Here is a 66033-nt window from a genome sequence, read left to right as displayed (position 1 = left end):
GTGTAATTGTTCTTTTTGCCACTGGAAGGCACAGTTCCATTCCCAAGCTCATTTTCTAAATACACACACGGTAAACTTACATTTTGATTTAACAAAGTTAAAATGTCATTTTTGTGCATTAATATCTCATTTTTTTAATCAATCTATCTTTTAGCTGTTTCAAGAATGTTGTTAAGCTGTTTCTTATGCTCACTCAGAATGGCTTCATTTTCTTGCTTTGTTATCTTTGTTGTTTGTCTCGGTCTCATTTCAAATGAATTATTTTCGATTCCATTAGAACCATGTCCATCACTTCATCTCTTTGATTTCATAATTTGTTCTAATCCTTCAATGTTTTTTGCAAAAGTTGTTTCAGTTCCGTTTTCAAATGAGTTAGAATGGCCTTTGGAAAATTGTTCACTTGTCTTTATTCTAACTGTTAGAGCTGGTGTAGTATCACCAACAAGCATTTTAAAATCAGTGCCTCTACTCTTTGATGCAGAAAAATTATTTCACAATTTCAGCACCTCTGGTCGACAGGTTGTAACTTCCTGTTTTACAGGCACTTTGTTTTCTTATTCTCCATTACTGATTTTCATACATCGGTAATATTACTTAGATCAGTTCTTTACTCAGCTTGATCACCATTTAACAATGTGATTTTATTCACAGGAACAGACTTTGAATCGTGACACTCTATACCATCCAACTTCTTCATTTCCTCCAGTCTGCTTTTGAAATTCAAAAACCTCATTGTTCTTCTCGTAATGATTTTCGAACAGTTCGTTAGTTTTGCTTTTTAATCTTGCAGTCAATCAATTTTTCTGATTTACCAGAGCCTCCTTTTCTTGTTCAAGGCATTTTCTATAACATTTCAATCAATACTTCTATTGCTTGAAGTTCATCAAGTTTTAACTGAAGATTGACCTTTGCTAAGTTTGCTTTTTCAAGTTTATCCTTTAGACAGTTCAAATCCTCAATCAAATGCTCCACTTTCACTGATTCTCAATTTTTTAATCAGTACTTTTTTTCACTTGCAAATTCTTCTTTCATACATGAAAGTTGATTTTCAGCATTAATCAAGTTTTCCTTCAATTACTTGATATCCAATAAGCAACTCATTTTTCTCCACAGTAGTTTCCCATAGTTAATAAGTAGTTAAGACCATCATGATTATCAGTTGCAATACAGTTGTCATCACATTACTGTCTCCACAAGCCAAATTATTACCTAGGATGAAATCTACTTCTGCGATATGTAATTTAGGAGTACTTCCCACTGTAACAAAACCACTTGCAAAATTACTTAAGTTAATTTTACACAAAGAAACAGGTCCATCTCTTCTATTTATACCTCTCCAAAAATGTGCAGGTTAGGTGGATTGGCAATGCTACATTGACTTTAATGTCAGGGCGTAGCAGGGTAAATATGTGGGGTTACAGAAATAGAACCTGGCTGGGATTGTGGTTGGCACAGACTTGCTGGACAGAATGGCCTCTGTCTGCACTGTAGAGATTCCTATTAGCACATTTTTCTTCATAGAATTTCCTGAATACAAATCATAATATCAGCTGCCATCAGCTGATTGCTCCTATATTTCTTAAAATTTAATTGTTTATTTATGTTGTTAGATGAGTAGGAGAAAGCCTCTCTGGAACAAAACACTGATGGTGGCCTGGCTTTGATTCTGACCTTGGGTGACTGTCTATGTTCTCCCTGTGTCTGCATGGATTTCCTCCGGGTAGTCTAGTTTCTTCTTACATCCTTTCTGTAATGTGGTGAGCAGAACTAGGCACAAAGCAACAGCTGTGTAACCAGCATTTTATACAATTCCATCATTACATTATTGTTTTTGTATTCAATACCTTGCCCAATAAACGAAAATATTCTGTATTCCACTTGTCCTGTCACCTTCATAGAAATATGGACATGTGGTATACTTCACTAAACCGGAAGGAGTTTTGCCTGGAGTAATATTACTGCATTTTTATCGTTAAACATCTACAAAGGGAGTGTTGCTTGGAAGGTGCTGACGTCAGTGTCTGACAAAGACTTTTGGGGGAATGTTTTTAAGACTAATTTTTATTGCGTAACTGTAATATTGTGCGCTTAAGTCGTCTTATTGTTAAACTCTACTTTTAATTTTTAAAAGTTCCAAAAGTACTGGACTTCTTGCTGCTGAGGTCAATATTTTTCTTCTTGTTTTGAAAACATAAAATGGCCCATTAGCCAAGTTTTGCTGAGCAATTAACACCTGCTTTTGCCATCACACCAAGCATACCCAGATTGTGCCATCTTTTTTTCAGTACTTATATGATGGAACTGCTGATGCCATTATAATTCCCATCCAACTCGATCTTGAGCTTTTCCTGTATGTGCATGCACATTGCACTCTCATAAGAACATATTCTTTCTAGAGAGGTCGATCGATGGAATAGTACAGGGTGGGCAATCTGCAGTCCAGAGGCCATAGGCTGCTCATTAGAGTTTTGAGTGATATTTTGTTGACTTGTCAATGGCGCTGTTGCCATATCCCACTGATTTCTATCTACATCATTTTTTTCCTACTGGCATGACTGAAATGATACATACATAAAGTGAGGTGCATGCTGATTTACACAACATTGACTTTGAGAGCTATGCACACTCTGCTTCCATTTGAGGGTAAATATGTCTTTTATTTTTACCACTTAAAGTTGATAGAACATAGAAAAACTACAGCCCAAACAGGCCCTTTGGCCCTCAAGTTGCGCTGATCATATCCCTCCTACTAGGCCTACCTATAACCCTCAATCCTATTAAATCCTATGTACTCATCCGGAAGTCACTCAAAAGAACAGAAACAGTCTGGGAAACAGGCCCTTCGGCCCAACGAGACCCCGCTGCCATTTTAACATTACCAGTCCCCCCCCCTCCACCCATGACCCTTATCTATTGTTTTATGGCCATCCACACTGAGGGAAACTAATTTAGGGACAATTTATTACTTCCAATCAGCCTAATAACACATCTTTGTTCGTCTCCACCACCACTGATGGCAGCTGATTCCATGCACCCACCACCCTCAGTGAAAAACTTACCCCTGACATCTCCTCTGTACCTACTCCCCAGCACCTTAAACCTGTGTCCTCTCGTAGCGACTATTTCAGCCATGGGAAATAGCCTCTGAGAATCCACCCGATCTATACTTCTCAACATCTTATAAACCTCTATCAGGTCACCTCTCATCCTTCGTCTCTCCAGGGAGAAAAGACCGAGTTCCCTCAACCTATCCTCATAAGGTATGCCACCCAATCCAGGCAACATCCTTGTAAATCTCCTCTGCACTGCTTCAATAGCTTCCACATCTTTCTTGTAATGAGGCGACCAGAACTGCACACAGTACTCCAAGTGGGGTTTGACAAGGGTCTTATAAAGCTGCAAGCATTATCTCCTGACTCCTAAACTCAATCCCTCGATTGATGAAGGCCAGTACACCATACGCCTCCTTGACCACATAAAGGTCAATCTAATTTAGCATGACCAATCCACCTAACCTATACATCTTTGGGCTATGGAAGGATACCAGAACACCCAGAGGAAACTCATAGACACAGTGAGAACGTGCAAACTCCATACAGGCACTCAAGCTGTAATCGAACCTGGGTTCCTGGTGCTGTGAGGCAGCTGTGTAACCATTGCAACATGTCACCTTCTCTGTGAAGTGTAGTTGAATTTGTCTGGGTACTGCTGTTGTTGGTCATGAACTGACTCAATACCATTACTCTTTGCTTCCTTTGCTGAGATTGGTTTCTTGGTAATCTTCAGTATGATTATAATGTTTAGTTCCATTCAGGCTGGTAATCACAGTGACAGGATCTTTCTGATCCTTTTCAGTCAGGTCCATAGTGTTGACTCTGTAGAACTCCTTGTTTTCAATGGCTATTTTTATTTTCAGTGCTTGGTTATCTGGCTGTGATGGATAAATCAAAACACATAGCTCCATCCTTTGTTAAAAAAGTTTAAATCCAGGTAGAGTATCTGTGACCTGCTAATTCTTGCTGTGAAATTTGGTGTCAGCTTCCTGATGTAGCTTGCCTTTTACAAATGCAGTCAATGTGTTGAGAGCTTGTAGCTTCTCTACTCCAAGGGGAGATTCAGCCATGCAACGACTACTTTTTTCCTTTCTAACTCTTTCCCTTTGGGGTGGAATTCAGGTATTTTCTGTCTTCCACACTGTCTTTTGCATGGGACAAGCACTGAGAACATCATGATAATGCCCAACTCAAAACCAACTGTCTATTCACCACTAATCAAGCTACCCTATAGCTCAGTGCTTTGTCAATCACTGTGTCTAAAGGAACATCTTTATCATTTTGTTCAATGGGAACCACTGCTACTCACTGTTATATGACCAACTTACTAATTTCACATAGGACTAACAAACTAAACATTGGTTTTTATAAAGGTGCAACATAAGAACATAAGAAATAGGAGCAGGAGTAGGCCATCTGGCCCTTCGAGCCTGCCCCGCCATTCAATAAGATCATGGCTGATCTGTCGTGGCTCAGTTCCACTTTCCGGCTCTCTCCCCATAACCCTTAATCCCCTCGCTTATCAAAAACCCATCAACCCGCTTCTTGAAAATATTTAGCGAGGCAGCCTCCACCACTTCAATAGGTAGAGAATTCCAGAGATTCACCACCCTTTGAGTGAAGAAGTTCCTCCTCAACTCCGTTCTAAAACGCCCCCCCTTTATCTTGAGGCTGTACCCCCTAGTCCTACTGTCTTTTTTGAGCGGGAAGAGTCTCTCCACCTCTATCCTATCCATCCCATTCATCATCTTATATGTCTCAATGAGATCTCCCCTCATTCTTCTAAACTCTAACGAGTACAAGCCTAGTTCATTCAGCCTTTCCTCATAGCTCAACCCCCTCAACTCCGGTATCAGCCTAGTAAACCTCCTCTGCACTCCCTCCAAGGCCAAAATATCTTTGTGCAGGTGCGGCGCCCAAAACTGCACACAGTACTCCAGCTGCGGCCTCACCAATGCCCTATACAGCTGCAGCAAGACCTCCCTACTTTCATATTCAATCCCCTTCGCTATGAAGGCCAGCATCCCATTCGCCTTCCTGACCACCTGCTGCACCTGCAAGCTGGGTTTTTGCAACTCATGCACAAGGACCCCGAGGTCCCTCTGCACCGTCGCCTGCTGCAGTTTTTCGCCACGTAAGTAATAGTCCTTCCTACCATTCTTCCTTCCAAAGTGGACCACCTCGCACTTGCCAACATTAAATTCCATTTGCCATTTCCTGGCCCCTTAGGAATGCACAGCTGTAGTTCCTTCACATCACATGGTGCCAGCTAAACTGAAATCACTGCTGGTCACATGGTTTACATCCAGGCTAATTTACTAATTAACATATTCTCTCTTAAAGTGACAACACCCTCTCTCACTGACCACACTCCGCCCCAACCGCATTACCCTCCAGTTCTGACCATGCATACCTCCCTTCCTCCTCACTGACCAATGCTCCCTTCCCCCTTTGAACTGACATCCCCACCCTCCCATATTTAAGAGTTGCAGGTTGCTTTAAGAATTGAGCATAAGATTTGATGGTGATATCATTAGGGTGTTTACATAGACTGCTGTTTTACTTTCAGTTTTGTGCTCTGTACAGAGCAGAGAATATCTCTTTCAATAAAACCCATTGTGTATTATTTTGAAGATACGTGTGCAAATTGTATTTCTTTCTTTCTGTGAAAACTCATTTTTAGATTTTAGAAGCACCATGCCCAACAAATGTGACACAATTGAGGCCCCTTCTAGGATTAGTAATTATGGCAAATCTGTTCCTAATTTAGCTACATTATTGACACTGTGACACTACTGTGCCATTAAGAAAGGTATTTTAATCACATTTCATGCACAAATTTTTTCAAGAGGTCTAACCTTTTGGCACTGTGCTGCCTGTACAGATACTTCTTAAGGTTGCTGAAGAAGGATAATTGAAGCAATGTCCATTTTTTAATTTGGGCTAGTTTTGTTTTATGACGTTTTATGACCCTTTTGGGAATTGTTCATTTGTAACTGTTTTTGGATTTCTCCTGTGAGGGAAAAAAAAACTGTCCAGCAGTTTTACTTTCATTTTGGAAGAAGCTGTTGGGATTGCAGGCTGAACACAGTTTTTTGCTCTCTCCCTGGTATTAGAAATTCTGCGGTTAGTAGCTGGCTAGTTAGCAGCTCGAGACAAGTGGTACCTCTGTCTCTTGAAGTGTGCTGAACAGTTGAGGGCTGGAAGGCCTCAGCATTTTCTACTCACTATCCAAAGAAGTAATCCACAGCAGGGGATGGAAAGCTGCAAGATTCTGCATCACATGAGCATACTTGCTTTCTGTGCTAAGTCTAGAATGGGATATATATTCATAGGGATGTTTGTTTGAAACAGTATATTCAGCTGTTATGGTTATATAACATCATGGTTTTTTTGTAATGTAATTGGTAAAGGTTATTGCTAATTGTCTTATATATTAACTGTATTCTTAAATAAACTTTTTGATAAAAGTTGCCTAGTGGATCACCTGAATCATACTTGGAGTGAAACACCTTATGCTTACCCATGCTAAATTAAAAGTGCAAAACTTACAATCTAGGCTGACTTCATAAAAACCTTAGAGTGTCTGACCTAAATTATAATGTACTATGTGAGAAACAGCTATGGGACTGAACAACAGAATTTCAGAAAGCATACAAGGATGTCAAAGATGCTTTGCAAAAGTCTGATATATTTTAATCCTAAGTTACCATTACTGCTTGCTTGTGACTCTTTGTGGACTACGGGCAGTAGTTTCACATACCTTTGAGAGAAGAATGATCAATAGCTTTTGCTTCATTTCTTCTGACTCGTGCTGAGTCTAACTATGCTCAGCTAGAAAAGGCAGTGTTAAATATAATTTTTGGTGTACAAAAATTTCATCAAATGGAGAACTGTGAAATTTCATCATCACTTGGGAGTACTGTGCTCAGTTCTGGTCACCTCATTACAGGAAGGATGTGGAAGCCATAGAAAGGGTGCAGAGGAGATTTACAAGGATGTTGCCTGGATTGGGTGGCATGCCTTATGAGGATAGGTTGAGAGAGCTCGGTCTTTTCTCCTTAGAGCGACGAAGGATGAGAAGTGACCTGATAGAGGTTTATAAGATGTTGAGAGGTAGTGATCGAGTGGATTCTCAGAGGCCTTTTCCCCAGGGCTGAAATGGCTACAACAAGAGGACACAGGTTTAGGGTGCTGGGTAGTAGGTACAGAGGAGATGTCAGGGGTAAGTTTTTCAGAGGTTTATTTGAAAGTAAACGCCACAAACTTTTGGAACACTGTTCTAAATGTGATTCTAAACTATATTCTGTAAACTGTGTGCCCTTTATATGCCCTGTTTCTGATCAGAAATCTCCACTCAGCTGACAAAGGAACAGCGTTCCGAAAGCTTGTGGTGTTTACTTTCAAATAAACCTGTTGGACTTTAACCTGGTGTTGTGACACTTCTTACTGCGTTTACGCCAGTCCAAAGCTGGCATCTCCACATCACTGTTAGAACATTACATACTCTTCTCGCTGCTCCCCTTCCCCACTGACTGTGTTCCCAGCCCCTTCCCCTGCTGACTGCACTCCCCTCCCTCCTGTCTCTAATTGAAAGGAACTGATTAAAGATAAAGACAAAGAGATTTGATATCGAGAGTGAGCTGCTGCCTCATTCCTAGATTGCCATTTATTCATCATCAGCTTTACAAAGTTTTAGAAAGATGTATGCAAGTTTCTGTCAGGCTCAAGTTGGGGATACTCCAGTGAAATAATCTACAGTTAGTTATTAGCTCAAAGTTCATTCATTGAACATCTCATCTCCAGCTCCCAGGAATGGCCAGAGACAAGACAGGTGATCCCAGTCAGACTCTTGTTGCGTCCCTCTTCTGGTCACTTACTGATGCCCTGAGCAAAGTAATCAGGCTACATCAGAACTCACAACTCCAGAAGCTTAGGATTGATGCTCTCTGGTCATCAAGGACCTGGCATTGATTGATGTTACCCTTGAAACTGCTGTGAATTAAGGTCCATGGGGAAAGAGTTCAGGGAAAGCAGGGGAAAAAAGAACAATTCATAATACTGCAGATGCCCAAGTGCCTTCACCTTATCCCTATAGAGCTGGGGCGGATGTTGGGACAGGGTTTAATACGACAGGCAAGGAAGATGCACGTTATTCAACCTTCCAACTTTAAAATTCCATTTCCAATGAGTAAAATAAATAAAGTTGAAAAAACAACTGCATTAACTCATGTAACTCGACAATGATCATGTGAGCATCAGACATCAGTCAATCAACAGCAATCACAAGCACACTGTGGAGAATATTTTGTTTTTTGCCTTCTTAACTACAGTTACAAAAAATACAGTTTCTTAGTGCACAAGCCAGTTGCTCCCATGATGGTCAGAGTTCCTGTCACCATGGGTCACCTGGCCTTTTCAATTCTCAAACTCCTAAATAATAAGGCAGAAAAATGGTTTGGCAGAAATTTGGGTTCACACCAATTAGCCAGTTCAATCCTCAGCTCCAACAACTCTCTTGCTCTCCCCTCATCCCTAGTTGATAAGGTTCAACAGGGTTTAAAAAATTACAATTCTACAAGAAGAATTGGGGCTACATGTACAGAAATTAGTGAAGGTGGTATAAGCGGTTGAGAAGTTTATCTAAAACAGAACATTGGATCCTTGGCTTTATTAGCACAGTAGAAAAGAAATGAAGTTTTCCAGAACACTGATTAGGCCTGAACTGGTCAATTCTGGGCACCACACTTTAGGAAGAATGCCAAATCTTGGAGAGGATGCAGAGGAGATTTACTATAATGGAAGCAGTTACGAGGGGCTTCAGTTAAAGAGAGACTGGAGAAGCTAGGATTATTCTCCTTAGAGCAGAGATGATTAAAGAGAGGGATTTAGATAGAGCAAACAGGCAGGAAGTGTTATTAATGACAGAAGAATCAGTAACTGGAGTTCACAGATTTAAGACTGTTTCCAATCGCATTTTTTTTTACCCACACAATTGTGATCTGGAATCACTCCCTGAAATGGCAGTGTAATTTTCAAAAGGGAATTAGACAAGTACAAGGGAGAAACTCTTTGGGCTTTTTGGAAAGAGTAGGGAACTGAGACTGAACTGGATAACTTGAGCAAGGAGCTGCCAGAGGCAGGGAGAGCAGAACGGCCTCTTAGTGCTGTTGAATTCTCAGAGTGGAGAGGCACAAAGGTAGAAGCAACCCTGTTACATCACAATCACTGGCTGTGGAGACAAATCAAGGGGCAAACTTCCCCACCTCAACTTTACAAATAAATTCAAACATTGCTTCAAGGGGCACTCAAAATCAAATACTGATCTCTGGAAAAATCCAGGTGATAAATTCGTGCAGATTGGAATCATTTCTCAAGTCAGCTCCAGTCTCAGTACGATCCATAGTGATCCTGTTGACAGTGAGAAACCACAATGGTAAGAAACACAAAAGACATGAGGTTCATTATCAGAGCGTGGGTAGGAGGGTAGGTAATAGATCAGAGCGCAGGGGTTACATTTTAGCTCTCAATCCTCATTCAACAATCCACAGCTCTTCCTCCCTCCTGTCCCCAGGGTATCAGTTCCTGGCCAAAGTGCCATGAGCCAGTGAGTCTGCTCCTCACCTGAAGACTGGTCATAACTCCATTGGCAAGCACAGACAGCTTTCCTGCCATTGTTTTCACTCCTTGTTTGAAATGGGTCATATCAGGTCCAGAGGAGAGCACGTTACTCACTGTGACACCATCTGAAAAACAGATAACTCCTATTAGAGGATATTGCTTGACAAAGCCAGCACAAAAATAAACATTCTGTGAGAATGTCACCAGGAGTATGGGGTGTGTATGTGTCAGAGATAAATTATTCCCAGGAGTCAGCCATAGCTTCTCTCATAGTTGGGTGGATAATTACACCCAAGCCTCAACTCTCTCCATCTGCCTCTTCCATGGCTTAGGGTTAAGGGTTAGTAGTATTATTATTAATAAACTTGTTGAATCTTTACTCGTGTTTGTCGTTTGTCCATCTTGCAAATAAGAACACCAGTGTAAAACCTTAGAGTAAGCAAACTGGTCAAAAGTATCTGAGGATAACAGGTACAACATTGGCATCCCAGATGGGACTAGTCGAACCTTCAACCCGGTATTCTCTAACACTCTGTCTGAGCCTGAATTAAGAGGGCAGGTTAACCCACATGACTGCCAGTCTTAAGTGAGTGAAGGGCTAATACAGATTCGACCAGTAAATTGGGCTATAAGCCCAGTGTCTGTAACTCAAGGTGGACAAACTGTGTAGTTAGAACTAGAACAGTCTAGGGAATTTGGGTAAAATCTACGGAAGGGAATTTAGTGAAAACCAGACCCCTACCCCAATCCCTTACCTATACTCAAGTGATGAATCCTAAAAGGAAATAATTATGGCCAGTCATGCCGAATGGGAGGAATTTCTCCGTTCATATTTGAACTATAAGTGGCCCAAATGGGTTCAGTGAGGTGATGCTCTGAAATCGGATCTGGGATCCGAGGGACAGAATTGCTGGAGTTGTGCCCATAACAAAGTGGGTAAAATGGCTCCCAGCGTAGGAAGGCAATTGCAATCGCCAGTTGTCTAGAACAGCTCCTTGGTAGAGAAGCAGAGATTATCCAGGTTAAACGGGATAGAGAGGACCAGGTAACCCAACTAAAACAGGACTTAATGAGTGTTACTGTGCGCATACAACAATTGGAAGCGGAGGTAGACACACGAGAGGAAAGCAACCAAACCAATATGATATATATAAGCCAGTTCCAGGTTCAATGTGATAAAGCCTACCAAAAGGCACAGCATGCTGTCAGTGAGAGAGGCTGCGCTGCAACAGGTAGAGGAATTTAAACGTAAATGTGACCTGCAGGCTGCAGCAAAAGTTTTACACCAAGCAGGAAAAGCAAATACAACCTGAGCAACAGATCACTCCAAATGCCTCCATGAAATTGCAGATTTAAAATCACAACTAGCTATAAAAAGAGGTGTAATGGGTGCATACATCTCCGAAACAGGGAATAGTGACCCAAGGCTAAAATGGGGGGATTGAGAAGAAGATACCTGCCATTAAGCAACAGCTAGCGTCACTGTTGATTGGGGACCCCCACTTCTCTTCCCGGTAGTGGAACCAACGGCACCACCTAATCCAGCCCCCACCTCGGAAAACTCAGTCTCAGCTCCTAGTTCTATTCCCATCCCTATAAATCCAGTCACTAATCCAGTTCCTGTACCGATGAATCCGGTCACCACCCAATGACAGGACGGACAGAACCACAATGTGACTTACGTAACTCATCATGACACAGCTCGCTGACAGAGCTAAAGCGATTGGAGTATTCGAACCCTCCAGGGATCCACATGCTCGCTTTGACCAGATCACCCAATATCATGTTCTAAACAGCCTAGACGAGGCAGAAGAGGTTAAACTTATTTTGCTATGTTTAAGTCCTGCCATCCATTCTGCCTTACCCAAATCCCAGAACGTGGCTGGGGGAACCTTACCAGAAACGAAGGCAGCCGTTCTGGCCGCCATAGACTACAATAGGGATGACCCGGTACAAGGCTTAAACAACTGCCAACAAAAGCGAGGGGAACACCCGATGGCCTATGCTGGCCAACTATGGAACCAAGTTGTTGCGGTTTTCAGCCAATTAAATAGAGTTCAATTAAATGCATGCCACCGGTCCACATGGATCCGGACCCTGATAGCACACGCCACCGAGGGGAGTCGGAAAGCCTGTGAGAATTTTGATCCTGATGATAATACACATACAGAAGCCTGGGCATCCACAAAATGACTTCTGTGGGGAAACGGGAAATCAGACAAACAGACACCTCCAAGCCCACAAAATACAGAACGATGAACCTGATCCACACAGACCTGGCCCTGGTTTGGCGTAATGTAGGGGGAGGTGGAAACAGGGGATAGGGGAACTCAGCCCCATATACCCCTGCCAATCATCGATACAGAATACCGCAGCCCCGATATATTCCCAACCCCAGGTACAGGGAACAAGATGAAACAAATCCCAGATATGCATCCATCCCACAAGCACAGTGTTATAACTGCAGGCAACCCAACCACTTTGCCCAGGACTGTAGGGCAGCACCAAATTTCAAGGGACCAGCAAACCCCGCACACCCATACACCCCAGCTGATCGCCGCGCAGGGAACCGAAAGGCTGCACAGGACATAGGCCCAACCCCCGACACCGAGAACAATACAGAGCTGAGCCCAGAGGCCCATGCCCACAAGCACAGTGTTATATCTGCGGGCAACCCAACCATTTTGCCCAGAACTGTAAGGCACCACCCAACTACCCCAACCACAACCATCTCAGTGGTTTCCCAATGACAGACCCCGACCCATGCCCTCAAAGGACTGGCCCAACAAGCCACTATAACCCCTACCCACCACCCCCAGAACCAGCACATGCACCCTCGGTTCCCGCCCCAATTTACAGGGTTTCAGGAATAAAACCCTAACCCAGGGGACCCAGATGAAAAGGATGGGGAACCAGCAAACCTATGACGCCCTTGGTACCAGGACTCCCAGAACCGTTTGACCCGGTACTCACTACCAGAGGTGGTAACACAGCCAAAGCATAAGAACATAAGAAATAGGAGCAGGAGTAGGCCATCTAGCCCTTCGAGCCTGCCCCGCCATTCAATAAGATCATGGCTGATCTGTCGTGGCTCAGTTCCACATTCCCGCCCTCTCCCCATAACCCTTAATCCCCTCGCTTATCAAAAACCTATCAACCCGCATCTTAAAAATATTTAGCGAGGCAGCCTCCACCACTTCAACGGGCAGAGAATTCCAGAGATTCACCACCCTTTGAGTGAAGAAGTTCCTCCTCAACTCTGTTCTAAACTGCTCCCCCTTTATCTTGAGGCTGTGCCCCCTAGTCTTACTGTCCTTTCTGAGCGGGAAGAGTCTCTCCACCTCTATCCTATCCATCCCATTCATCATCTTATATGTCTCAATGAGATCTCCCCTCATTCTTCTAAACTCTAACGAGTACAAGCCTAGTTTATTCAGCCTCTCCTCACAGCTCAACCCCCTCAACTCCGGTATCAGCCTAGTAAACCTCCTCTGCACTCCCTCCAAAGCCAAAATATCCTTGTGTAAGTGCAGTGACCAAAACTGCACACAGTACTCCAGCTGCAGCCTCACCAATGCCCTATACAGCTGCAGCAAGACCTCCCTACTTTTATATTCAATCCCCCTCGCTATGAAGCCCGCCCACGTAGGTTCCCTTCACTAAGGAAGAATCAGGATATCACAGTCCAGATTGTAAATAGTTTTATCTGTCCACTCCACACATCACCCAATTGAAAAGGCCTTCTTATCTGCCCACATTCCATTGCGTCATAATCTTCCAAAACACCACAGTTTGGTTGTGGGATGAAGAGTCTATTGTTACACTGTGCCATAGTCCTCCAACAACAAGGACACATGCCACATACCCAATATTTTATTTTCACGCCCTGCAAACTCCTGATCCCACTCAACCCCATTAAACACTGATTGCTGACCAACCCTTCTTATGATACTATTGGGCCTTTATTATTCATTTACTTATTTCTTTGTTTCTTTTTTCAAAAAAAGAGGGGAGTCATACGACATTCTCGTAATGAAATCGAAAAGAGAATCAGATATTAATAAGAATTAACAGATGCTACCTTGATCTCCCCCAGAACCAACTACATACTTCTCTGCTAGGCTTCAACTCCACTTTCCCACCCATTCTTCGATTCCCTGAGACACGAAAAATCTGACTATCCCAGCAGAGGAGGATGAGAGGTGACTAAATAGAGGTTTATATGATGATGAGGGGGATTGATAGAGTGGACGTGCAGAGACTATTTCCTTGGGTGGATGTAGTTGTTACTAGGGGGCATAACTATAAGATTCATGGTGGGAGATATAGGAGGGGTGTCCGAGGTAGATTCTTCACCCAGAGAGTGGTTGGGGTATGGAATACACTGCCTGCTGTGATAGTGGAGTCGGACACTTTAGGAACTTTCAAGCAGTTATTGGATAGGCACATGGAGTGATTATGGACCTTGCTCGCACCGATTATGATTGAAAGCGTTTGCTTCCAGCAGCCACAGAGCCAAAACTCCTGCCGATTTTATGGACTTCAGCATGGTGTTCGATAAGGTCCCCCATGCAAGGCTTATTGAGAGAGTGAGGGGGCATGGGGTCCAAGGGGATGTTGCTTTGTGGATCCAGAACTGGCTTGCCCACAGAAGGCAAAGAGTGGTGATAGATGGGTCTTTTTCTGCATGGAGGTCGGTCACCAGTGAAGTGCCCCAGGGATCCGTTCTGGGACCCTTGTTGTTCGTGATTTTTATAAATAGATGTGGAAATGGAGGGATGGGTTGGTAAGTTTGCTGATGACACGAAGGTCGGAGGTGTTGTAGGTAGTTTGGAGGGATGTCAGAAGTTGCAGCGTGACATAGATAGGATGCAAGACTGGGCAAAGAAGTGGCAGATGGACTTCAACCCAGATAAATATGTACTGGTACATTTTGGCAGGTCCAATGGGATGAAGGCATATAATATTATGGGTAAGACTCTTAGCAGTGTGGAAGATCAGTAGGGTCTTGGGATCCTGGTTCATAGGACTCTCAAATCAGCTTCGCAGGTAGAGGATGTGGTTAAGAAGGTGTATGGTGTACTGGCCTTCATCAATCCAAGAATTGAGTTTAGGAGTCGGGAGATAATGCTGCAGCTGTATAAGACCCTGGTCAGACCCCACTTGGAGTACTGTGCTCAGTTCTGGTTGCCTCATTACAGGAAGGATGTGGAAGCCATTGAAAGGGTGCAGAGGAGATTTACAAGGATGTTACTTGGACTGGGTGGCATGCCTTATGAGGATAGGTTGAGGGAGCTTGGTCTTTTCTCCTTGGAGAGATGAAGGATGAGAGGGGGCCTGATAGAGGTGTATAAGATGATGAGAGATATTGATCAGGTGGACATTTGTTGGACATTTTGAATTGTTCCTTTGAATGTTTCTCATCATTTAACACAATACCTTCTAGTTTATTTACTCTATCAACTGTAGCCAGTTCTCTCCTCATGCCTGTCTAATTAGGTTTTTACAAGTTTTAAGAGTCTGGTTTGGGGCTGGAATGTATTGCTTTCAAACCTAAAATAAAATTCAACTGCATTATGATCACTCTTTCCATGTGGATCTTTTGCTAATTAAACTTGCCTCAAAATGTTTTCAGATCTAGTATTGTGTAATCTCTTGTTGGCCCCAGAGTTGAGAGTTGCAATGCATTTTTTGGAGGGGCAGTTAGCACTATAAACTACTCCCATCCCGCCAGATCCCTGTTATTCCTAATCTCCACCCATAACAATTCTATTTACTGATCTTGTGAGCCAAGATCATTTCTTGCTAATATCCTGTCATCCTTTACTACCCCACGTCTTTTGTCATTTTGGCTGCCTTTCCAAAATGTTAGATACTCTGGATTATTTAGTTCCCAACCGAGGTCACCTTGTAATAATTTTTTTTGTGATGACAATTAGATATAAACCATTTATCTTCATTGTGCCACTAGTTCATCCACTTTAATGTGAATGATTCATGCATTCAGATAAAGAGCCTTTCATTCTTTTTTGATGACTATTCCCTGCCTGTATCTTACTCACCGATGCACAATTACTAAATGGCACAGTGGTTCACACTGCTGTTGCACAGCACCAGGGACCTTGGTTCAATTTCGGCCTTGGGTGACCGTCTATATGGAGTTTGCATGTTCTCCCTGTACCTGCTTGGGTTTCTTCTGGGTACTCTGGTTTCCTCCCATAGTCCAAAGACATGCAGGTTAGATCCCTGGTGCTGTGTGCTAACCACTGTGCCACCCTAATCGTGCTGTGCCAAGAGATTAATTCCAGGATCTTTCAGTTGAGGTGGTCAGCTTGACTGGGCATCATTTAAAAACCAGAGACTCACTCATCCCCAACTTCATATTCAAGGCCAATATTCCTCCTTCCATCAAAACCAGCAGCCAGCACAGCCAGACTGGACCTGAACAGTGGGGCCTTATACCTGCTTTTGCAAACCCTAGCTCATCAAACCCAACTTTTCTTTCAGTTCTGGACACCACCTCACCCATCTTTCCACAGCCTCAATTTTCTTTCTCTAGCTGAGACCCACTCACTACAAGTCTCTTTCTGCCATTGATCTTATTCACCTATTAAATTTCCTTCCCTAAAGTGAAAATAATATATAAACTCTTGCTAAGAGTTTGCTCTTGCTAAGAATCTCCTGTTAAGAATAGGGAGAGAATAGAGGGATATGGACTGAATAAGGGCAGAAGGTTTTTTTTAGTTTAGTTAGGGCATCATTATCGGCACAGGTTTGGAGAGTCGAAGGGCCTGTTCCTGTCCTGTGTACTTTTCTTTGTTCTTAATCTCTAATGTCAATTGTGCAGAATTCCAAAATGCTTCATTCTCCTAACCAATCAATCTCCAGCCCTAGTCTATCATCTTCTGCAAGGAATAAGCTCACTCTCCGTCTGCTCGAAAGGCTTCCCGTCTTGTGCACTGTTCCATTATCTTGCACCTTATTGTCCCTAAGAACCTTAATGAAATTCTCTCCAGCTGTTTGAAAGGATTTAATTTTCTCAGTATTTAGCTAGCTGAGGGCCCAGCATACCCTGCTCTAGGCATGACATTCTCTACTTCTACCTGCTTCACATTTGTGACCATCTGAAGACACAACATCAGCTTCATATTATCATGAGTGCTACTGACCTCACAACACACTTGCATGCTACTACGTTGAACATGGCTTGTGGGACACACAGGTAAGCCTCAACTTCCTTTACTAAACACTCCAAAGATCAAAGGTATCAATTATGTACCAGCCACAATTTCCATCTCCTTGCCACTCACCATCCCTAGCTGACCACACCCAGGCCACTGCCTGAAGCTAAATCAGACAGTTTGGTGCTAGATAAGCTTCTGACCACATAACTGCTCCATCACCAAAACCATCTACTTCTGTCTCCAGCTCATCTGAAACATTGGTAACCTCGAGACTCCTCTATTGCAACACATTTCCTGTTGATTTCTCATATTGAATCTTTGAAGAATTTAATCATAAAAAAGCTACAGTAGAGAAAGAGACCACTCAGCTTATCAAGTCTGCACCCACTCTCCACCTTAGCTCTTCCCTCCACCTTATTCCCTACATCCCGCACATTTACCATAGTCAATGCACCTAAGCCACACATCTTTGGACTGTGGGAGGAAACTGGAGCACCAGGAGGAAATCCATGCAAGGGAGAACGCGCAAACTCCACACAGGCAGACACCCAAGGCCGGAATTGAACCCAGATCCCTGGTGCTATGAGTTTAAGTTTATTTATTAATGTCAAAAGTAAGCTTACATTAACATTGCAATGAAGCCACTGTGAAAAACCGTCATAGCCGCCACATTCTGCAGTCCTTTCAGGTATACGGAGGGAGAATTTAGCATAGCCAATACACCTAACCAGCACATCTTTTGTGCCAGGGGAGGGAACTGGGGCACCCAGAGGAAACCCACGCAGACATGGAGAGAATATGCAGATTCCACACAGATAGTGACCCAAGCTGGGAATCGAATCTGGGTCCCTGGAACTGTGAGGCAGCAGTGTTAACTACTGTGCCACCATGCCACACCCAGCTATTGTTTCCAGGTTCAGTTTCTGGACTTTCTTCCTCAGAACCCAGCTCTGGGGTCTAGCTTGGAGCCATTCCACTGGGGTCTCTGTTTTTCTTGAATCTCCAACAGGCACCTTGGTACAGGTTTTACCAGTAAGCCGTCTTACCACTGGTTCCATATAGACACTCACCTGCTGAGTTTATTCTGCCATCACCAAAGAGGTCTGAGGAGCTGATGGAGGAGTTTGCAGACAATCGATCCAGCCTGGCCCTAGCTTCATACTGAGACATGATTGGAGTAAGGGTGTGGGTGGGGAAGAAGACAGCAGAGGTCAGGCGGCAAAAAATTAAAGACAGCAACAACCAATCAGGATACAAAGGTTTCAGAAAGGTCTAATTGGGCTCATATATAGACCATCTGCTCCCACGTTATCCTAGAGAGCTGCATCAGCCATGCCTAGTACTAACCTCTGTCTGATCCTCTTTCCCAAAGAACATGTCTGAAGAAATGGCCTTGGCATTGCCAAATTTCTGCTGAGCCTCCTTCGGTTCAGGAGGAACAACACTGTCTAATTTCCATCGACTTGCTGGCCTGTAACCAAAAAGCAATCAGAGGAAATGAGATTGGGCAGTATTCAAAAGAAACATAAACATGCAGATGACAGGAGGGGGGTTAGTGAGGACACACACAAGTACACACGCGCACACATGCAGCTTGGCAAGGGTTACATAATTCTAACCGCTCAATTGCTGGCTGGCTGCTCGAGATGTTGATGTCAAATTCCTTGTGCTGCTCCCTCCCTAGTATCAAGCCATGTCCACTATCCATCTGCCAGTGTGGGCCGAAACTCTCACCCACTGCAAAAGGGTTATCCCGATACCTGTGGATAACACACAACAGAGTCAATGGTCAACTTAAATGGTTTATTGAGTCTACCTCTTACACAGGGTCCATGGCAGTCTCAGGTCCCAGAATTCCACCAAGACAAGTCAGTAAATCTGGGAATATGTGGTCTTAGCACTAGACAAAATGACTATTATCATAAGAACCAAAGTGATGGATATTGGTCATTCTTACCCAATCTGGGCAAATCCACCACATAATTGATTCTCTGATACTCTTCCCATAATACCATCCACTATCACCTCTGTTCCCTCTTTGAGGCTCTCACCTCAGTCCTACCCCCCCATTCCCTCTCTCTAATGACTCTCCCTCAGTCCCATCATCAGTTCCTCTCCCTGACACTCTCCCCTCAGTGCCATCCCCCTCATCTCTGTTCCCTCTTTCTGAGGCTCTCCCTTCAGTCCTACCCCCCATTCCCTCTCTCTGAATGACTCTCCCCCCCAGCCCATTCCTTCTCATTGGCTTCCTCTCTCTTGACACTCTTCCCTCAGTCCCATTTCCCATCGCCCTGTTTCTCTCTGACAGAATCTCCCTCAGTCCCAACTCCCATGTCCCCTCACTCTGACAGATTCTCTCCTCAATTTCATTCCGTGTTGCTTCCCCAGAGTATTACGATGTTTACTTTTTCCATATATTTTTCCAAGAATTGTTTAGAATTAGAAGTTCACCCCACTGGTTGGCCACACTTTACCGCAAGACTCCTTTACAATGTTAAACATCTTAACCAATCTCCTCCTAAGGAAAGTAGGATCACATTTCCCCCCTCTGTAAATCCTGCCATGAATCTTTCTCATATCCTCTGCATGGCCAGGATATCATTCCCAAAGCAAGGTGCTGAAATCTGAAGATAATATTCCAGTTGTAATCTTTAATCCTTAACTTTTATAAAATCCTTAATTTTTATAAAGCCTAGGATACGTGCTCTTCTCAAATATTTGTGCATCTAAACTCTTCCTTTTCTCTTTTTTATATTTTATTACTTAATACAGAATTTCACTCTTTATTTGGAACTCTTAAAGTGCATCAAGGTACATAAATCCCTGAGACCTGATGAAGTTTACCCCAGGACATTGTGGGAGGCTAGGGAAGAAATTGCGGGTCCCCTAGCCGAGATATTTGAACCATCGATTGTCATAGGTGAGATGCCTGAAGATTGGAGAGTGGTAAATATTGTGTCTTTGTTTAAAAACGGCTGCAGGGAAAAGCTAGGAAACTACAGGGCAGTGAGCCTCACATCTATGGTGGGTAAACTGTTGGAAGGTATTTTGAGAGTAAGGATCTACAAGCATTTAGAGAAGCAAGGATTGATTAGGGACAGTCAGCATGGCTTTGTGAGTGGAAAATCATGTCTCACAAATTTAATTGAGTTTTTTGAAGGGGTAACCAGAAAGGAGATGAGGGCAGTGCAGTTGATGGTGTCTACATGGACTTTAGCAAGGCCTTTGACACGGTATCGCATGTTAGGTTGTTGCATAAGGTTAAATCTGACAGGATCCAGGGTGAGGTGAATGGATACAAAATTAGCTTCTTGACAGAAGTCAGAGGGTAGTTTAAGAGGGTTGTTTTTCAAACTGGAGGCCTGTGACCAGCAGTGTGCCTCAGGGATCATTGCTGGGTCCACTGTTATTTGTCATTTATATTAATGATTTGGATGAGAATATAGGAAGCATGGTTAATAAGTTTGCAGATGACACTAAGATTGGTGGCATAGTGGACAGTTATCTCCGACTGCAACGGGATCTTGGTCAATTGGGCCAGTGGGCTGACAAATGGCAGATGAAGTTTATTTTAGACAAATGCGAAGTGATGCATTTTGATAGATGGAATCAGGGCAGGACTTACTCAGTTAATGGTAGGGCATTGGGGACAGTTACAGAACAAAGAGATCTTGGGGTACATGTTCGTAGCTCCTTGAGAGTGGAGTCATAGGTGGACAGGGTGGTGAAGAAGGCATTTGGCATGCTTGATTTCATCAGTCAGAACATTGAATACAGGAGTTGGGATGTCTTGAAGTTGTACAAGATATTGGTAAAGCCACACTTGGAATACTGTATGCAATTCTGGTCACCCTATTATAGAAAGGATATTAAACTACTAGGATGCTACTGGGACTTGATGGATTGGGTTATAAGGGGAGGCTGGATAGACTGGGACTTTCTTCTCTGGAGCATAGAAAGCTGAGGATGATCTTATAGAGGTCTATAAAATAATGAGGGGCACAGCTCAGCTAAATAGTCAATATCTTTTTCCAAAGGTAGGGGAGTCTAAAACTAGATAGCATAGGTTAAAGGTGAGAGGAGAGAGATACAAAAGTGTCCAGAGGGGCAATTTTTTCACACAGATAGTGAGTGTCTGGAATTAGCTGCCAGAGGTAGTGGTAGAGGCTTTTACAATTTTGTCTTTGAAAAAGCATTTAGATGGTTACATGGGTACAATAGGTATAGAGGGATATGGGCCAAATGTGGGCAATTGGGATTAGCCTAGGGGTTTTAAAAAGAGAGGGAGGTACGGACAAGTCGGGCCAAAGGGCCTGTTTCCATGCTGAAAACCTTTATGACTCTATTCTTCATCCAAAACATCATAACTTCACACTTCTCCATATTAAATTTCATCCACAATGTAATCACACAAATGGTATAGCACAGGAGGTCGCCATGTTGCCCAATATGCTGATGCTAACTCTTTGGTAGAGCTATCCATTTAACTGCAGTCCCCCCACCTCTATCTTCATGACACTGTAAATGCTTTCCCCTTTAAGAGCTTATCAAATTTCCTTTTGAAAATCACTATTGAATCTGAATCCTTTAGTCTTTCATAGAACATAACAGTGCAGTACACGCCCTTTGGCCCTTGATGTTGCACCAACCTGTGAAACCAATCCAAAGCCCATTAACCTACACTATTCCAATATCATCCATATGTTTATTCGATGACCATTTAAATGCCCTTAATGTTGGCAAATCCACTACTGTTGCAGGCAGGGCATTCCACACTCTTACTACCCTCTGAATAAAGAACCTACCTCTGACATCTGTCCTGTATCTATCACCCTGCAATTTAAAGCTATGTCCCTTCGTGCTAGCCATCTCCAAGGAAAAAGGTTCACACTGTCCACCCTATCTAATCCTCTTATCATCTTATATGCCTCATTAAGTCACCTCTTAACCTTCTTCTCTCCAACGAAAACAGCCCCAAGTCCCTCAGCCTTTCCTCATAAGACCTTTCAGATAACACATTCAGATCAGTAACAACTCACTTTATAAAAATGTTCCCTCGAGTTACCTCAAGTGCAATCACTTGAAATCTGTGTTCATCAGTTCCTGAGCCTTCGGCAATGGAACCAGTTTATTTTTTATTTACTTTATGAAGCTACTGCTAATTTAGAACAGTCTATCAAATCTCACCTTAATCTTCTCTGTTCCAAGGAGAACAGCCACAGCTTCTCCAATCCTCCACCTAGGAACTAGAAGCAGTAGGTATTTGGCCCTTTGAGCCTATTCCACATTCATTTTGAGCATGGCTAATCACCAAATTCAATACCTTGATCCCACCTTCCCACCATATCCCTTGATCCCTTTAGCCCCAAGCACTGGACGGCACAGAGCACAGTGGTTAGCACTGCTGCTTCACAGCTCCAGAGACCTGGATTCGATTCCCAGCTTGGGTCACTGACTGTGTGGAGTTTGCACATTCTCCTCATGTTGCGTGGGTTTCCTCTGGGTGCTCCGGTTTCCTCCCACAGTCCAAAGATATGCGGGTTAGGTTGATTGGCCATGCTAAAATTGTCCCTTAGTGTCCTGAGATGCATAGGTTAGAGGGATTAGTGTATAAATTTGTAGGGATATGGGGGTCAGGCCTGGGTGGGATTGTGGTTGGCACAGACTCGATGGGCCAGATGGCCTCTTTTTGCACTGTAGGATTTCTATGATTCTATATCTGGTTTCTTCTTGAAATCAGATAATATTTTGGCCTCAACTACTTTTGGTGGTAGTGAATTCCACACATTCACCACCTTCCGGGTGAAGAAATCTCTCCTTACCTCAGTCCTAAAAGGTTTACTCCTTATCCTCAAACTATGACCAAAATTTGCCAATGCTATTCAGGGGGGTTTAAACTGATTCCGAGGGGGGATGGGAATCTAAACTGCAGCTCCAACGTACAGGAGGATGAGAACAGGGAGGTCATGGATAAGGTATCTAGGTCACAGCAGAGTATTGGCAGGCGGGAGGGTGGTTTGAAGTGCGTATACTTTAATGCGAGGAGCATACGCAATAAGGTGGACGAACTTGCAGCCTGGATTGGTGCCTGGGACTTCAATGTTATGGCCATTACAGAGACATGGATAGAGCAGGGACAGGAATGGTTGTTGCAGGTTCCGGGGTTCAGATGTTTCAGTCAGAGCAGAGAAGGTGGTAGAAGGGGGGGAGGCGTGGCATTGTTGGTCAAGGACAGTATAACAGTGGCAGAAAGGACGTTTGATGTGGACCTGTCTATTGAGGTAGTATGGGCTGAGATTAGAAACAGGAAAGGAGAGATCACACTGTTGGGAGTTTTTTTATAGGCCTCCAAAAAGTTCCAGGGATGTAGAGGAAAGGATTGCAAAGATGATCCTGGATAGGGACTTTAACTTTGCAAATATAGATTGGAAGCACATTAGAGGAGTCAGTTTTTGTCCAATGTGTGCAGGAAGGTTTCATGATACAGTATGATAGGCCAACAAGAGGTGAGGCTACATTGGATTTGGTACTGGGTAATGAACCAGACCTTGACTTGAAGGTTAGACTTGAAGGTAGGTGAGCACTTTGGTGATAGTGACCACAATTCGGTCACGTTTACCTTAGTGATGGAAAGGGATAGGCATATACCGAAGGGCAGAAGTTATAGCTGGGGGAAAGGTAATTATGAGGCTATTAGGCAAGATTTAGGATACATAGGGTGGAGTAGGAAATTGCAGGGGCTGGGAACATCTGAAATGTGGAGCTTATTCAAGGAGCAGATACTGCGAGTCCTTGATAAATATGTACCTGTCAGTCAGGGAGGAAGTGGTAGAGTAAGGGAACTGTGGTGTACTAAGGAAGTTGTATCTCTGGTGAAGAGGAAGAAGGAGGCTTATGTAAAGATGAGACGTGAAGGCTCAGTTAGGGCACTGGAGAGTTATAAATTAGCCAGGAAGGAGTTTAAGAGAGAGTTAAGAAGAGCCAGAAGAGGACATGAGATGACTTTGGCGGATAGGATCAAGGAAAATCCTAAAGCTTTCTATAGCTATATTAAGAATAAAAGATTGGTTAGGGCAAGATTGAGGCCAGTCAGAGACAGCAGTGGGAAGTTGTGCGTGGAACCTGAAGAGATAGGAGAGGCACTGAATGAGTATTTTTCGACAGTATTCACGCAGGAGAAAGTCAGTGTAGTCGAGGAGAATACTGCGATACCAGGTAGTAGACTAGATGAGATTGAGGTACATAAGGAGGAGGTGTTAGCAATTCTTGAGAGTGTGAAAATAGATAAGTCCCCTGGGCCGGATGGGATTTACCCTAGGATTCTCTGGGAGGCTAGGGAGGAGATTGCAAAGCCTTTGGCTTTGATCTTCATGTCGTCATTGGCTTCAGGTATAGTGCCGGAAGCCTGGAGGATAGCAAATGTTGTCCCCTTGTTCAAGAAAGGGAGTAGAGACTATCCTGGGAATTTTAGACCAGTGAGCCTTACTTCTGTTGTGGGCAAAGTTTTGGAAAGAATTATAAGGGATAGGATTTATAATCATCTAGAGGGAAATAAATTGATTACAGATAGTCAACACAGTTTTGTGAAGGGTAGGTCGTGCCTCACAAACCTTATCGAGTTTTTTGAAAACGTGACCAAAGAGGTGGATAAGGGTAAGACAGTTGATGTGGTGTATATGGATTTTAGCAAAGCGTTTGATAAGGTTCCCCATGGTAGGCTACTGCAGAAAATGCAGATGCATGGGATTGAGAGTGATTTAGCAGTTTGGATCAGGAATTGGCTAGCTGATAGAAGACAAAGGGTGGTAGTTGATGGGAAATATTCAACCTGGAGTGCAGTTACAAGTGGTGTACCTCAAGGATCTGTTTTGGGGCCACTGCTGTTTGTCATTTTTATAAATGACCTAGATGAGGGTGTAGAAGGATGGATTAGTAAATTTGCTGACGACACCAAGGTCAGTGGAGTTGTAGACAGTGAGGATGGATGTTACAGTTCGCAGAGGAACAAAGATAGGCTGCAGAGCTGGGCCGAGAAGTGGCAGATGGAGTTTAATATGGAAAAGTGTGAGGTGATTCACTTTGGTAAGAAGAACAGGAGTACAGAATATAGGGCTAATGGAAGGACTCTTAGTAGTGTAGACGAGCAGAGGGACCTCGGGGTACATGTGCATAGCTCCCTGAAAGTTGGCACCCAGGTTGATAAGGTTGTTAAGAAGGCGTATGGTGTGTTGGCTTTTATTGGTAGAGGGACTGAATTTCGGAGCCGTGAGGTTATGTTACAACTGTACAAAACTCTGGTGCGGCCGCACTTGGAGTATTGTGTACAGTTCTGGTCACCGCATTATAAGACGTGGAGGCATTGCAAAGGGTGCAGAGGAGGTTTACCAGGATGTTGCCTGGTATGGTGGGAAGGTCTTATGAGGAAAGACTGAGGGACTTGAGGTTATTTTCATTGGAGAGAAGAAGGTTATGAGGTGACCTGATTGAGGCATACAAGATGATCAATGGATTGGATGATGGCTAACACAAGGGGACATAGCTTTAAATTAAGGGGTGGTAATTATAGGACGGATGTCAGAGGTAGGTTCTTTACTCAGAGGGTAGTAAGGTCGTGGAATGCCCTGCCTGCAGCAGTTGTGAACTCGCCAGCTTTAAGGGCGTTCAAATGGTCCGTGGATAGGTATATGGATAGCATTGGAATAGTTTAGGTTAGAGGGTCATTAGATTGGTTCCACTGGTCGGCGCAACATCAAGGGCCGAAGGGCCTGTACTGCGCTGTAATGTTCTATGTTCTATGATCTGGACTCCTCCACCAACAGTAACATTCTTTCCAAATCTACCCTCTCTGATCCAGTTAGAATTTCATAAGTTTCTACAAGATCCCCTCTCATTCTTCTAAACTCCAATGAATACAATCCTAACTGACTTAGTCTCTCCTCATATGACAGACCTGCCACCCCAAGAATCAGCCTGATAAACCTTCGCTGTACTCCCTCTATGACAGGGGGCACCCGGCCCCAGCCAAGGACATCATGCTCCAGGTGTGACCTCACCAATGCCCTGTAAAATGGAGTAAAACATCCCTATTCCTATATGCAAAGCCACTCTCTATGAAGGCCAACATACTAATTGCCTTCTTTACTGCCTGCTGTACCTGCGTGCTTACTTTCAGCGACTGATGCACGACGACATCAGGTCTCACTGAGTTTCCACCTCTCCCAAATTCACAGCCATTCAAATAGTAATCTATCTTCCTATTTGCACTACCGAAGTGGATAACCTCATATTTCTCCACATCATATTGCATTTGCCATGTATATACCTACTCACTCAGCCAGTCCAAATCAGGCATCTCTGCATCTTCCTTGTAGCTCACCTTCCTACCCAACTTTACTTGGAGATAGTGCAAAGAACAAAGAAAATTACAGCACAGGAGCACACCCTCCAACCCTCCAAGCCTGCACTGACCTTGCTGCCTGACTTAACTGAAACCTGCTATCCTCCTGGGGACCATATTCCTCAATTCTAATCCTATTCATGTATTTGTCAAGACGCCGCTTAGAAGTCACTACTGTATCCACTTCCACTACCTCTCCCAGCAACAAATTCCAGGCATCCACCACCCTGTGTAAAAAATCTGCCTCGTACATCTCCTTTAAATGTTGCCCCTTACACCTTAAACCTGTGCCCCTAGTAATTGACTGTTCCACCTGTGAAAAAGCTTCTGACTATCCACTCTGTCCATACCTCCCATAATCTTGTAGACTTCTATCAGGTCACCCCTCAACTTCTGTTGTTACATTGAAAACAAACAAGTTTCTGCAACCTCTGCTCGAAACTAATACCAGGCAACATCCTGCTGAATCTTTTCTGTACCATCTCCAAAGCCTCTACATCCTTCTGCTAGTGTGGTGACGAGAAGTGAACACAATATTCCAAGTTCTATAAACCTGCAATATGACTTGCCAATTTTTAAACTCAATGCCCCGACCGATGAAGGCAAGAATGCCTTCTTGACTACCTTCTCCACCTGCATTGCCACTTTCACTGACTTGCATAGTTGTACACCCAGATCCCTTTGCCTATCTTAATACTCTTTAAGGTTCTGCCATTCACTGTATATTTCATATCTGTATTAGGCCTTCCAAAATGCATTATCTCACATTTGTCCGGATTAAACTCCATCTGCCATTTCTCCACCCACGTCTCCAACTGATCTATATCCTGCTGTATCCTCTGATGGTCCTCATCGCTATCCGCAAATCCACCAACCTTCATGTCGTCCGCAAACTTACTAATCACACCAGTTACATTTTGCTCCAAAATCATTTAAATATATTACAAACAGCAAAGATCCCAGCGCTGATCCCTGAGGAACACCACTTGTCACAGCCCTCCATTCAGAAACGCATCCTTCCACTGCTACTCTCTGTCTTCATTGACCAATGTAGAGATGCCAGCGTTGGACTAGGGTAAACTGGTGTTGTAAGACTTCTTACTTCATTGACCGAGCCAGTTTTGTATTCACCTTGCCAACTCACTTCTGATCCCATACGACTTCACCTTCTGCACCAGTCTGCCGTGAGGGCCCTTGTCAAAGGCCTTACTAAAGTCCACGTAGACAACATTCACTGCCCTACCCTCATCAATCATCTTCGTCACTTCCTCGAAAAACTCAATCAAGTTCGTGAGACACGACCTCCCCTTCACAAAACCATGTTGCCTCTCACTAACATGTCCACTTATTTCCAAGTGGGAATAGATCCTATCTCCAAGAATCCTCTCCAGTAATTTCCTTACCACTGATGTAAGGCTCACCGGCCACTAATTACCTGGATTATTCTTAGTACCCTTCCTAAACAAAGGAACAACACTGGCTATTCTCCAATTCTCTGGGACCTTCCCTGTAGCCAGTGAGGATACAAAGATTTCTGTCAAGGCCCCAGCAATTTCCTCCCTTGCCTCTCTCAGTATTCTGAGGTATATCTCATCAGGCCCTGGAGACTTGTCTATCTTAATGTTTCTCAATAGTCCCAATACCTCCTTTTTTGATCTCAACATGACTCAAACTATCTACACACCCTTTCCCAGATGTCTCATCCAGCAAGCCCACCACAGAGGATACAAGGTAGTGGGGGCATTCGACAGCAGGGGATGGCAGGAGCGTTCGACGCAAGGGACAAGCGGGGATGTTGACAGTGAGGGCAAGTGGGGATGTTGACAGTGAGGGTAAGCAGGGATGTTTGAGAGGAGGGGGGGATTATTTGACGGCAGAGGCTAAGGTGAGAGCTTCGGCCTGGGCCGCATGCCAGGAGAGATTGTCGCGCAAACGTCTGACGTGAGAGGGTGGCGCAAACGTCTGACGTGAGAGGGTGGCGCAAACGTCTGACGTGAGAGGGTGGCGCAAACGTCTGACGTGAGAGGGTGGCGCAAACGTCTGACGTGAGAGGGTGGCGCAAACGTCTGACGTGAGAGGGTGGCGCAAACGTCTGACGTGAGAGGGTGGCGCAAACGTCTGACGTGAGAGGGTGGCGCAAACGTCTGACGTGAGAGGGTGGCGCAAACGTCTGACGTGAGAGGGTGGCGCAAACGTCTGACGTGAGAGGGTGGCGCAAACGTCTGACGTGAGAGGGTGGCGCAAACGTCTGACGTGAGAGGGTGGCGCAAACGTCTGACGTGAGAGGGTGGCGCAAACGTCTGACGTGAGAGGGTGGCGCAAACGTCTGACGTGAGAGGGTGGCGCAAACGTCTGACGTGAGAGGGTGGCGCATCTGACGGGAAAGGATAGTGAGAGTGTTTGACGGGTGAGGGTAGAGGCAGTGTCTGACGCAAGAGGGTAGAGGCACTGTCTGACGCAAGAGGGTAGAGGCAGTGTCTGACGCAAGAGGGTAGAGGCAGTGTCTGACGCAAGAGGGTAGAGGCAATATTTGACGCAAGAGGGTAGAGGCAGTGTTTGACTGTCAATGTCGTGGCATGTTTGATGAAAGAGGGTAGCGGCATTGATTGATAGGAGAAGGTTGCAGCTGTCTTTGAAGGGAGAGGGTAGACAGATTGTTTGACTGGGGGGGGAGTGGGGTGTGTTTGATGGGGTGTGTAGCGGGAGTGTTTTGATTTGAAAGGATAGCGGGTGTTTTGGATGGGAGAGGGCAGATGATATTTGATGGGAGAGTGGAGAGGGAGTGTTGGATGGGAGATGAGAGGGAGTGTTTGACAGGAGAGGGTAGCACGAGTGTTTGATGGGAGAGGGTAGGGGAAGTGTTTGACTGGAGAGGATAGAGGGAGTGTTTGACAGGAGAGGACAGCGGGTTGTTTGAGTGGAAGTTGTGATAGTAGGGGATTTTAATTTTCCACTTATAGATTGGGACTCACATACTGTTAAAAGTTTAGACAGGGTAGAGTTTGTTAAATGTGTTCAGGAGAATTTTCTACATGAGTATAAAGAGGTGCCAACTAGAGAGGATGCGATACTGGATCTCCTATTGGGAAATGACTTAGGGCAGGTGATGGATGTGAGTGTGAGGGAACACTTTGGATGCAGTGATCATAATGCCATTAGTTTCAACCTGATCACGGATAAGGGTAGGTCTGGTCCTCGGGTTGAAGTTCTGAACTGGAAAAAGGCCAAATTTGATGAAATGAGAAGGGATCTGGGAAGTGTGGATTGGCACAGGCTGTTCTCTGGTAAGGATGTAAATGGAAAGTGGGAGGCCTTCAAAGGAGAAATTTTGAGAGTGCAGAGTATGTATGTTCCTGTCAGGATTAAAGGCAAAGTAAATAGGGATAAGGAACCTTGGTTCTCGAGGGAGACTGTAACACTGATTAAGAGGAAGAGAGAGTTGTATGAAACATACGGGCAGCAAGCAACAGATCAGATGCTCGAGGAGTATAAAAAATGCAAGAAGCTACTTAAGAGGGAAATCAGGAGGGCTAAAAGGTTACTTTGGCAGACAGAGTGAAGGAAAATCCAAAGAGCTTCAATAGGTGTGTTAGGAGCAAAAGGATAGTGAGGGATAAAATTGGTCCTCATGAAGGCCAGAGTGGTAGACTGTGTATGGAACCAAAAGAGATGGGGGAGATCCTAAAGGGGTTTTTTGCATCCGTATTTACTGAGGAAATGGGCATGGAGTCTATGGAAATTGGGCAAACAGGTAGGGAGGTCATGGAACCTTTACAGATTAAAGAGGTGGTGGTGCTGGCTGTCTTGAAGCAAATCAGAGTGGATAAATCCCCAGGACCTTGAGGGAGGCTAGTGGTAAACTTGCAGGGGCCCTGGCAGACATATTTAAAATGTCAATATTCACGGGGGAGGTGCTGGATGATTGGAGGGTGGCTCATGTTGTTCCGTTGTTTAAAAAAGGTTCCAAAAGAAATCTGGGAAATTACAGGCTAGTAAGTTTGATGTCGGTGGTTGGCAAGTTATTGGAAGGTGTGATAAGAGATAGGATCTACAAATATTTGGATAGACAGGGACTTATTAGGGAGAGTCAACATGGCTTTGTGCATGGTAGGTTATGTTTGACCAATCTATTAGAGTTTTCCGAGGTTACCAGGAAAGTGGATGAAGGGAAGGCAGTGGATGTTGTCTACCTGGATTTCAGCAAGGCCTTTGACAAGGTCCCTCATGGGAGGTTAGTTAGGAAGGTTCAGTCGCTAGGTATAGATGGGGAGGTTGTAAATTGGATTAGACACTGGCTCAATGGAAGAAGCCAGAGAGTGTTTGTGGAAGATTGCTTCTGAGTGGAGGCCTCTGACTAGTGGTGTGCCACAGGGATCAGTGTTGGAGTCATTGTTGTTTGTCATCTATATCAATGATCTGGATGATAATGTGGTAAATTGGATCAGCAAATTTGCTGATGATACAAAGATTGGAGGTGTAGTGGACGGTGAGGAAGGTTTTCAAAGCTTGCAGAGGGATTTGGACCAACTAGAAAAATGGGCTGAAAAATGGCAAATGGAATTTAACACAGACAAGTGTGAGGTATTGCACTTTGGAAGGACAAACCAAAGGAGAACGTACAGGGTAAATGGTAGGACTCTGAAGAGTGCAATTGAACAGAGAGATCTGGGAATACAGGTACATAATTCCCTAAAAGTGACGTCGCAGGTGGATAGGGTCATAAAGAGTGCTTTTGGTACATTGACCTTTATAAATCAGAGTATCGAGTATAAAAGTTGGAGTGTTATGGTAAGGTTATATAAGGCATTGGTGAGGCCGAATTTAGAGCATTGTGTACAGTTTTGGTCACCTAGTTACAGGAAGGATGTAAATAAGGTTGAAAGAACACAGAGAAGGTTCACAACAATGTTGCTGGGACTTGAGAAGCTGAGTTACAGAGAGAGATTGAATAGGTTAGAACTTTATTCCTTGGGGCGTAGAACATAGAACATAACAGCGCAGAACAGGCCCTTCGGCCCACAATGTTGCGCCGACCAGTTAAAAAACAATGACCCTCTAACCTAAACCAATCCCTTTCCATCCATAAACCTATCCACGGATCTCTTAAACGCCCCCAAACTAGGCGCATTTACAACTGCATGAAGAATGAGAGATGGTTTGATAAGAGGTGTATATGATGTTGATGGGTATAGATAGAGTGAATGCAAGCAGGCTTTTCCCACTGAGGCTAGGGGAGCAAAAAAAACAGAGGGCATGGGTTAAGGGTGAAAGGAGAAAAGTTTAAAGGGAATATTAGGGGGGGCTTCTTCACGCAGAGAGTGGTGGGAGTGTGGAATGAGCTGCTGGATAAAGTGGTAAATGCGGGGTCACTTTTAACATTTAAAAAAAACTTGGACGGGTTCATAGATGAGAGGAGTGTGGAGGGATATGGTTCAAGTGCAAGTCAGTGGGACGAGGCAAAAAATGACTTGACACAGACAAGGGCCAAAAGGCCTGTTTCTGAGCTGTAATTTTCTATGGTTCTATGGAGAGGGTAACAGGTGTGTTTGACAGGAGAGGGTAGTGGGATTGCTTGATGGGAGAGGGCATAGGGAGTCTTTCACGGGAGTGGGTGGTGCGACTCGATGGGCCAAATGGCTTCTTTCTGTGCTATAGGATTCTATGATTGTTTGATGGAGAGGCCATAGGAAGTGTTTGACACAAGGGGGTAGAGGGAATGTTTGACTGGAGACAGTAGAGGAGTGTTTGACGAGAGATGGTCGCACAAGTGTTGGACGGGAGAGGGTAGCGGGAATGATTGATGCCAGAGGATAGATGGGAGTGTTTGATGGAAGTCAGTTGAGGAGGGTTTGACTGGAGAGGGTAGTGGATGTGTTTGAAGTGAGTATATGACGGGAAATGATAGCGAGAGTGTATGATGCGAAAGGGTAGTGGGAGTATTTGACGCGACAGGGTAGGTGCAATGCTTGACGGCAGAGGGATGAGGATTGTTTGACAGGATAAGGTAAAGGGATGTTTGACATGACGGGGCACTGAATGTTTAACGGGACAGTGTACAGCAATTGTTTGATGGCAGAGTGTACAAAAACACAACAAAGAACAAAGAAAATTACAGCACAGGAACAGGCTCTTCCGCCCTCCAAGCCTGCACCAATCATGCTGCCCAACTTAGCTAAAACCCCCTACCGTCCCGGGGACCATAAACCTCTATTTCCATCCTGGGAATCAAGTAGATAAGGTTGTTAAGAAGGCATACGGTGTCTTGGCGTTTATTGGTAGGGGGATTGAATTTAGGAGTCGCAGCGTCATGTTGCAACTGTACACAACTCTGGTGCGGCCGCACTTGGAGTACTGTGTGCAGTTCTGGTCCCCACATTACAGGAAGGATGTGGAGGCTTTGGAGAGGGTGCAGAGGAGGTTTACCAGGATGTTGCCTGGTATGCAGGGGAGGTCCTATGAGGAGAGACTGAGGGATTTGGGGTTGTTTTCACTGGAAAGAAGGCGGCTAAGAGGGGATCTTATAGAAACATATAAGATGATTAGAGGTTTAGATAGGGTGGATGGTGATAGCCTGTTTCCTCGGATGGAGAAATCTAGCACGAGGGGGCATGGCTTTAAATTAAGGGGGGGTAGTTATAGGACGGATGTCAGGGGCAGGTTCTTTACCCAGAGGGTGGTGAGGGACTGGAATGCCCTGCCTGCTGCAGTTGTAAATGCGCCTAGTTTGGGGGCATTTAAGAGATTGGTGGATAGGTTTATGGACGAAAAAGGAGTGGTTTAGATTAGTGGGTCAATGTTTTTTTTTAAAAATAAGACTGGTCGGCGCAACATTGTGGGCCGAAGGGCCTGTTCCGCGCTGTAATGTTCTATGTTCTATTCACGTATTTGTCCCGATGCCCCTTAAAAATCACTATCGTACAGTAGGACTAGGGGGCACAGCCTCAAGATAAAGGGGAGGCGGTTTAGAACGGAGTTGAGGAGGAACTTCTTCACTCAAAGGGTGGTGAATCTCTGGAATTCTCTGCCCGTTGAAGTGGTGGAGGCTGCCTCGCTAAATATTTTTAAGAAGCGGGTTGATGGGTTTTTGATAAGAGAAGGGATTGAGGGTTATGGGGAGAGGGCGGGAAAGTGGAACTGAGCCACGACAGATCAGCCATGATCTTATTGAATGGCGGGGCAGGCTCGAAGGGCTAGATGGCCTACTCCTGCTCCTATTTCTTATGTTCTTATGTTTTCTTATGTATCTGCTTCCACTACCTCCCCCAGCAGCGAGTTCCAGGCATCCACTACTCCGTGTTAAAAAAAAACTTGTCTCGTACATCTCCTTTAGGCCTTGCCCCTTGCACCTTAAACCTTTGCCCCCTATTAATTGACTCTTGCACACTGGGAAAAAGCTTCTATCCATTCTGCCCATGCCCCTCAATCTTGTAGACTTCTATCAGGTCGCCCCTCAACCTTCGTCGTTCCAATGAGAACAAACCAAGTTTCTCCAATATCTCCTCATAGCTAATGCTCTCCATGCCATGCAACATCCTGGTAAATCTTTTCTGTACCCTCTCCAAAGTCTCCACATCTTTCTGGTAGTGTGGTGACCAGAATTGAACACAATGTTCCAAGTGTGGCCTAACTAAGGTTCTATAAAGCTGTAACATGACTTGCCAATTTTTAAAGTCAATGCCCTGGCGGATGAAGGCAAGCATGCCATATATCTTCTTGACTACCTTCTCTACCTGCATTGCCACTTGCAGTGATCTGTGTACCTGTACACTCAGATCTCTCTACCTATCAATATTCTTAAGGGTTCTGCCATTTACTGCATATTTTCTATCTTTATTAGACCTTCCAAAATACATTTATCCAGATTAAACTCCATCTGCCATCTCTCCACCCAAACCTCCAACCTATCTATATCCTGTTGTATCCTCTGATGCAAATCTGCAAATCCACCAACCTTTATGTATCCGCAAACTTACTAATCAATCCAGTTACATTTTCTTCCAAATCATTTATATATATTACAAACAGCAAAGGTCCCAGCAATGATCCCTGAGAATGCCACTTGTCAGAGCCCTCCATTCAGAAACACCCTTTCACTGCTGCCCTCTGTCTTCTATGACAGAGCCAAATCTGTATCCATCTTGCCAGCTCACCTCTGATCCCTTGCGACTTCACCTTCTGCACCAGTCTGCCATGAGGGACCTTGTCAAAGGCCTTGCTGAAGTCCATGTAGACAACATTCACTGCCCCACCCTCATCAATCCTCTTCGTCACTTCCTCGAAAAGCTTCGTGAGACACAACCTTCCCTTCATAAAACTATGTTGCCATTTAGTTCTCTTTTCCAAATCATTAGTATATAATGTGAACACAATTTGGGTCCTTGCATAGATCCTGCAGTACCCCACTAGTCGTTGTTTACCAACTGGAAAAAGACCCAATTATTCCAACTCTGCTTCCTATCTGCTAACCAGCTTCCTATCCTTCTCACTTGTCGAGAGCATTCTGAAAATCTACATAAACCACATATGGAAACCAAGAGAAGAAAGAGAGGAAAAGAGGAACTGTTACAGAGAGAGGAAGGGAGGAAAAACTACCTTCCATCTCCTTGGTCAACTCTTCTATTTACATCCTCAAAGAATCACAATGCAAAAGAGGCCCTTTGGCCCATCGACTCTGCACCGATGCAATGAAATGCCCTGACCTACCCACCTAATCCCACTTGCCAGCTCTTGGCCCATAGCCTTGAATGTTATGGCTTGCCAAATACTTTTTAAAGGATGAGAGGCGTCCCACCTCCATCACCCTCCCAGGCAATGCATTCCAGACTGTCACCACCTTCTGAGTAAATGGGTTTTTCCTCAAATCCCTCCAAACCTCCCACCTCTCACTTTTAACTTGTGTCCCCTCAATACTGATCCTTAAACTAAGGGGAACAGCTGCTCCCTATCCATCTTGTCCATGCCCCTCAATCTTGAACACTTTGATCAGGTCACCTCTGTCTTCTCTGCTCCAACGAAAACAATCCAAGTCTATCCAACCTCTCTTCATAATTTAAATGTTACATCCCAGACAGCATCCTGGTAAATCTCCTCTGCACCTCCTCCAGTGCACTCACATCCTTCCTATCATGTGACGACCAGAACTGCAGACAGTACTCCAGCTATGGCCTCACCAAAGTTCTATACAACAAGAATTCCAATAGATTGGTCAAGCATGATTTCCCCTTTACAAATCCATGTTTATTTTGTCCGATTATACCACTGCCTTCCAAATGCTGAGTTATGAAATACTTGATAATAGACTCCAACAACTTCCCCAGTCTTGTTGATAGCCTCACTGGTCTGTAGTTTCCTGTCTTCTCTCTACCCCACCTTTTTGAATAGTGGGCTTACATTAGCTACCCTCCAATCTGTAGGAGCCAGTCCAGAGTCCAAAGAATTTTAGAAAATGACCACCAATGGATCTATTATTTCCAGGACTACTTCCTTATTACTCTGGGGTGAAGATTATCAGGATCTGGAGATTTAGCCACCTTCAATCCCATCCATTTTCCCAAAGCCAGATTCCACATCATCTGTGCTAATATCTTTCCTCAATATTGTATCAATGTCTTCTTTAAATCAATAATGCAACTCCACTACCTTTCCCTTTCTGTCTGTCCTTCCTAAATACTGAATAGCCCTCAATGTTTAGTTCCCATCATTGGTCACCTTGAAACCATGACTCCGTAATGTCAACTATATCATACCCATTTATACCTATCTACACAATCAATTCATCCATTTTGTTGCGGATGCTCCGAGTGCTCAGGTAGAAAACCTTAAGCAAGCCCTCTTAACCTTTCTTACCATGTTTTACTGTGCCTTTATCTATCTGACATTGGTCCGTGATTTCTCTGCCTATCACTTTTCTTGTTCTCTTTGCTATCTTTCCTGTTGTTCTTGATTTCCCCTGCTTTGAAAACTTACATGGGTTCCCATCCCCCTGCCATATTAGTTTAAACCCTCCACAACCATTTTTGCCAATACATAACTGCAGACACTCATCTGTTACCAATCTAGTAAATCTCCACTGAATTGTACATTATAGTCAGAGAGACCACCAGTGCCCTCACTGTAAACATTTACAAATGTTACATTTTAGGATGACGTGTAGTCTAGTTGGGCAGTTACGTGTGTAGAATTACACACAACACTCAGTCTGAAGCCTAATGGGTGTTTTATTAAACAAAATAAACATAATTTCCTTGCTTTTATAATCTAGGCCTCAAAATATAATGCATCTTTTTAAACAATCTAGGAACTATCAAACTGCCAAATCTAGTCAGGTGTAGATCTCCTTGGGGAAATCACTGACATCTATTTTTTATTCATTCGTGGGGCATGAATGTCGCTGGCTGGGCAGCATTTATTGCCCATCCCTGGTACATGTTTTGTGGGTTTACACACAAAAGCTATGAGGGAGGGAATTCCAGGATTTTGACTGAAGTAGGGAAAGGGTTAATGGATTTGTACCTAGAATGTGTCACAAACATAACCTTCATTATGACTGATCTTCTCAAGCTTATATTAATGCCAGGAGCAGTATAAGTTATTCGTTCGTGTGTTACATGCTTTAACTCTCATTTTTATAAAGACAGAGTGTTTAATGTGACTGTTATTTTGTAGACTTTGCAAATCTCCTATTTGTGTTAGTGGACATGGTTACATAGATGATAGTTAACAATACCGACTTCTAACAGCTGCTGATGGCAGGTCACAATACTGGCTTTGAACAGGAAGAGTCCTGCTGAGACAGCCGCGATCACACCAGTAACTTCAAAGACAGGATGCCAGTATTGCTGCAGAAAGAGTTTATGTGATCAGATTAAGCCTGTGTCCTGACTGCAAGACTGTGATTCCTGATTAACTCTGGGCCTGCATCACAACACAGGAAGGAAGACCCGAACTTCTGGCCAGAATTGAGGATTTGTATCGTGAGCAACACTTAGACCCATAATGTATAAATTCCCACTTGTGTTCGAGAAGAAGTCTGGTAAGCCTTAATTGGAACTAATTTTCTCCCAAAGCTTTGGAATAAAAACCACTGTATTTTGACTCACTAACAGTCTTCGAGGTATTATTTTACCTACAACATGACTTAGCCACAGTAAAGAAACAGGAATAAAGTTCGAAATCAGGATGATGAATGGCTTGGAGGGGAACTTGGAGGGTGTTGCTGTCATGTATCTGCTAAAAGTCCTTCTGGATGGAATTGTCATTTGTTTGAAGGTGCTGTCTAAGGCTCTTTGCTGAATTGCTGCAGTGCATCTTGTAGATAGCACACACTACTGCTTTGGTGGTGGAGGGAGTGGATGTGATGACAATCAAGTGGGCTACTTTGTCTTGGATGGTGTCGAGTTTCGAGTGTTGTTAGAGGTGCACCCATCCAGGCAAGTGGTAAGTATTCCATCGTACTCTTGATCTGTGCCTTGTAAATGGTGGACATAAAAACGACTAAACAAACTAAACCCCTGTGGTTGCGTGGGTTTCCTCCGGGTGCTCTGGTTTCCTCCCACACCCCAAAGATGTGCTCTTAGGCTGACTGGTGTGACAAATTGTCCCTAAACTATTCTCCCCTGAATCTGGTTACAATAGGGGTACCAAACACATACACATGGGTCAAGGTAGGTGTAGAAAAATGCTTTGTTAAGATGGAGGTGTGGGCTCGTTGGGCCGAAGGGCCTGTTTCCTGTGCTGGGTTGTTCTTTGTTCTTTATTTTAGCATTAAAATAAAAGCAAATTAATGCAGATGCATTATGGGTCTGCCAGCTCTGACAAAGTGTCATCCAGACTGGGAAACATTAACTTTGGTCCCTCTCCACAGGTACTGTCAGACTTGAGGGATTTTTCAGCATTTTCCCATTCTTGTCTTCAACTATTTGAGCATTGTCAACAAGAATAGACACAGCGCCACAGCCACAATGTACCATTTACAGACTGAAAGCAGTGAGAGGCGACATCTTGCAGGCTGTGTCCAGCATACCTTCTAATTCTACGCTTCTAAAACTTCATTTTAACTTTTTTTAAACTTGCTAACAAATGCTTTAATGCAATTTCTTACAGATTTAGCGATCCTTAGGACCCAGGAGACCCATGCGTGAGCAGCAGCAGCCGGCTGATTATCCTTCTAGATGGAAGTCTAAAAGCCCTGCAGCCCCAGAGCCAGGGATTCACCCACAGCAGCTGCCACACACCAGCAAAACACCCCAGAAGCCTGGGCCTACACTCGGAGCATTCCTAGAGCCAAGGAAAGGGTAGCGGGAGCCAGGACATGCACTCTGCTGGTTCCCAATGACTAGACTGCATTCCTGAGGCTGGAGCCCTCTCCCCCGCAGCCACCAGTCCCTCTGTCCCGGTCAGCTGCGACCTCCTGCAGACTCCAAGCACTCCCTCCTCTCTCCCCTTCTACAGTCGCCCAATACTCCTAAAAATAAACTCTCACTGCCTAACAATCACTCGCACTGCTCTTTTAAATTCAATTGCAGGTCAAAGATACTCCGAACTCTGAAGGAAGAGGCCGAACTGGCATTGAGCCAGTGGACCCCGATACACAGACTCATCCGTGATCACGACCCCAGGGACATCATCCATTTACCAGCCTTCAACCCATCCACGCCGGAGCGTGGTCTGGATATCCACCAACCGGCAAAGCCAAACCACAGCCAGTGAACTGGAACGCCCAACTGTGCAGACCTATTTACTGATGCAGGACCTGCAAGCAAGGCAACAAATCCTCCAGCCACACACCAGAGCGAAGAACCTCATTGGATTCAACCATACCCTTAATACGGCAAATCATTCTCACCATCTCTCAGACCTGAAAAGAAGCAGACACTCCAGGAAGCATGGAAAACATGCAGGCCTGCAGCTGAGAATGAAACAACGCAGTTCCAAGGCCCTCCTCACCAGCTTACTCCTTGTAAATGTCCAATCTCTAGAAAACAAGCTAGACGAACGTAGAGCCAGACTCATTTTCCAAAGAAAACTGTGTATTGTGTTTGGTAGTCATGATGTGGAGGGCCCCACCACCAAAACAGACCCCATCAGTCTTGCAACAGACACAGACAAATTCATCAGGCGAATTAGGCTGCGGGAGTTCTTCCACAAGCCCGAAGAGGCCAACAGCGAACACAATGAGACATCCAATGAACCGGAACAGCCGACAGAGAGATCTGCAGTGCAGCAACCGAAGAGGAAAGAGTTGAATTGGATTCCTCCTGAAGGCCGCTGCCCTCAACCCGACATGTATCCCTAAGCCACCAGGAGTGCATCTTCAGCCACACTCACAAGACAGCCCCAAACATCATCCAAACACAACTCAATGCCATCTGCGCTCTCAAGACCAACCACAAATATGTCACCAAACCAGACAAAGGAGGGGCCATTGGCATACTGAACAGAATGGGTTACTGCAAAGAAGCGTACTGACAACTGAACAACAAGGGACACTATAGAGTTACCCGCAGATCGACCAAAGAACACACTCGTCAACTCAACACTCTGATCAAGACCTTTGATCCGGACCTTCAGAGCACCCTCCGTGTTCTCAGCCCATGTACTCCCCGCGTTGGAGATCTCTACTGCCTCCTGAAGGTGCACAAGGCAAACACACCTGGCCTAACCATCATATCGGGCAATGGGATCTTGTGCGAGAACCTCTCTGCTACGTTGAGGACATTCTGAAACCCACTGTACAAAGAACCCCCAGCTTTTGTCACGACACTACAGACTTCCTACAAAAACTCAGTACACATGGAGCAGTTGAACCAGGAGCACTCCTCGTCACAACGGATGTCTCGGCACTCTATACCAGCAGCCCCCACGACAATGGCATTGCTGTAACTGCCAGTTTCCGGATGCAATTTTACAATTCACCTGCTTCATCCTGGACCACAATGTCTTCACTTTCAACAACCAGTTCTTCATCCAGACACACAGAATAGCCATGGGGATCAAGGATCAAATTCGCACCTCAATATGCCAATGTCTTCAATGCACTGGTTCAAACAAGACTTCTTCACCGCAAAGCACCTTCAACCGATGTTATACACCAGATACATCAATGACATTTTCTTTCTTTGGACTCATGGTGAACAATCACTGAAACAACTATACGATGACATCAACAAGTTCCATCCGACCATCAGACTCATCATGGACTACTCTCCGGATTCGGCTGCATTCTTGGGCACATGCATCTCCATTAAGGACGGTCACCTCAGCACTTCACTGTGCCGCAAGCCCACAGATAACCTCTCGATGCTCCACTTCTCCAGCTTTCCATCCTAAACACATTAAAGAAGCCATCCCCTATGGACAAGCCCCCCATATATACAGGATCTGCGCAGATGAGGAAGGTCACAACAGCCACCTCCAGACGCTGAAAGATACCCTTATAAGGACAGGATATGGCGCTCCACTCATCGATCGACAGTTCCGACGTGCCATAGCAAAAAACCGCATCGAACTGCTCAGAAGACACAGTGGACAGAGTACCCTTCGTCGCCCAGTACTTCCCCGGAGCAGAGAAGCTCCTCCGGAGCCTTCAACATGTCACTGATGAAGATGAACATCTCGCCAAGGCCATCCCCACACACTCACTTCCTGCCTTCAAACAACCTCACAACCTCAAACAGACCATTGTCTGCAGCAAACTCCCCAGCTTTCAGGAGAACAGTGACCACACAACCCTGGCACATCAACCTCTGCAAGGTGTGCCTGATCAACACGGATGTCATAATTTCACGTGAGAATACCATCCACCAGGTACACGGTACATACTCTTGCAACTCAGCCAATATTGGCTACCTGATATGCTGCAGGAAAGGATGCCCCGAGGCATGGTGCATTGGGGAGACCATGCAGATGCTACGACAACTGATGAATGAACTCGACAATCACCAGACAAGACTGTTCTCTTCATGTTGGGGAATACTTCAGCAGTCACGGGCATTCGGCCTCTGATCTTCGGGCAAGCCTTCTCCAAGGCGGCCTTCACGACACACGACAGTGCAGAGTTGCTGAGAAGAGACTGATAGCCAAGTTTTGCACATGATTTTCAACGTGATCATGGGTAAGGATAGATCTGGTCCTTGGGTTGAAGTTCTGAACTGGAAAAAGGCCAAATTTGATGAAATGAGAAAGGATCTGGGAAGTGTGGATTGGCACAGGCTGTTCTCTGGTAAGGATGTAAATGGTAAGCCTTCAAAGGAAAAATTTTGAGAGTGCAAAACTTGTATGTTCCTGTCAGGATTAAAGGCAAAGTAAATAGGAATAACGAACCTTGGTTCTCAAGGGAGATTGTAACACTGAGGAAGAGAGAGTTGTATGAAATGTACAGGCAGCAAGGAACAGATCAGATGCTCAAGGGGTATAATAAGTGCAAGAAGCTACTTAAGAGGGAAATCAGGAGGGCTAAAAGAAGACATGAGGTTGCTTTGGCAGACTGCATGAAGGAAAATCCAAAGAGCTTCTATAGGTATGTAAAGAGCAAAAGGATAGTGAGGGATAAACTTGAAGACCAGAGTGGTCGACTCAAGGTCCATGGGAATACCCTGTCCTTGAGGGAGGCTAGTGTTGAACTTGCCAGGGCCCTGGCAGGCATATTTAAAATGTCAGTATTCACAGGGGAGGTGCCGGATGATTGGAGGGTGGCTCATGTTGTTCCGTTGTTTAAAAAAGGTTCCAAAAGAAACCTGGGAAATTATAGGCCAGTAAGTCTGACATTGGTGGTGCGCAAGTTATTGGAAGGTGTGATAAGGGATAGGATCTGAACTTGCAGCCTGGATTAGTACCTGGGACTTCGATGTTGTGGCCATTTCGGAGACATGGATAGAGCAGGGACAGGAATGGTTGTTGCAGGTTCTGGGGTTCAGATGTTTCAGTCAGAGCAGAGAAGGTGGTAGAAGAGGGGGAGGTGTGGCATTGTTAGTCAAGGACAGTATTACGGTGGCAGAAAGGACATTTGATGAGGACTCGTCTATTGAGGTAGTATGGGCTGAGATTAGAAGCAGGAAAGGAGAGGTCACCCTGCTGGCAGTTTTTTTTATAGGCCTCCAAAAAGTTCCAGAGATGTAGAGAAAAGGATTGCAATGATCCTGGATAGGAGCAAAAGTAACAGGGTAGTTGTTATAGGGGACTTTAACTTTACAAATATTGATTGGAAAAGTTATAGTTCAAGTACGTTAGAGGGGCCAGTTTTTTTCCAATGTGTGCAGGAAGGTTTCCTGACACAGTATGTAGATAGGCCAACAAGAGGTGAGGCTACATTGGATTTGGTACTGGGTAATGAACCAGACCAGGTGTTAGACTTGGAGGTAGGTGAGCACTTTGGTGTTGGTGACCATTATTCTGTTACATTTATCTTAGTGATGGAAAGGGATAGGTATATACCGAACGGCAGAAGTTATAGCTGGGGGAAAGGTAATTATGAGGCGATTAGGTGAGATTTAGGATACATAGGTTGGAGTAGGAAACTGCAGGGGCTGGGAACAACTGAAATGTGGAGCTTGTTCAAGGGGCAGCTACTGTGAGTCCTTGATAAACATGCACCTGTCAGGCAGGGAGGAAGTGGTCGAGCAGAGGAACTGTGGTGTACTAAGGAAGTTGAATCTCTGAAGAGGAAGAAGGAGGCCTATGTAAAGATGAGACGTGAAGGCTCAGTTAGGGCACTGGACAGTTATAAAATTAGCCAGGAAGGAGCTAAAGAGAGAGTTAAGAAGAGCTAGAAGAGGACATGAGAATACTTTGACAGGTAGGATCAAGGAGAACCCTAAAGCTTTCTATAGGTATGTCAAGAATAAAAGATTGATTTGGGCAAGATTAGGGCCAGTCAAGGACAGTAGTGGGAAGTTGTGCGTGGAGCCTGAAGAGATAGGAGAGGCACTAAATGAATATTTTTCATCAGTATTCACGCAGGAAAAAGTCAATGTAGTCGAGGAGAATACTGAAATACAGGCTTTTAGACAAGACGGAATTGAGATACATAAGGAGGCGTTAGCAATTCTTCAGAGTATGAAAATAGATAAGTCTCCTGGGCCGGATGGGATTTATCCTAGGATTCTCTAGGAGGCTAGGGAGGAGATTGCAGAACCTTTGACTTTGATCTTTATGTCGTCATTGGCTACAGGTATAGTGCTGGAAGACTGGAGGATAGCAAATGTTGTCCCCTTGTTCAAGAAGGGGAATAGAGACCCTCCTGGGAATTATAGACCGGTCAGCCTTACTTCTGTTGTGGGCAAAGTTTTGGAAAGGATTATAAGAGATAGGATTTATAATCATCCATAGAGAAATAATTTGATTAGGGATAGTCAACATGGTTTTGTGAAGGGTAGGTTGTGCCTCACAAATCTTACTGAGTTCTTTGAGAAGGTGACCAAAGAAGTGGATAAGGGTAAAGCAGTTGACGTGGTGTATTTGGATTTTAGCAAAGCATTTGATAAGCTTCCCCATGGTAAGCTACTGCAGAAAATACGGATGCGTGGGCCTGAGGGTGATTTAGCAGTTTGGATCAGGAATTGGCTAGCTGATAGAAGTCATGATGTGGAGATGCCAGCGTTGGACTGGGGTAAACACAGTAAGAAGTCTGATAACACCAGGTTTAAGTCCAACCGATTTATTTGATAGTAAATTCACAAGCTTTCGAGGTTCCCCTCTTCGACAGGTGAATGGAGAGTTCTGGCCTCAGACAGTACATATAACAGCACAGACAGTTTACAGATTACTGATTAGAACGTGAATCTTTACACCTAAACTGCTATTCAGGTCTTAAAGTGGCTAACAATGTGAGTGGAAGGAGCACTGAGCACATGTTAAAGAGATGTGTATTGTCTCCAGTCAGTACAGTAAGTGAGGTTTTGCAAACCCAGGCAAGTCATGGGGGTTACAGATAGTACGACATGAACCCAAGATCCCTGTTGAGACCGTTCTCACATGTGTGGAACTTGGCTATCAGTTTCTGCTCAGCGACTCTGCACTGTCTTGTGTCGTGAAAGCCACCTTGGAGAATGTTTACTCGAAGGTCGGAGGCCGAATGCCCGTGACCACTGAAGTATTCGCCAACAGGAAGGGAACAGTCGTGCCTGGTGATTGTCGAGCAATGTTCATTCATCTGTTGTCGTAGCGTCTACATGGTATCCCCAATGTACCATGCTTCGGGACATCCTTTCCTGCAGTGTATTAGGTAGACAACGTTGGCTGAGTTGCAACAGTATGTACCGTGTACCTGGTGGATGGTATTCTCAAGTGTGATGATGTCATCCATGTCGATGATCCAGCATGTCTTGCAGAGGTTGCTGTGGCAGGGTTGTGTGGTATTGTGGTCACTGTTCTCCTGAAGGCTGGGTAGTTTGCTGTGAACAATGGTCTGTTTGAGGTTGTGAGGTTGTCTGAAAGCAAGAAGTGGGGGTGTGGGGATGGCCCCGGCGAGATGTTCGTCTTCCTCAATGATATATTGAAGACTCCGGAGAAGATGTCGTAGCTTCTCCACTCCAGGGAAGTACTGGGCGACGAAGGTTACTCCGTCCACTGTGTCCCGTGTTTATCTTCTGAGGAGGTCGGTGCAGTTTTTCGCTGTGGCGCATCAGAACTGTCGATCGATGAGTCGAGCACCATATCCTGTTCTTATGAGGGCATCTTTCAGCGTCCAAAGGTGTCTGTCACGATCCTCCTCTTCTGAGCAAATTCTGTGTATATGGAGGGCTTCTCCATAAGGGATGGCTTCTTTAACGTGTTTAGGGTGGAAGCTGGAGAAGTGGAGCATTGTGAGGTTGTCTGTGGGTTTGTGGTACAGTGAGGTGCTGAGGTATATAATATTGAATATTGAGATATTGAATAGCAGGTTAGGTGTAAAGATTCACATTCTAATCAGTAATCTGTAAACTGTCTGTGCTGTTATATGTACTGTCTGAGGCCAGAACTCTCCATTCACCTGATGAAGAGGGGAACCTCGAAAGCTTGTGCGTTTACTATCAAATAAATTGGTTGGACTTAAACCTGGTGTTGTCAGACTTCTAGCTGATAGAAGACAGAGGGTGGTGACTGTTGGGAAATATTCAACCTGGAGTTCAGTTACAAGTGGTGTACCTCAGGGATCTGTTTTGGGGCCACTGCTGTTCGTCATTTTTATAAATGACCTAGATGAGGGTATAGAAGGATGGGTTAGTAAATTTGCGGACGACACTAAAGTCGGAGGAGTTGTAGACAGTGAGGATGGATGTTACAGTTTGCAGAGGGACATAGATAAGTTGCAGAGCTGAGCGGAGAGGTGGCAAATGAAGTTTAACGTGGAAAAGTGTGAGGTGGTTCACTTTGGAAAGAGTAACAGGATTACAGAATATTGGGCTAATGGAAGGACTCTTGGTAGTGTCGACGAGCAGAGCGATCTCGGTGTACATGTGCATTGATCCCTGAAAGGAGGCACCCAGGTTGATAAGGTTGTTAAGAAGATGTATGGTGTGTTAGCTTTTATTGGTAGAGGGATTGAATTTCGGAGCCGTGAGGTCATGTTGCAACTGTACAAGACTCTGGTGCGGCCATACTTGGAGTATTGCGTACAGTTCTGATTGCCGCATTATAACAAAGACGTGGAAGCATTGGAAAGGGTGCAGAGGAGGTTTACCAGGATGTTGCCTGGTATGGTGGGAACGTCTTATGAGGAAAGGCTGAGGGACTTGAGGTTGTTTTCGTTAGAGAGGTTAAGAGGTGACCTGATTGAGGCATACAAGATGATCAGAGGATTAGATAGGGTGGACAGTGAGAGCCTTTTTCCTCGGATGGTGATGGCTAACATGAGGGGACATAGCTTTAAATTGAGGGGTGATAATTATAGGATGGATGTCAGAGGTAGGTTCTTTACACAGAGGGCGTGGAATGCCCTGCCTACAACAGTTGTGGAATCGCCAACTTTAAAGGGCATTCAAATGGTCATTGGATAGGCATATGGATAACATTGGAATAGTTTAGGTTAGAAGATCATTAGATTTGTTCCACTGGTCGGCGCAACATCGAGGGACGAAAAGCGCTGTAATGTTCTATGTTCTTATTAGGGAGAGTCAACATGGTTTTGTCCATGGTAAGTCATGTTTTGACCAATCTATTAGAGTTTTTCAAGGAGGTAACCAGGAAAGTGGATGAAGGGAAGGCGGTGGATGTTGTCTACCTGGATTTCAGCAAGGTCTTTGACAAGGTCCCTCATAGGGGGTTAGTTAGGAAGGTTCAGTCGCTAGGGATACATGAGGAGGATGTAAATTGGATTAGACACTGGCTCAATGGAAGAAGCCAGAGAGTGGTTGTGGGGGATTGCTTCTCTGAGTGGAGGCCTCTGACTAGTGGTGTGCCACAGGGATCGGTGTTGGGTCCATTGTTATTTGTCATCTATATCAATGATCTGGATGATAATGTGGTAAACTGGATCAGCAAATTTGCTGATGATACAAAGACTGGAGGTGTAGTGAACAGTGAGGAAGGTTTTCAAAGCTTGCAGACGGACTTGGACCAACTAAAAAAATGGACTGAAAAATGGCAAATGGAATTTAATGCAAACAAGTGTGAGGTATTGCACTCTGGAAGGACAAACCAAAGTAGAACATCTGGGTAAACGGTAGGACTCTGAAGAGTGCAGTTGAACACAGGGATCTGGGAATACAGGTACAGAATTCCCTAAAAGTGACATCACAGGTGGATAGGGTCGTAAAGAGTGCTTTTGGTACACTGACCTTTATAAATTGGAGTACTGAGTCTACAAGTTGGAGTGTTATGGTAAGGTTATATAAGGCATTGGTGAGGCCGAATTTAGAGTATTGTGAAAAGTTTTGGTCACCTAGTTACAAGAAGGATGTAAATAAGGTTGAAAGAGTGCAGAGAAGGTTCACAAGGATGTTGCCGGGACTTGAGAAGCTGAGTTACAGAGAGAGGTTGAATAGGTTAGGACTTTATTCCCTGGAGTGTAGAAGAATGAGGGAAGATTTGATAGAGGTATATAAGATTTTGATGGGTGTAGATAGAGTTTTCCACTGAAGCTATAGGGGAGGGAAAAAACCAGAGGCCGTGGGTTAAGGATGAAAGGAGAAAAGTTTAAAGGGAATATTAGGGGGCGCTTCTTCACGCAGAGAGTGGTGGGAGTGTGGAATGAGCTGCCGGATACAGTGGTAAATGCGGGGTCACTTTTAACATTTACGAAAAACTTGGACGGGTTCATGTTTGAGAGGGGTGTGGAGGAATATGGTCCAAGTGCAGGTCAGTGGGACTACGCAAAAAATGATTCGGCACAGACAAGAAGGGCCAAAAGGCCTGTTTCTGAGTTGTAATTTTCTATGGTTCTATGGAGGATGGCCTCAACCGGGATCCTGGGTTCATGTCACTCTATCTTAAACCCCATGACTTGCCTGGACTTGCAAAATCTCACTAACTGTCCTAGCTGGACACAATACACATGACATACCCATGCTTAATGCAATCTCCACTCACATTTTCTATACCTACAAGATTTGATTAGCTGTAAAGACTCCCATTCCAATCATGATTCTGTAAATTGAGTTTGTGTCTTTATTTGCCCTGTTTGTGAACAGACCTCCCATTCACCTGACAAAGGAGCAGCGCTGTGAAAGCTAGTGGCGTTTGCTACCAAGTAAACTTGTTGGACTTTAACCTGGTGTTGTGAGACTTCTTACTGTGTGTACTCTGTTTCACAGAGATGTGGCTCACTCCTGCTTTACTGGACAGTGCCCAACAACCAGAGGGTTTCTCAATCCACCAAATGGACCATTCAGCGGCCTAAGGCAAGACTAGGGGAAGTGAGGTCTGCTTCCTAATCAACACCTCGTGGTGCCTAGACATTACAACACTGGCAACTTTCTGCTACACCTAGAATGCCTGACACTAAAATGCCACCCCTACTACCTTCCATGGGAGATCACCTCCATTATCCTGATGGCAGTTTACATCCTACCCCATGCAAATATGAAGATAGCGTTAGACGAAATATACACCACTATGAACAGCCTTGAGACAAAACATCCCAAGGCCTTGTTTGTCGTGACCGGGAGCTTCAATAAGGTCAAACTCAAGAGTGTACTACCAAGTTACCACCACCATGTCCCCTGCTCCATCAGAGGTTCAACATCCTAGACCACTGCTACACAAATATCAAACATGCTTTCTGCTCTATCGCCCGCCCACACTTTGGCTAATCAGGCCACAAGGCTGTACTCCTGCTCCCAGCTTACAAGGAAAAACTGATGCAGGAGAATCCATCAAAGAGAGTCGTGCAATGTTAGTCTGAGGAATTGGATAATCTCCTACGGGGCTGCTTGGAGTCAGTGGACTGGTCAGTATTTAAAAACTCTGCGATCAGCCTGAACAAATACACCCCTACAGTAACTGACTTCATTAGTAAGTGTGTAGAAGACTGTGTGCCAAAGAAGCAAATCTGTGTGTTCCCCAGCCGGAAACCATGGATGAACAGAGATATTCACTGCTTGCTGAAGTCCAGGTCTGAAGGCATTCAAATCAGGCGACACTGACCTATACAAGAAAGCCAGATATGATCTAAGCAGATCTATCAAAGATGCCAAAAGACAGTACCAGACCAAGCTAGAGTCCCAGGCTAGCCGCACCAACTCCCGCTGATTACGGCAAGGTCTGCAAGACATAACAGGCTACAAGTTGAAGACATAAGATCATCGGCTCCAACGCACCTCTCCCTGCTGAGCTCAATGCATTCTACGCCCGTTTTGAGCATGAGGGCAGCGACAGCATATCCTCCACTCTGGAAGCCCTGGATGAACTTGTATCTGGGGTCACTATTGCAAATGTCAGAGCAGCTTTCTTGAAGGTTAACCCACGGAAAGCAACTGGCCTGGATGGGGTACCCGAATGTGCACTCAGATCCTGCGCAGATCAGCTGGCAAAAGTATTCACAGACATCTTCAACCTCTCTTTACAACAATCTGAAGTCCTTATCTGCTTCAAGTAGACAACCATCATCCCGGTACCTAAGAAAAACCAAGCAGCGTGCCTTAATGACTATCGGCTGGTGGCTCTGACATATATCATTATGAAGTGCTTCAAAAAGTTAGTTATAGCACAAATCAATTCCAACCTCCTGGACTACCTGGCTACACTATAGTTTGCCTATGCCGCAACCGGTCCACAGCAGACACCTTTTCCTTGGTCCCGTACCCAACCCTGGAACACCTAGATAACAAGGACACCTATGTTAGACTCCGATTTATTGACTACAGCTCAGCCTTCAACACTATTATTCCCATGAAACTCATCTCCAAACTCCGTGGCCAGGGCCTCGGCACCTGCTCTGTGACTGGATCCTGAACTTCCTAACTCACAGAACACAATCAGTAAGAATAAACAACACCTCCTCCACAATAATCCTCAACACCTGTGCCCCACAAGGCTGTGTTCTCAGCTACTATATTCCTTGTACATCTATGACTATGCAGCCAAATTCCCCTCCAATTTTAAAGTTTGCTGACAACAACACCGTAGTGGGTCGGATCTCAAACAACGACAAGATAGAGTACAGGAATAAGTTAGAGAATCTGGAAAACTGGTGTGGCAACAATAATCTCTCCTTCAATGTCAACAAAACGAAGGAGATTGTCATCAACTTCAGGAAGCATAAAAGGAGAACATGCTCCTGTCTACATCAATGAGGATGAAGTAGAAAGGGTCGAGAGCTTCAGGTTTTTAGGTTCCAGATGACCAACAACCTATCCTGGTCCCTCCATGCCAACACTATAGTTAAGAAAGCCCACCAACACCTCTACTTTTTCAGAAGACTAAGGAAATTTGGCATGTCAGCTACGACTCTCACCAACTTTTACAGATGCACAATAAGAAAGCATTCTTTCTAATTGTATCACAGATTGGTATGGCTCCTGCTCTGCCCAAGACCGCAAGAAACTACAAAAGGTCATGAATGTAGCCCAATCCATCACGCAAACCAGCCTCCCATCCACTGACTCTATCTACACTTCCTGATGCCTCAGCAAAACAGCCAGCATAATTAAGGATCCCATGCACCTCAGACATTCTCTCTTCCACCTTCTTCCTTTGGGAAAAAGATACATAAGTCTGAGGTCATGTACTAACCAACTCAAAAACAGCTTCTTCCCTGCTACTGTCAGACTTTTGAATGGACTTATCTTGCATTAAGTTGATCTTTCTCTACGCCTTAGCTATGACTGTAACACTACATTTTGTACTCTCTCGTTTCCTTCTCTATGAACAGTATGTTTTGTCTGTATAGCATGCAAGAAACAATACTTTTCACTGTATGTTAATACATGTGACAATAATAAATCAAGTCAAACCAAAGAGCAAAAACTGTTACTGGCTCCAAGAAGATAGGACAACCAATTTCATCCAGCTCCAGTCACAAAACCAACCTCAAGGGTGGCACACTTCCAAAAATTCAGATTGAATTGAATTGTCACCAATATAAATATCAGGGTGTCGTGTAGTCAGTATACATGGGAACAATATAGATGACGGGATATTGTATTTATGACATATATTAACACTTTCTGCAATAGACGAAACCATGAATAAATAGGACATACATTGGTGGTCCAGAGGCAAAAGCAGCTTCCTCCAACATGTTGAGTTTTGAGTGGGACGATTTGGCTAACACTGGGTTCTCCTGTTCGATAGTTTGCATCTCTGCCAGGATTGAATGAGCTACTGGGCTGGGTAGAAAAGGAAAGACAGATCAATCTCTGGAGTGAGTCAAATCACTTGATGCAAGATATGTGGGCCCTGCATGCCAATGGCTGGAGGACCATGTCAAATAGCACATCCCTTCAGCTGGTTACAACAGACCGAGTACTGATGGCCATCAACCTGCCCCATGCTTGCAAAACTCACATGATCATGCTTAATGTTTGTTCTGATTCCACAATTTAATAGTACTTGCATGAGCTAAAAATTGCACTGCAAAACCACTGATTATCAGTTATAAAGGACTGTTCTCCTTGCCCTCCCCGGAAAGGCTAATTACCCCCATCCCAGTCACTCCCCATTCTTCCAACCCACTCCCTGATTTCATTCTATCTGCTGCCTCAAAACCATAGTAAAGGACGTCCAGGCCTAATAACGTACCCCCTGCCACCCAGGCCCATTCCAAGTCGCTCCGCCTGCTGTCGTTTCTGACCCTCCAGATTTTGTAGCCTCTTCTCCTCCACTTTACGATTGATCTGAAGCTCTTGGTAAGCCTGGCGCATAGAGGTGACACTGGGTAAGAAGTGAGAGAGAGATATGAGAGAGAAGTATACAAGGTAGGGGAGTGACAATCAGTCAAGCAGCATCTTCCCACAGTGAGTCAAACATTAAAAGTACTGCATGACTACATAGCAGTGCAGCTATAATGTAACACGGACAAGTATTTACAGATCACAACTGGAGAAGTCTCCAAGCATCATGTCCAATTCTGGGATCATACTTCAAGGTGGATGTCAAGTTGCTCAAGAGATTTACTCAAATGGGGCTGAGGAACTTCAATTATGTGGAAAGGTTGGAGAAGGTTCAGAGGGAATTTAGAATGGTCTTCACAGAGTCGATTGGGAGAAACTGTTCCCATTGGTGGAAGGATTGAGGGCCAGAGGATCCTGATTTAAGGTCATTGGCAAAAAATGTAAAGGCAACAAGAGGAAATATTTTTTAACACAGTGAAATGGTGAGGATCTGGAATCCACTGCCTGAGAACGCGATGGGGGTTGGATCAATTGAAGCTTTCAAAAGGGGATTTGATAATCATCCCAAAACAAAAATGTACAATGCCAAGGAGAGATGGTGGAAGAATGGGATTAGGTGAATTATTTCTAAAGACAGCAGGCGCCCAGACAATGGGCCACATTTTGATTCTAGGAGACACTGAGAAGTTGGGATGACTTTCCTTAGAGCAGAGAAATGGAGATATAAATTGAGGTATCCAATATGATGAAGAACTTAATAGAGTTAAAAAGGAGAAACTGTTTCCAATGGCAGAACGGTCAGTAAACTGGAGGGCATGTATTTAAGGCTCCATGAAGTATTTCACAAGCTGACCCCAGTATCTATCTCCTGTGTCCTCAATAAAGGTCATTGACCACTCTGGTTAAAACAGTTAATCCAACTGAAAATGAGGCTAATATCACAAAGAACCAGTTGCGAGTGTCCTGATGAAAAGTCACAACTTGAAATAAATATTAATCCTGGCCCAGATCTTCTGGTCTCTGGATTGTTGGACTCCATGGGTCGTGATGTGTTGACCTCTGAGGGAATTAACCAGAAAGTTTAAACTTCCCATAGCCTCTGCTCCCTGGAACCTTCTAAGAACATCTCCAAATAAAAGCTGGAGTCGGGAGACTTCGGACAGTTCTAATGTACTTGCCCAAGGAATGTTAGACAGAGAAACTCAAGTCCAACTCCTGGGTAATTACAGAATTGTCCCTCCAATCATTTCACACAGATTTCCCCACTCCCAATTCAACCCCTGGACCATTTCCTGACTCGCCCTTCTCACCACATTAACCCCCAACCACCTATTCAATCTGCACAGACTTCACCACCTGACTACCCTTAACCTGACCATCCCTCACGACCTGCCGCCCAACTCCACCGAACAGCTTACCCATGCACTCATGCATTCGCTAATATTGCCATCAGACATATAAACTTCTGATAGGTAGTACCACACAGAGGGGCACGTACTGTCTTCCCCGGACTTTATGCCACTGCAATGGCACTCTCTGATGGATTATACATTCCACTTTTCTGAGGAAACCAGGCTCAGAAGGCCTGGCCAGATATGTGAAGCTGTGATGGGGCACAAAACAGTAGTGAGAGCAGTCCAATGGTGACTGTCACTTCGCGGAAGTTCCAGTTCTCTATTTCTTCCCACAGTTGTTGCCAGACCTGCTGAGTATTTATAGCTTGTTATCTTTGGAAAGGTGTTGGGAATTGGGCTGGCTGGGTGTGGACTGGGATGGGAATGCAGGAGACTGAAAGATCACTGCTGGTTCATTCTTGTGTTTTATCACGCTCCTTCTGATACCGTGCTCTCCCACCCCAACTTAGGGACTGCCCTACAATGTTAAGGAAGCTATTTGTGCTCTGGTCCTGGGGAATACTCACATTGACTCCTCGGCCTGCTTCCTGGCTTCGGCCACCTGCTGCTCCATTACTTTGTCCGCTACCTGTGCCTGCCGCTCAATCTCACTGAAGCTCTGGCCGCTGACCTTCTGAGCACCCAGCTGGAAGCAGAGCAGAACACGGGCTCAAGACTGGATAGCCTGTGTGGTTGGAGGATGGCATACAATGGTGTTCTTTTGGGGTAAGTCTCAGGACCACTGTTTTTTTATGATATATATAAATAAATAAATACAGTGCAAATTTCCAAAATTAACCAAGAACAAAAGCTTGAAAGTACGGCAGACATTAAGGAGAATACCAGACTCCTGCAGTAGGACATTCACAGACTGGAAAATAGGCAGATAGAATTTGAGAAAGAGAGAGACAGAGGTGATGCATTTTCACAGATGGGAGAAGAGGCAAAATATACAAACATTCAAATTAGGAGCAGAAGTAGGCCACTTGGCCCTCGAGCTAGCTCTGCCACTCAATAAGATCATGGTTGTTTCGACTGTAACCTCCCATCCACCCTGATAACCTTTCACCCTCTTGTTAATCGAGAATCTATCTCGTTCAGCCTTAAAAATATTCAAAGACTTCTGAGGAAGAGAGTTCTAGAGACTTGCAACCCTCAGAGAAAATAATTCTCCTTATGGTGACACATTGGTTAGCACTGCCACCTGATAGCCCCTAGGTTTGCTTTCGGGCTTGGGTGACTATGTGGAGTTTACACGCTCTTCCTGTCTTTGTGGGGGTTTCCTTCGGGTGATCCAGTTTCCTCCCACAATCCAAAAATGTGTATGTTAGGTGGATTAGCCATGGTAAATTGTTCCTCAGTTTCCAAAAACGTGTGGTGAGGTGGATTAGCCAGGGCACATGCAAGTGATTATGGAGATGTTTGGGGAGGGCGGTGGAAGGGGTAGCTTGATAAGATGCTCTTTTGGAAAGTTCATGCAGACTCGATGGGCTGAAATGGCCTCCTTTTGCACTGTAGGGATTCTGTGAGTGACCCTTTATTTTTAAACGGTGACTCCTAGTTTTTGATTCTCCCACAAAAGGAAACATCCTTTTCACATTCGTCCTGTCAATACCCTTCAGGGTCTCAACTGTTTCAATCTATATGCCTCTTACTCTTCTAAACTCCAGCGGATACAAACCTAGACTTTCCTCACAAGTGAACCTGCCCATTCCAGTTACTAATCTAATAAACTTTCATTGCCACTTAAACAAAGAGACCAATACTGTACGCAATATTCCAGATGCAATCTTACCAATGCCCTGTAAAACTGTATAACCTCTCTACTTCTGTATTCAATTCTCCTCACAATAAATTATAACATTCAATTAGCTTTCCTAATTACTTGTTTTACCTGCATACTTGGTTCAAATATGGACAAAACAGCTGAATTCCAGAGACTAGGTGAGAGTGATTGCCTTTTGGTATCAAGGCAGCAGTTGATCAAGAATGGCACCAAGCAGCCTGAGTGAAACCAGAATCAATGGGAATCAGGGGGAAAGTCTCCACTGGTTAGAATAATACATGGCACAATGGAAGATGGTTGTGGTGTTTGGAGGTCAATCATCTCATTTCCAAGACATCACTGCAAGAGTTTCACAAGGGAGTGTCCCAGTTCCAACCATGTTCAGCTGCTTCATCAATGATCTTTCATCCATCATAAGGTCAGTAGTGGGGCTGTTCTCTGATGACTGCACAATGTTCAGCATCATTCATGACTCAAGTAATGAAGCAGTCCATGTCCAAATGCAGCAAGACCTGGACAATCTCCAGGCTTGTGCTAAAAAGCGGCATGCAACGTTCACAGCACACAAGTGCCAGGTAATGACTGCCTCCAACAAGAGAGAATCTAAACTTCACCTCCTGATAGTCAATGGAATTATCATCACTGAAGCCCCCACTATCAACATCCTGGGGTTTACCATTAACCAGAAACAGAAGCGGATTAACCAAATTAACTCTAGCTCTAAAGAGTCATTTGGATTCAAAACATTGACTGTTTCTCTCACCACAGATACTGTCAGATTTGCTACATTTTTTCAATACTTTCTGTTTCTTCTTCAGATTCTGTTTTGCTTTCATATTAATATCCAGGCTTGGGCCGACAAGCAACAAGTAACAGTCACACTACACAAGTGCCAGGCATAGGCCATCTTCAACAACAGAATCTAACCATTGCCCCATGACATTTAATAGTATTACCACTGCTGAATCCCCCACTATTGACACCCTGGAGGTTACCATTAATCAGAAACTGAATGGACAAGCCATATGAATACTGTGATCACAACAGCAGGTCAGAGGCTAGGAATCCTGTAGTAAGTAACTCACCTCTCTATTCCCCAAAGCCTGTCTACCATGTACAAGTCAAGAGTGTGATGGAATAGTCACTCCCCGCTTGTGTGGATGAGTACAACTCCAACAATATCCAGGACAAAGCAGCCCATTTGATTATATCCAATCCACAAACCATATAGTGGCAGCTGTGCATACCATCCACAAGATGCACTGCAGGAACTCACCAAGGTTCCTTAGGCAACACCTTCCAAACCCATGACCACTACTATCTTGAAGGACAACAGCAGCAGATATCTGGGAACACCACCACCTGGAGATGACCCTTCAAGTCACTCAGCATCCTGATTTACAAAAATATCATCGTTCCTTCATTGTCGCTGGGTCAAAAATCTTGTTATTGATTCCCTAACAGCACCGCGGGTGTACCTACACCTCAGGGACTGCAGCGTTTCAAGGCAGCATCTCACAAGAAAGCTCCCATAAATAAATAAGAACTAACTTAGTGTGATTCTATACTAGGACATCCAGATTTCTCTACATATCAGAGCTCTGCAATCTCTCACCATTCAGATAAGTTTATGTTTACTTTTCCTGCCAAAATGAGAAATCCCACATTATGCCCCACTTGCTAGATCTTTATCCACTCCCTTTGTAGCCTCGTTGTCCTCTTCACAACTTACTGTCCTATCAATCTTTGTGTCATTCGATGAGGCTATCTGAAAAAGCTATCTCATTTGCTTCACTCCCCTGCCCTCTCCCCATAGCCTGATCAATTTTTTCTCTTTTCAATTCATATCCAATTCCCTTTGCAATGTTACTATTGAATGTGGCTGTGGCACCTTTTAGGCAGTGGGCTCCAGCTCAGAACTTAGCGTCAATGAATTTTTGGCCAATCACCTTAAATCTGACTCTTCCCATTACCTACCCTTCTGCCACTGCAGTTTCTCCTTATTTACTCCATTTAAACACCTTGCGATTTAAATGTCTCTGTAAATCACAACAAGTCCCTAATAAAACTTAACAGCACTGTAAATCTAAACCCTCAATTGGCCCTCCTCAGCTGGTTATCAATGACCAGCTGGTCATTAATCAACGCTTCTCTCATTCTGATCTGTAGGTGGAGAAATTTGCTCTAACTTCCAACTCTGTTCAAAGTTAGTGAATCTTGTTCTGTTGCCCTGTGCCTTGTCAATGCCTGAACTAGACAATTTCCATGGGAATTAAGGGAAAAGGCCATGCATTTATATATCATCTTGGGGCATCCCAAAAGACCTTACAACCCCAAGTGTTGCATATGCGAACTACACAGCTAATGATGTTGATTGAGAGGGAAATATTGATTGGGCCACCAGAAACAGGAGAAGAGCTTGCTCCACAATTCAACACAATCCAATGATTGAATGTCCTATTCTTAAAACTATAACAGAGATACAGGTCTTTTCACTCTTACTCAATCGACAGCAATAGTCCAAATGCCCCATATCCCCTATCCGTCTATCTAACACCTGTTCACAAATGTTGACATTCAGTGGCTTCAGTCACTAATTCTGCTCTCACATCTCAATCTTTGCCCTTTCACCAGAATATCCATGTCCTACCTGTTATTTCAGAGCTCATGGCTCCTTCAGCTGATCGAAGGCAGCTTCTTGCAGAGAAGATTAAGGGATGACTTAATCAAGGCGTTTGAAATAAAGTTTTCTGTGGCTGGGGGTCAGTAACCAGATGATGCAGATGAGTTTTAAATGCAGATTCAATAGTAACTTTAAAAGGAAATACTACAGATCATTGAAAAGAAGGAATTTTCAGGGCTGAGGGAAGAGTGGCAGAAAATTGGATAGCCCTCTTTCTGTACAGGAGTTCTTTCATCCTCTATTTGCCACAGTCTATTCTTCAGCAAAATGAAGTGAGACTCTTTCTGTCCAACTCAGTCCCTTTGGTCTCTCTGTTCTGGATTCTTCCAGACAGAAGCTGCACCAGACAGTCCCCACTTTCACTGTCTGCACAGAGTCAGTACCAGGGTAGGTTCAAGAAGACACTGTACAGAGTCAGGCTGAAGGAGGCAGCACAGGGCAATGTGAAGAGTTAGTTCATCATCTGCTTTCACTCACCCTCTTCCTGGCTGTCATCGGTTTCTTCTTCCCAATAATACTGGGTTTCAGCTCTGGAAAAGAAACACAGATTAAAAAAGGGTTAGAGAAGGCAGACGGGGGCTGTCAGGGGAACCTAGTCATTGCTCAGCACCTTGTGAATGAAGCACCCACAGACCCCAGCGTTTACCCCTCTCTCCGGTGCCCAGCTCTCACTCAGTCCAAAGCTCATGCAGATTAGTCGGTAGTAAGAATGGGATAGCCAGTGGAGGAGAGAATTAGACCTTACAAAATATCATTGAGCCCTCAAGTGCTACGCTGGTGATTGTTTGGAAAATGTGCTTCCTCCCAATTTCCTTCATTTCCCCCAGTCAGCATCTCCTTCTATTCATTTCTTATCTTTACTGAGCTTTCCTTAAATATAAAAGCTGCACAGTGGCACGGGGGTTAGCACTGCTGTCTCACAGTGCCAGGGATTTGGGTTAAACTCCGACCTTGAGTGACTATCTGTGTGGAGTTTGCACGTTCTCTCTGTGTCCTCGTGGGTTTCCTCCGGGTGCTCTAGTTTCCTTCCACAGTCCAAAGATGCTCAGGTTAAGTGGATTGATGATGCACGATTGTTCCTTACTGTCCAAATATATTGAGGTTAGGGGAATTATCAGGGTAAATACAAGGGATTACAGAGGGGATGGGCATGGTTAGGATACAGATTTGATGGACTGAATGGCCTCCTTTTGTCACTATGATCCTATCGATGCTATTCATCTCAATTACTTCCAAATGCTCCAAGTTACTTCCATGCTCTAGATGTAGAAGACATGAGCTCAGGTCCCAGTACAGCAGCTGGGTGAGTTTACATTCAATTAATTAATAAATTGGGAATAAAATGCTAGCTTCAGTAATGGTAACCATGGAACTAGGACTGTTGTAAAAACCCATCTAGTTCACCAATAACCCCATCTGGGCAACTTGTGACTCCAAACTAACAGCAACGTGGTTGACTCTAACTCAGTCGTGGGCCTCTGCGGCCCAGAGGCCACATCAGGCCCACATGAGCTCTGAGTGCAACGCATAAGCCATTTGTTGACCGTTGCATGTGCACAGGATTGCCACATTCCACTGAACAGGAGGGGAGCAGCTCAGGCCCACCTGACTGGGAGGTGGGAGGGGAGAGAAGAGGTGCTCAGGCCTATCTAACAGTTGTTCTTACCTAACGTGGTCATCAGCGAAGCAGAGAGGTGTTTTATGCTGGGTCCTTGCTCAGATTCTGTAATAGAGGAATGTGTTAATGGGATAGTTTTATCCAGTATACTACAAATGTGAGCGGCCATCTGCAACCCCCCCGACATCACCCATCTCCATGATCACAGAAGGATTCATACAGCCAATATGTAAACACACTCTGGAATGGTGAAAGAGTGCAGCCAGAATGGGGAAGAAGGCCACTGCTGCATTTTAAATGAGATGGCACTGGATGAAAGCTGTTCACTACTCAGAGGCTCACACTGTTAGTCTAAAAAAACAACAAAGTACAAGTTTTACAGCATCTTTCACCTCAATGTCCAAAGTGGTTAACTACTGTAACACAGTATTCATGGTAGCCAATTCCATTTATGCCGCGCTCCCTCGCGACCCACCCAACGGTGCCGTGCTCCCTCGCGACCCACCCAACGGTGCCGCACTCCCTCGCGACCCACCCAACGGTGCTGCGTGATCACGTTGTCCTACCTAGACCAACTGCTTGTATCTCTCTATTCCCCTCCTGTATATGTGCCTATCCAGAAAAGTCTTGTATGTCGCTAACGTATCTGCCTCAACCACCTCACTTGGCAGTACACTCCAGGCCTCCACCACCCCATATAAAAAACTTCCCCCACACATCTCACAGAAACCCTACAGTGCAGAAGGAGGCCATTTGGCCCATTGAGTCTCCATCGACAACAGCCCCATCCCAGGCCTTATCCTCACAACCCCACACATTTACCATGCTAATCCCTCTAACCTACACATCCCGGGAGATGAAGGGACAATTTAATGGCGAATCAACCTAACCCGCAAATCTTTGGACTGTGGGAGGAAACCGGAGCACCCGGAGGAAACCCACGCAGACACAGGGAGAATGTGCAGACTCCACACAGACAGTGACCCAAGCCTGGAATGAAACCTGGGTCCCTGGAGCTGTGAGGCAGCAGTGCTAATCACTGTGCCATCATGCCTCGCCTGAACATTCCACACCTCATGACTGTCATTTCTGCCTTGGAAAAAGCTCCCCACTGTTCACCTTATCTACGCTCCTCATAATTTTATAAACTTATATCAGGTCGCCTCTCAGCCTCTGTCTTTCCAGGGAGAACAATCCCAATTTATTCAATCTCTCCTCATAGCTAATACCCTCCATACCAGGCAACATCCGCTAACCTTTTCTGCACTCTCTCCAAAGCTACCAAGTCCTCTGGTAGTGAGGGGACCAGAATTGAACACAATATTCCAAATGTGGCCTAACCTACTTTTTTATATAGCCAACATAATTTATCAACTTTGATGTTCAATGCCCCGTCCAATGAAGAGAAACATGCCATATGCTTTCTTCATCTCCTTTTCTACCTGTGCTGCCACTTTTAAGGACCTGTGGATCCCAGTTCTGTGTGTCTATGCGCCTGATGGTTCTGCCATTTATTTTATAACTCCCACCTGACTTGGATCTACCAAAATGCATCAGCCTGCATTTATAGGCTGGGCGAATGGGCCAGGAACTGGCAAATGGAATTTAATGTTGGCAAGTGCGAGGTGGTCCACTTTGGTAGGAATAATGGTAGGAAGGACTATTACTTACGGGGCGAAAAACTGCAGCAGGCGACGGTGCAGAGGGACCTCGGGGTCCATGTGCATGAGTCGCAAAAACCCAGCCTGCAGGTGCAGCAGGTGGTCAGGAAGGCTAATGGGATGCTGGCCTTCATAGCGAGGGGGATTGAATATAAAAGTAGGGAGGTCTTGCTGCAGCTGTATAAGGCATTGGTGAGGCCGCAGCTGGAGCACTGTGTGCAGTTTTGGTCGCCGCACTTACGCAAGGGTATTTTGGCCTTGAAGGGAGTGCAGAGGAGGTTTACTAGGCTGTAACCGGAGTTGAGGGGGTTGAGCTATGAGGAGAGGCTGAATAAACTAGGCTTGTACTCGTTAGAGTTTAGAAGAATGAGGGGAGATCTCATTGAGACATATAAGATGATGAATGGGATGGATAGGATAGAGGTGGAGAGACTCTTCCCGCTCAGAAAGGACAGTAGGACTAGGGGGCACAGCCTCAAGATAAAGGGGGGGGGGGCGGTTTAGAACGGAGTTGAGGAGGAACTTCTTCACTCAAAGGGTGGTGAATCTCTGGAATTCTCTGCCCATTGAAGTGGTGGAGGCTGCCTCGCTAAATATTTTTAAGACGCGGGTTGATAGGTTTTTGATAAGCGAGGGGATTAAGGGTTATGGGGAGAGGGTGGGAATGTGGAACTGAGCCACGACAGATCAGCCATGATCTTATTGAATGGCGGGGCAGTCTCGAAGGGCTAGATGGCCTTCTCCTGCTCCTATTTCTTATGTATGTTCTTATGTAAATTCCATCTGTCATTTCTCCGCCCAATTTTCCAGCCTGTTGATATCCTGCTGTATTCACTGACAATCTTCATCACTATCCACAACTCCAGCAATCTTTGTATCATCCGCAAACTTGCTATTCAAACCAGTTACGTTTTCTTCCAGGTCATTTATATATATTACAAACAGAAGTACCACCGCTGATCTCTGTGGAACACCAGTAGTTCCAGACCCCCATTCAGAAAAACACCCTTCCATCGCTACCCTCTATCTTCTATGGCCAAGCCAAGCCTGAATCCATCTAGCTAGTTCAATCTTGATCCCATGTGATTTAACCTTTTATACCAACCTACCATGAGAGACCTTGTCAAAAGCTTTACTAAAGTCCATGTAGACAACTTCCATAGCCCTTCCCTCGTCAATCATTTTTGTCACTTCCTCAAAAAACCTCAATCAAATTAGTGAGACATGACCTCCCTCATACAAAACCATGCAATCTGTTGCTAATAAGACCATTCAGTTCCAAATGTGTATAGATCCTATCCCTAAGAATCTTCAACAATTTTGTTATCACTAACACAAGCTCATTGACTTATAATTAGCCAGATTATCCTTGCTACCCTTCTTAAATGACGGGGCAACATTGGCTATCCTCCAGGGAACTTCATCTGTGGCCAATGAGGAAATAAAGATTTCTGTTAGAGGCCCAGCAATTTCCTCATTTGTCTTGCTCAGTAATCTGGGATAGATGCCATCTGACCCTAGGGATTTGTCTACCTTAATGTTTTTAATACACCTAACACTTCTACCCTCGTCATGGTGACTTGTGCCAGTGGGTTTATATGCCCCTCCAAGACACCATCACTCAACGTGTCCCTCTCCTTTGTGAAAACCGATGCAAAGTACTCATTAAGGATCCCACCCACTTCCTTTGGTTCTATGCATAATTTCCCTCCTTTGTCTTTGAGTGGACCAACTCTTTCTCTAGCTACCCTCTTGTTCCTAAACTATGTATAAAATGCCTTGGGATTCTTCTTAATCCTTCCTGTCAAGGTCATTTCATGACTCCCTGTTTGAGTTCTTTCTACTTTCCCTGTATTCTTCAAGTGGTTCATCTGTTTTTAGTTGCATAAACCTTATTTTTTTTTAAATTCATTCGTGGGACATCACTGGCTGGCTAGCATTTACTGCCCAACCCTAATTGTCTGAGGACAGTTGAGACTCAATCACATTGCTGTGGCTCTGGAGTCACATGTAGGCCAGAATGGGTAAGAACTGCAGATTTCATTCCCTCATGCATCCTTTTTCTTTTTGACTAGACTCACAATTTCCCTGGTCATCCACAGTTCCTGAATCCTGCCTTTCCTGTCCTTCCTTTTCAGACACATGCATATCCTGCACTACAGTCAACTGCTCCTTGACAGAATGCGAAGGGCCGCAAGGAAAAGACAAAACAGATTCCCAACAAAGGCATAACGGGCCAAATAGCCTCCTTCTGCGCTGTAACCATGCTATGAATGTACCTACCACAGGGTTTGCTGCCATTCTTGCTCTGTGTCTTGGCTGTCTCCACTAGCTCTGTTAAATGCTCCTTGCTGCTGTTCTCCGATTGCAGACTGCTCTCCCAATCAGCAGTGCTCTGAGGGCAGTACACAAACAATCAGAAAACTCTTACCCTGTGGACCAATTGGAAAGGCTGCAGTCTAGAGGACACTCACCTGAGAGAGCCCCACAAAGAAATCTTTCTCGTCTTGGCCTAGCGATGGGCTTGGTGAAGTGCTGCCTCCATCAATCCACAGCTGCCAGAAGGATGAAGGATCAAAGTTAAACAGCGTTAAATAAGCAAAGCAATGGCGGGCGCAGTGAACTGCACGAGATACCAGTGTGACTGAATACTACAGTGACCCCACTGCCTCACCAACACCACCTTGATACAGCAACCCCCCCCATTCCATGACTGAGCAACCTATTGATATAGTGAACTCTGACCCCCACCAAATCCGCTATGACACAGCAAACCCCACATCACCCAGTGACCCCAACTAAGGACAATGTATTTCTCCCAACTCAGGGATCTTGCCAGTGATCTGGTGTGCCACCAAAAACAAGCTGATGGCCCAGCCTATCACCACCATCCAACCTAGTACCACCACAACACACTGCCCCAAAAACTACCATTGTACAAACCTAGTGTCCTACCTCTGTGCCGTATTTTTCCACAGCAGCTATGGCTGCTGTCCTGACTTTCTCTCGATACAGCTGAGCTACTCGGTTGTTATATTTGGTATTTGCGTCCTTTGTCATGCAACCATCGTGGCGGAAAAAGGCTGCCTGAGAGGCAAAGTCAAAAACAATCCCTCAACATCCAGTTCAAACTCAAAACAAACACACAAGCAAAAAAGAACTAGAGCTCATTTCAAATTTCTCAATTCATCCCTGCTCCACACTTTTTATATGTGACAGCAAGATCCACAGTGCAGATCCACACAGCACTATATCTAACAGCATCCTTGCCAGTTGGGGCAGTGGGAGTGCTATGTGTCACTGCATTGCTGTTTCTAATACCGTGCTGTACCTGTTCTGGGAGTGTTTTGACAGGAACAGGGTAGAGGGAGCTTTACTCTGTATTTAATCCCATGCTGTACTGTCCTGGGAGCGTGTGATGGACAAGAAGCTTTACTGTTTCTAACACAGCTAAAACTGCCATGCAAGTGATGTTAATTAATGCCCACAGCATTGTACACACAAAAGAGAATTTATGGGAGAACTAGTCCCTGTGCTGAGCGATTCCAATTGCAAGAATGGGAAACCTGGAAATGGTGAATCACTTACCGCAGTTGCATTGCCTCCCACCTGCATACACCGCAACTGGAACCAGCTCCAGTTTGAATCAAGCTCAGTAGATCTGCAGAAAAAGCAGCAAAATACAGAATAAAAATATCAGGACAAGAACAGCCCATTGTACCAGGAAACACAAGCCAGGAATAGGCCAACTGTACCATGGAACCCGAGGTGTGAACTGGCCACTGCAGTGTGTGCAAATTAGGGCCCCAATTATGGTAATCATTCACTTGTGTCATGCAGACCTGCTGCTCCATGACTCCCCCCCCCACCCCTCCCCACCCCCCCACCCCTCCCCCTCCTCACCCTCCCCCCCCCACCCCCCCCTCCACCCCACTCCTCCCCCACCCCCCCCCCCCCCCACCCCTCCCCCCAGCTGATGCTGGCATGTTACTCTCAGCACAGGGACAGGGGAGCTGACCACAGAAGCCCTCCCTGCTGGTGCATCCAACAATGAATTAACTGCACTCAGGCTGCAGATGTCATTTGGGCTCAGTACTAGTTTCAAAATCTGCTTCTGAACCCATCTGAACCAATAGCAGATCTGTGCTCCTGGAATGATGGATATAAGCGACACGAGCTGTGATCCCTAGAGTGCGTATCCCTGCCTAGTCAGCATATACCCCCTACCTGATGAAGCTAAGATGAACTCCCAGTGAACGGTGGATTCCAGAGCAGTCAATGCACAGGAAGATCCCGTAGGTAACACTGGCCCAGCTGGGATTCTTGGCACCACAGTCGAAACAGCTCTGCATAATGAATATAAACATCAGAGACAGAAGATAAAGCTAGAACACTGTCCACCACCATGGAAAGCGGCTAGAGGAGGTGAGGAGTTTATCATAGAATACCTATTGTGCAGAAAGAGGACAATCAGCCCATCAAGTCTGCACCAACAACAATCCCACTCAGGCCCTATCCACATTACCACATATTTACCCTGTGAACCTCTCTGATGCTAAGGGGCAATTGAGCATGGTCAACCAATCTGACTCTCACATCTCTGGACTGTGGGAGGAAACCGGAGCACCCAGAAGAAGCCCACACAGGTATGGGGAGAATGTGCAGCTCCACACAAACAGTGCCCCAAGGCCAGAATTGAATCCAGGTTCCTGGCACTGTAAGACAGCAGTACCACTACTGTGCCATGATGTAGAGATACCAGCGTTGGACTGTTTACACACAGTAAGAAGTCTCACAACAGCAGGTTAAAGCCAGACAAGTTTATTTGGCAGTAAACCCACATGCTTTCGGAACACTGTTCCTTCGTCAGGAGAGTGGGGAGTTCTGCTCAGAGACAGGGCAGGTAAAGGGCACACACACTCTGTCAGTCATGGGTGTGACAGATAAATACACCATCCAATCAGCTCCATCCCCCTGTGGGCGGGCCCACCACCGTCTGGTCAGTAATGGTTAAGTCCAGAGGGGGCGGGAATCTATGTTCCTCCCACTCCCGAGCCTGATCCCGGGGTTTCAAGCCTGTAATGCCCCAATCTCCCGCTCCGGCCTCTCTGACCTTATTGCTCTGTGTCGCCCGCAAACGCCGAAACACAGCCTGAATCGCAGCTTTGCTCGGCCCGTCCGCCATGACACCGGAACCGAAAAGGAAAGGAGCGGCGCATGCGCCAATAGGAAGATCCGAGTGCGCATGCACCCAGCAGAATAGGCATCTGTACATTTATATAGCGCCTTCCAAAAAAAATTAGTTTTTTTTCTGCTCAGCTTTGTATCATCAGCAAATTGTGATAACTATTCTCTGTCTCTTTGTCAAAGGTTCCAGCACTGTTCTTTG

The 66033-nt window shown here is 44.8% G+C and overlaps 1 protein-coding gene across 1 annotated transcript; it reads right to left on the bottom strand.

Moving 5' to 3' along the window:
* Window positions 1-7678: 7678 nt before the first annotated feature.
* LOC145343975 (ADP-ribosylation factor GTPase-activating protein 2-like) lies at window positions 7679-65831 on the bottom strand. Its single transcript, XM_080190566.1, has 16 exons — window positions 65758-65831; window positions 64872-64990; window positions 64233-64305; window positions 63600-63731; window positions 63119-63199; window positions 62928-63039; window positions 59032-59088; window positions 57843-57895; window positions 53424-53542; window positions 51411-51542; window positions 50873-50998; window positions 18478-18618; window positions 18206-18329; window positions 17929-18019; window positions 9678-9799; window positions 7679-9464 (listed from the first exon to the last, which is right to left on the bottom strand). The coding sequence occupies exons 1-16, from the start codon at window positions 65827-65829 to the stop codon at window positions 9444-9446; spliced, it is 1575 nt and encodes a 524-aa protein (XP_080046692.1). The 5' UTR covers window positions 65830-65831; the 3' UTR covers window positions 7679-9443.
* Window positions 65832-66033: the final 202 nt, after the last annotated feature.

Source organism: Carcharhinus amblyrhynchos, chromosome 6, assembly GCF_965287045.1.
Source record: "Carcharhinus amblyrhynchos chromosome 6, sCarAmb.v2.hapA, whole genome shotgun sequence".
Lineage (NCBI taxonomy): Eukaryota > Metazoa > Chordata > Chondrichthyes > Carcharhiniformes > Carcharhinidae > Carcharhinus > Carcharhinus amblyrhynchos.
Note: the sequence above shows the minus strand (reverse complement) of the source record. Positions and strands in the feature narration are given on the sequence as shown.

What these genes read in the sequence shown, in the direction of transcription:
- LOC145343975 (XM_080190566.1), bottom strand. Translation starts at nt 65,829, where the DNA reads ATGGCGGACGGGCCGAGCAAAGCTGCGATTCAGGCTGTGTTTCGGCGT. An exon ending in TCTTTGTGGGGCTCTCTCAG is followed by an intron (nt 63,040 to 63,118) that starts GTGAGTGTCCTC and finishes TACTGCCCTCAG; the next exon opens with AGCACTGCTGATTGGGAGAG. An exon ending in GAATGGCAGCAAACCCTGTG is followed by an intron (nt 59,089 to 62,927) that starts GTAGGTACATTC and finishes CCTCTATTACAG; the next exon opens with AATCTGAGCAAGGACCCAGC.